This window comes from Schistosoma mansoni, chromosome 5 (genome assembly GCF_000237925.1).
Source record: "Schistosoma mansoni strain Puerto Rico chromosome 5, complete genome".
Lineage (NCBI taxonomy): Eukaryota > Metazoa > Platyhelminthes > Trematoda > Strigeidida > Schistosomatidae > Schistosoma > Schistosoma mansoni.
The window spans coordinates 357840-429928 of record NC_031499.1 but is presented as its reverse complement, the minus strand read 5'-3'; the positions used below and the strand labels follow the sequence as shown (position 1 = coordinate 429928).

Sequence of the window (72089 nt, the reverse complement as noted above, 5' to 3'; positions counted from 1 at the left end):
ACGTGATGATGGCAGAAGGAATGAATATTACAGAGGGTATGGGTAGCCAAAACAAGATAAAATGACAGTTTGTAAGGTCACTGATTCTCAGTCTAATATTCACGTAAGGAAATGTAGTGATTCATGGTTTGGTTTTAGAGATTTTCCAAGATTATAGTTGACCAATCAAAATGGTACAGATATACAGATGCTTATTTCGTAAGTTTTCAGTTCCATTGACTATCTTATCTTGCCTTACACCTATTGACGAATAATCGTGTGTCTCAATGGAACAAAAACTTGACATCAAAAAGTAAGGTCACATGTCTGGATCTAGTTCTATCAAACATTAATCGTTTATTAATGCTAACACATAAATTAGATTTGGTTGGTGGTCCGATGTGTATTATTGGAAAGACTAGTGAATCAATAACAGGATACGACTTCGCAAGGTATCTACTTCCATAGTATGCTAATCTTGTACTGGTTCCCTGATGAATCCTTAGACTGTGTACACTAAATGTTTGAAATAGATCCCCTTAGATGAACCAGCTGTATCCACCAACTTTAGTGACACTAAATCTGACATCTCGATTGTGCATTTTAATCATTCGGAACTAGTATAAATAACATTGAGATCTGTATCAGGTGAATGTCTTGATTTTTAGTGCTGTTCATTACACTGACGATCAATATTTCTAAAGAAGTTTAAGTATCCACTCTGCTCTCCAAAACCAAATTATGTTGTTAACCAACTGTCGAGTTAGAAATGGGATAATTGAAGCACATTTTATTGAGATTTTAGGCGGTTGTAATTAGTTGACAGGAGAACTTAGGATCCTGGTTATTTGGCACTCGTCATCCAAGGATACTTATAATCTTAAGGGGACTGCTACTCCTTAGAGGACTCGATTCTGTGTTGTCCAGCCTCACATCCTGAGATGCATCTACTGAGTCATTTGGGTAGCACTTCAAGGACAAATAAACACGACACTATTCACAGCCCGGTAAACAGCTAATTGTCTTTTATTGTACATACTAAACTATATTACACTTTTGCGGAATTAGTGTAAAGTATGTAGAGGCCAAAAATCTCGTTTTGAAGCATTAGAACCAAAACAGTAGGCAGAATTAATGTGCAGAACAATAACCTTGCTCCATTATTTCTACGTGTACAAATAAATTGAATTACGTTCCGACATTATTTTTTTATCATTTCAAGCGATAAGCCTTAAAGTAGAAAACGCTAATAATCAATGAAATTTAATGCAATTAGTCCCTTTTGATAAATTTGTATAAATCAGAGGGGGTTTTGTGGAGAATTTAGTATTTTCACAGTTGAAATCATGAATCAGTTGAAGCTAGATAAGCTAATATAATAAGAAGACGAAGATTATCAAAACTATATAATAATGATAATATTTGAAATGTTTTACGGTAACATATATTACACAATAACTGTAATGAAAGTCTAAATCAATGAAATGTTATCTTTAATCATCATTCGATATATTATCTTCTTGACCAAATAAATTGACCAATGATATACAAGTTAATGCATGTCTATCATACAATTTAAACCAATCTACTTTAAGAAAAGGTGTGACATATGATTTTTGATCGTATGACCTTGAGACAATGTGTTTGGCAGATTGGAGAAGAATAGAACTATTCTAGTCTACTATGTTGGGTCAGCTATAAAGTTACGTTGTCTATCCGTTCATTCTGACTCATGTTTTCTTGGTCTACACACATTAATCTTCTGATTAATGCCAACATAATCTTGTTGAATGCTTTTCCAGTCAAAGACACATCTCCACAGCAGTTTGGTTTGATGTATGCTAAGGTAACCAGAATCTCACGAGAACGATACCAGCTTAAACATGATGAAAGAAATCTGAACTCTTCAATGTATATTTATGATTACCATAATGAAGAAAATGCTATATATGTGGTAATCAGTATTTCTAAAAAGGACTTGGAGTTTGTAGATAATTATCAAATCAAACCTGTTATATGCTTAGTCAACTACAGCAGTAATGTGCCTTTAGCTTTATCCTATGACTTGGATTTTACGTTATCCGCAGAGCTAGTTAATCAGTCTTGGTATTGGTTACCACCTTCATTAAAAGGGAGTACAAATATATCTGTCTATATATTACCAAAATTAGTGGGATTAGACTATTTGGTATTTTGGATTCGTCAAGCCAAACCTATGCATGGATATATCAGTCCTACTCCATGGTTTGCCAATAATTCTGAGACCCTCAGGAAGCAATATTTTGATAATTTATTAATTGACCATCGACTCACTGTCTCTTTGTATAATAACCAGGATGATAATAATGAAAACAACACACTGGGTTTTCCCGTAATTGTAATTGCAGATAAAGGCATTGGTTACCTAGTTTTCCGTATTTTCGTCATAGTTATGGTGACTATATTCACATTCACAATGGGGTGTGATTTGGAAATTCCTTTGATCCTGCATCATTTCAAAAGACCCATTTCTATATCAATTGGATTCTTTTGTCAATTCTTTTTTATGCCATTGGTAAGTAGTTTGTTTTTGTTTTTAAAATACAAGTTAAGAATATTAAGTCAAATAAGTAATAAAAACTTCAGTTTCAGTTTGGAAAGGATAGGAGGCTGAGTGTCTTGTGTTATTCCTAGTAATGGTAGTGATGAGAAATCAAGAAATGTAACATTGTTTTGCTTTAAACCTTGTAAATGATTACAGTACGTATAAGAACTACATAAAATTTAAAATATGCTTAAGACAAAACTTTCGTTTAAGTCAATATGAATCCGTTCAAGTCCGTGTTTGTGTGGAGCCGAATAAAATAACAAAAAGTGTACAAAATCAGTTGGAGGTGAGGGTTTCAAACTAATTTCTTAATATGTCTATCATTACCAAGTTTTGATTTGATCAATTTGAATAAATTGAGTTACGTAATGTCAGATAATCTAATTTGTTCTACTCATTTGGGATATAATAACAAATATATTATAGAGTTGAGATCATGAGTCAATTGAAGCTAGACTACCATGGAAAACCTGGAAGCACTGGACGGCCGTTTCGTCCTATTATGGGACTCCTCAGCAGTGCGCGTCCACGAACCCACTCTCGCGGGATTCGAACCCAGGACCCACCAGTTTCGAGCCGAAGCCCTTAACCGATAGACCACTGAGCTGGCATCCAACGGTGTTAATTTCTAACTTCAACTGATTCACGAAATTGAAAATATTAACTTATTTATAATTTCTTAATAATTTAAAATCAGTATTATTAATTGTATATAACATCATGAAAGGTTTTAGAAAAAAAAAGAACTGGTAAATCAATACTACATTTTAACTAGTTAGGAAACATCCTGTCACAAGTGTTGTATATTTTATCAATTTTCAAGCCTACTACTATTTCAATCTTTGATCCAATGTTAACCGTCTAGTTAAGTTGAAATGAATAATACAAGATTTAAACTTGAAACTAAGTAGTCAATTGTTGATGTTCTCTACGTGTTTATATTGAATAATGCAATATCATATGTAGGAAATCATAATGTAGGAAGTCTTCAAAAAAAGGTTCCTTTAAATTCGATGTATATTCTGTCAGTCGATGACATGAAAACTTTAAAATTCCTTGGTTTATTCCAAAATTGTATTGCTGCATGATGCTAATAGTATTATATCAAATCTGTACCAACAAAATATCTTTGACTAGTTGATCTACAATGGAAAACTAACCAAGTTGATTTTAAGATAATTGGTTATCTTTATTAATTTCGTTCTAGTAACTATGTCCTTGTTTTCGTATTATAATTTGAGCAATACCGATCGGGTGAGATTTAACCAAGCTACTTGGCTGAATCTGTGTTCGCACTCGATCTAAGTGTTCAAAGTAATCTGTTACATATCTAATAGTTTTTAATTCTATTTACTGTTAGTAGTTTCTATTGTCGTTTCGTCATTCATGATAGCGTATCATTTCTTTCCGTTCTCAGATATTTACATTTGCGCTTCTCATACCAAAAACGAATAATTTAGCATCTACTTACTTGTTCTCCATGAGGTATTTAAAACAAATTCTTAAGCGCAGACAATTCAGTTTATCATAGAAGATGGATGTTTCTAACGATAAAATGGAGAGTAAGATGTTACACATTTGCTATAACCGATTGTGGTCACGTATAGTTTAAGCTAGAGGAACTGGTTTATTGGATTCACTCAGATAATACGAGTGATTCTTATATTTTCTCAAGAAAGCAATATGATGTTTTTGCCTGATATCTGATCACATCAATTGTACGATACATATAATGACAATTTTCAGCATGATCTAATCGGCTGATCTATGAAATATCGATAAAAATTTGTTACCTTCTTATATAGAACTTTTATAAAACGTTATAATGAAATTGTATACCCATTGTTTATATTATTCGTTAATTTAATGCGTACAAATTCACTGAAGTTTCAGGTAAATACCATGTAGTGTGGAATGAATACGATTTCATCTATGCCATCATTATGAAACGCCTTTATTTGATCCGTGATGTCACTCTGTATTAATAATCTTTCGGGATATATCATTTGAAGGTACACGTTGTCTGTTAACTTTGGGAACTTTCAGACCATACACATCAATTTAGAACATGATTTTTCGGATGGATTCTCCAGCGTTAACATGAGTATATCGATAGATAAGTGCATGAATCGAAGTCGTTCAATATACCCACATTTATTGAGTGAAAAGAAAATTTGGTAACTCATGTCATGATTTCCATGTTTATGTAGTTAGTTATTATTTGGTATTTGCCTACGTAGATATTTTATAATATTCCCAAAATTCTACAATAGGTCACTCCTTGGACAGATGAATTTATGAAAATTAAATTTTCCTTATTAAAAACTAAACTTTATTTATATAATTGTGTTTTAGATTGCGTTCGGTATCGTAAAAATTATACCAATTAGATCGGATTTTGGATTTGGTTTACTTACTATTGCTTGTTCTCCAGGTGGTGGTGCCAGTAATGGTTGGTGTCTTCTACTTGGAGGTGATATCAATTTGAGTATATTAATGACATTCATTAGTAGTTTATCAGCTCTTTGTAAGTTCGATTTATCTATCTAGACTTTGTTTTAATGAAGGCATATAATATTAACGACCTATTTTTTTTAGATGAATCAACAGTTTGATAAAAATTTCTTTATTATTTGAATTTTTTGTAACTATACACTTTCTATAATAATAATAATTATTATTATTATTTTCTTTTAATGAATGAGTTTATCCGGAATTGTTTAATCTATTCAATTGTAAAGAAGCCTTACAAAAAATGAATATCAGCTTACAATAGGGTTATATTTATCACTATTCAAATAACTGATTTTTTTTGTTTTAACCCGACAGTCTATAAATGTGGATAGTTTGTTTTAAATTTTCTCTGTTTTATATTCACTATTTCATTATAAAATTTTTTTATATTTTTATTTGAAAGTTGTTTAGTTCAACTAATCGATAGTGTGTGAGTTTACTTTTGTAAATTCCAATTTTTAGTTACCATGACTTAGTAGTATTATCACAAGATGAAATCTTCTCAACATTAATAATAATAATAATAGAAAACCGTTGAGTGTATAATGTAAATATTCAATCTGATCTGAATTTTTCTTGTTGTTGCTGTAAAATCTTGTTTTTCACTGATAAACAAAACTATCTCTTGGAAGGATATACAACAAAAAGGTTTACAGTAGTTTGATTAAGTTTTAGTAAATGTCACATTTTCATATTTCAACTATATTTTTGATTCAATTTAATAATAATAATAAAGAACATTCCATTTGATGCTTTATACATTCTCTTAGAAGCTAGTAGATTGTTGAATGGTAATTCATTATCTTACCATTCCATAAGGAGATTACTAAAAAAATTCTGGTTAAAATGACACATCTTTCTGTTGATAAACTTTTGTCTTTATATTCTATACTAAACAATCAGTTAATTCTTCAAAGGTTTATTATTGTGATAAGAAAACGATGCAAGTTATCCCTAGAATTGTTAACTAAACAAAACTTAGATATCGATTATTTTCTGGAGGTTAAACAAAAATTTCACATTATATCACTTCAATATTCTTACGAATCAACTCAATTAAAAATAGCCATGTCAATTTGTCATTTATATGAATATCATCATTGTCAAGATGAAATTTGATAATTTCACAGATTATGCAATGGATAGATTGTTTACAATAATAAAAATATTCATCTATATATGTATATTTAAGGCTTCTTCGACAGCAACTTATAGGAAATCGTGAAATGTCTTAAATCCAATTTTTCTACTCATTGATATACTAAAAATCTATCTATCTATTATTATTATTACTGTTGTTGTTTCTATTTGGATAATTTAATTTTAATTTAAAATGAGAGCAACCGACTATTTTTGGGGAAGTTGACAGGATTGTTGATATTTCAAAAAAACCTATATGAAGTATAGAAAAAAAAATACTACATTTAATTTTCTATGTTATTTACATGGAACATACTTTCAAAAAGGGGAACATATTTGGTTAATATTTGTTTAACATATGGAGGAGGTTAAGAACAACAACTCCTGGTGTGATGCTTCTGTGATTGGTCTGTTTTGTATTAACATGAAATCAACAAAACATAACAAGAAAATATATTGAATAATTCCAATACTATTGTAATCTTATCGTAAACTCCATTAAGGATCAATCACTACAAATGAACTGTTCCCCTTTGTAAATAAATTATTATTCTTTAATCTATTTTACACTGTTACACAGAACTGTATATAATAGTGTCATAGATCGTGGTAACCATTATTTTTGCATTCACTTCTTGTTTCATTTTTTTTATTCATTCACAGTCATGATGCCTCTTCTTCTATTCATCTACGGTCGGTTCTTTATTGATGTGACCAAAATAAAAATTCCATATCTCAATATTGTCTTCCAGTTGTTACAAGTAGCTATACCTGCATTAATGGGCTTAGGTCTACGTATATGGAAACCGAAATTGGCTGTTAAATGCACCAAGTTAACACGTCCATTATTTTATATATTCATATTATTCTTTTTAACTATCGGTGTGTACATTAATTGGTCCTTGACTCGTCTATTAGCTGTATATCCTTTACTTATCCTTACAAGTGCATTATTACCTTGGCTTGGCTTTTGTATAGCATCATTATTTACATTAATTCTACGACAATCACGCCAATTAATTATTACAGTGGCCTTAGAGACTGGTATACAAAATATTGGTGTTGGAATACTTGTTTTATTGTATACAATGCCAAAACCAACTGGTGAATTAGGTGCCATTATGCCAATTACTGTAGCTATGCTTACACCGATTCCTTTGTGTTTAATTTATTGGGGCTTGGTTATCAAGCGTAAATGTTGTGACCATCAGAATAAAAAACCTGTCATTCATGATCCTTGTGAAGTTGAACCCCTCAGTACCACAAAAATAAGTAGCGATTGCAGTAATGACGTAATCAACCCATCAACTGATAACAATCAATCACCGACACAAGTATCGTTGACAGAAACAACTGTTACCACAAGAACCGCTATCCCTCATGAAGGTATGTAAAGGAACCCATGTGAAGTCAGGTTGGTGGTGTTATTTTTCATTATTTTCTATTTTTAAATAACAATAATTTTTTAGTGTGATAATATGTAAACCTTTTTAGTTTTCTTTTGAACCATTACTGTTTTCAATGGAACTTCATTTGTTGTTGATCCTACTAAACACAGTATCATTTTTTCTCGTTTTTTAAAAGAAAAATTTGTGAAGTTGCATAATTTCATTGATCACTTGTTTCATTGTAATCAGACTAAAAATTATGAAAGAATCATTCTTGGCTACACAGATGGATATATATACATACGTGATTTAAGTAGCTTAACGATGAGTTTTTATTTCAAAAAGTTCATTTTTACCTCTTTTCTCTAATCTATTAACTTACCTTTAGTTTTGTGATAAATATCCTCTTTTTGTAGAACAAGATTTTATTTTAGTCAAACTCAGTGAAAAAAATAAAAATTTCCCAACCTTAATTTTTCTACCATGAACAGTAATAAATAAATGTAAAGTGAATCAACGGAACAAACCCAATGACTCATTAAAACGAATGAAGACGCTTCAACAAAGAGAATTCTCTTTTGGACGTTATTATTCTTCTTAAGCCATCCAGTTGTATTTATAGAAATTTTTTTACATTTAGTAATCGTAAAATAGACGAATCTTAAAAAATCATCAAGGATGATCAAATTTATTCAAGCACTGACTGCAAAAGCCTATAAAACTGAAAAGTGTTACAACACTTAACAAAGTAATCAAAGATCAGTGGTCTATCGGTTAAGTGCTCGCACGCGAGACTGGTAGGTCCTGCGTTCGAATCTCACGATAAATATAGATCTCCAAATAAGCCATTCCATTAGCAATCTATTATGATAAAGAATAAGGACAAATCAGAAAGACATTTAAATAATTAGAAATGGATAGTAAACTGATCCATACATAGAAAATATATGTGTCCCAACTTACAAAAATCTTGTGGTACAACGTGATTATCCTTTTCCAATCAGCAGCCATTTGTTTGGAGTAACTCTATGAATAACAATTATGGTTGTTATCAGTGGGGAATAGGGACAAGTACCATATATGTAAGGTAAAATGGAGGAGTTTAAGATTGACGCAAAATATCAGTTTTAAGGAATAAATTAAATGATAGGGGGTGCATTTGCACCACGTTATTTAAAACTAATGTAGACGCCAAAACACAGACAATTGATTGATAAATTTCGATAGTGTATTAAGAAGACGAAGATTATCAGTACTATATGATGTATTAGCGCAATAAATTTCGAACAATCTGATCACACATATACTTGTTCAGAACATTTATATATTTAAATAAAAGGTCAACTAGACTGGAAATAGAGTATAAAAGGAGACATGGATAATAATAATAAAAATAATGTGAAAACAATTTGAAACCTAATCACTCTGGATAACAAGTTAATATTACCAGGGTAGGTTTAAGGTGAGAACAAACTTTTTAAATACACAAAGGGGGTTTGGATTTTCGTATGGCTAAAGCTTCAATAGACCTTAGTATACGCCCTTTTACACTATTATACAACACCACAAAAGTCGAGTTAAGATCAATCTTATGACCTGTTTCGATTACATATATGGCAATAGAGGATGATGGATGTTTATCCTCTACTCTTATCGGGCCATTCGATTCTATTTGTTTCTGCAACCGTTTTGGTACATGTTCACACACCCTAGTTTTCAGATCACAATTGTTCCTCCCTATGTATGTGTGACCACACACACATTTAAATTAGTAAACGCAGTTGGATGTGACAATCGTTTTCATGTCTTTTAGGTTTTGGATGAAGCCTGGACCTCGTTCTTTCTTTGATAATGACCTTCGCTGCACAATACGTTTTGTTGATGACTGATTAAAGCATTTGTTTCAATAGAAGGCTATTTGAATCACCTCTAAATGGTAAGATGGATAAACATTCCCCATTAATGTCTTGTTTAACAACTTAACATCATCATCATCATCGATAGCGTCGCTTGTGAAAATACGATCAAGCCTGTATATATATATATATATATACATACATATATATATATATATAATATAATAATAAGGTGCCCATTTGAACAAACTGACCACATCGTGCCACAAAATAAAAAATAACATTTGTACAAGATTAAGCCAAATGTGGCTAAGAATAGGAGGAACAGTAAATAATGGACTAGGGATAACTCAGGAATGGTAAATCGTTTAATAATGGTCTACAGGTCAAAATAAAGCTTATAATTAGAAGGACACGAAAATGAATAGTTCAATTATTTAACAATTGTACAATAGGAAATATACATATCATATTTGTCAATAAATAATTCCCAAAGTTACCACTCATAAATCTCCACGGGACATAACAGTAGTAGTAGTACGTAGTAGTTCACACAGAACATAGAGAAACGAAACACGTTGACAACTGATTGACCGTATTGGAGAACAGTCTTAATTAGTGAAATAAATGATTTAAGTCATGAAAGTGAATCTATACGTCTGGAGTTGTATCTAGTTACGGTTAGATATATGACTCGGACAGATGCATATGTGTGCCTGATCCTAAGTTGTGACTGACTGACTGGACTGGTACTCCCACTTCAACCTGCAACAAAAGAGCACAGTGATTCGTATCAGTTTGTTTACAAATACAAAAATAGCAACTTAGATTCCGTTGCTGGTCTGCATCACAATATAGTGTTCAGCTTGGAAAAGGGTAAGAAGTATGTTCGATGCGCTTTTCCGGACCATACTTATGCTTTTGATTCTATCCCAAGACACCTTACTTAACGAGTTGATCAGTGTCAACACTGACGACTGGATAACCAATTGGCAATGTCCCTACCTTTCTGTATGAGAACAGTACTTTGTGTTTGGAAGAAAGTGTTCAACGTCTCTACTGTCTAAAGGAGGTGTGTCACAAGGAGCTGTTCTCTCACCTCTTCTTTTCTCTTTTTTCTGCATGATTCGCCATCTTCCACAGATAACACTTGTGAAATATGCGTACGACCTCACTGTATGTATGTCAATTTCAACCGCATTACATCCCATAGAAATAAATAGGTTTTTGTCTTGTAATGAATGGTGGTCTGTCGTAAAGGTCTCTTACTGATGTGTGGGCGAGAATGACAGTGATTGGTTGTCTTGATGAGTCAGACATTAGATAGGATGACAGGTGTTATGTGTTATATATATTCCCCTATCCTTATTATGTATTAACTGTTCCTTGTTTATGGATACTTATTGATTGACTGTTTCTTGTGTCGGATTTTGGTGTGGAAATATATTGACGTTGTAGTCAGGCTAATCTCGTGTTCTTGATCTGAGTTGTGTTGAAGTCCTGTAGAATAGACACTGGGTAGGAATCTAGTGTAGATATTCGTCTAGGTAAATTAACGTCCCACATACGTGTAGAAAGTGAAAGGAGTTATAACCAGAAACCGCCAGCGTTATAACAAGTATCCTCTTATCGTTTATAACAATTGGCGACGGTGATTAAAACGGATCTACGCTTACATATTCAGTTGAAGTGAATTTCGTAACAAGAGAATAGATGATCTGAAAACCTTGTTGCAACAGCAAAATTCTTTAATCGAATTATTAATCAAGAATATGTCATTATCCTCAAGAACAAATGTGTCTGATTCCACTATGACCCCGGATTCTATTGCAAATTCAATAACTGAATTTAGATTTGATCCAAAAAGTGGAGTTACTTTTGAGGCGTGGTTTAAACGCCATGAGGATTTATTTATTAATGAATTTAAAGAGTGGGACGAAAGTTCAAAATTGAGATTATTATTAAGAAAGCTCGGAGTGTCCGAACATGAAAAATTCTGTAATTTTATCCTCCCAAAAAAGCCAACCGACATAACGTTCAAAGAAACAGTTGAATGCCTGACACGTATATTTGGAGAACGGTCATCAATTTTTCACACTAGATACCAGTGTCTTCAACTTGTAAAGAAAGTACAGGACGACTATGTAACGTATGCAAGCATCGTGAACCGGGAATGTGAGCGGTTCCGATTACAAGAAATGTCCTCAGATCAATTCAAATGCCTTATTTTTGTATGTGGATTACAATCTTCAGTAGATGCAGATATTAGAACACGAATTCTAGCGAGAATCGAACAAGATCCTAATATCAGTCTACAATCTGTATCTGAAGAATGTCGAAGAATGGTTAATTTGAAGCATGACACGAATCTCGTAGAAAGGAACAGTGAACACGTTGGAGTTAAAGCTTTACGTAAATCTTTTAATGGAAATAAAGATTCGAACTCCCAGAAAATCCCAAATCACATGAAACATAAAACGTCATGTTGGCGATGTGGTAAGTGTCATTCTGCCAATGTTTGCTACTTTAAAAAACGAGTATGCTTTCAATGTGGTAAATATGGTCATGCTCAAGTATGTTGTAAAAGTAGGCCGAAGGTTTCTGACCGTCAGCATAAGTCCCGTAAAGGAAATAAGATACAGACTTCAAAAGAAATACCATATAACTGCAAGTTAGAGGAAGATTGTGTGGTTGCTTCCATATCGCTTGAACCGGAAATTAAAAGAGTGTTCTGTGATGCTATCAGAATCCTACCAGTAACGGCGGAAGCAGTTAAAGAAGCCACGGCTAGTGATCCTCTACTTAAAAGAATAAAAGAAGCTGTTTTAAAGGGTTGGAAAGAGAATAAAGCTGATCGAGAGTTTCACCAATTTTTCCTGAGACGTGAGTCTATATCGATTTATGATAATTGTTTAATGTATGGCGATCGTGTTGTTATCCCTAAATCCCTTCAGTTTCTTGTGCTTAGACAGTTTCACATTGGTCATCCGGGAATGAACAGAATGAAAGCAGTTATGCGTAGTTATGTCTGTTGGCCATTCATGGATAAGGCTGTGGAAGAATACGTATTGAGATGTCGGCGATGTACCGAAGTCGCAAAAGATCCCCCGAAAGTAGAATCCCAGCCATGGCCAGAAACGACAAAGCCTTGGGTCCGACTACACGTTGATTATGCTGGACCAATAAGTGGACAATATTTTTTGGTGGTGGTTGATTCATACTCAAAATGGCCTGAAATTTATGTTGTACGAAGACCATCTACGTCTGAAACACTGCTACATCTGAGACAACTATTTGGTAGGTTTGGTACACCTAATGTCTTGGTTTCAGATAATGGAACGCAGTTCACGTCGTTAGAGTTTACGGAGTTCTGTAAACAGAATGGAATCGAACACGTTAGAACTCCACCGTATCACCCTCAGTCAAACGGGCAGGCAGATAAATTTGTTGATATTCTTAAACGAGCTCTCTTAAAGATGGGAGGAGAAGGCAACGTAGAAGAGGCTCTGCAACAATTTCTCATTTCTTATAGAGTTACACCGAGTCGAAACTGTCAAGACGGGATATCACCAGCCGAAATAATGTTTGGCCGACCGATTAAAACATTTTTTAATGTTTTGAACCCGAAAGACAGAATGAGTGGACTACAAAAAAATAAGAAAGGGAATTGCCCGAAAATTCGAGAATTCAAAGTAGGTGACTCAGTCTATGCACGGGATTTCCGGCCTGGCAAGCCAAAATGGATATTTGGGTTTATAAAAAAACGACGTGGTACAGTATTGTATGAAGTGATGGTCGAAAATACACTAATTATTAGACATGTAAATCAACTGCGAGATAGAAAATGTGTTTATGAGTCATCTAAACTCAAACCATTACCAATGGAAGTATTATGTGATACATTTGATATTCCACCACCACCACCACAAGTTGAAATGAGAAAAAATGATCTAGAATCAGTAGTTAGACGAAGGTCATTCAGGAAACGGAAACAAACGAAATTTTTTCAAATAGACCCTAAAGTGAAATCATACGATCGAACTTCGCGAGGGAGGTGATGTGTGGGCGAGAATGACAGTGATTGGTTGTCTTGATGAGTCAGACATTAGATAGGATGACAGGTGTTATGTGTTATATATATTCCCCTATCCTTATTATGTATTAACTGTTCCTTGTTTATGGATACTTATTGATTGACTGTTTCTTGTGTCGGATTTTGGTGTGGAAATATATTGACGTTGTAGTCAGGCTAATCTCGTGTTCTTGATCTGAGTTGTGTTGAAGTCCTGTAGAATAGACACTGGGTAGGAATCTAGTGTAGATATTCGTCTAGGTAAATTAACGTCCCACATACGTGTAGAAAGTGAAAGGAGTTATAACCAGAAACCCCCAAGTTATAATCAGCATCCTTAAGTTTATAACACTTACCTAATCCATCTAAATGTCAAGCTGTTAAATTTAGCCTGAGACATGGACAGCACCTATACACTATTTTGGGATCCCATGGTGCTTGTGCCATTGGAGACTCCTTGATAAACACTGTCGGAAGTCAATTATCTTGGTGTTACTATTTCCTCTGATCTCTCTTGGTTTTCTCATGTTTTACTGTTATCGAGAAAAGTTTACCGTCTGACTTACTACATAAAGAGGCTGCATGATTTTGGGATTACTTGCCATTTACTCTTACAATTTGTAAATTCCTGCATATTACCTATTATTCTTTACTACTGTCCATTATTTTTCCCGGGTTTGGAAACTCCTGGCAGGTGTTATCAGATACTAACCATCCACTTCATTCTTCTTGTATATCTTCTGGTAGAATGAGATGTAAATACATTGGTATTCATGCACGCAAACAAATCTATAAGGGTTCTGTAATACCTTACCTAGCAAATATACTCTGTGGCGAACAGATTGTTAGAGTTAACCTAGTCAGTAACCTATATTATTAGGCATGTCTCAAATCTCACAAAGTTGTACAGACTCAGATTTTCTTCACCTTTTTTTGGTAAAAAAACTTGTTGAAATACCTTGTGCTGCGAATTCTATATTGTACCAAAATATAATATTGAATAAAGCCATTAATAATAACAATAATAAGTGTATATTCGACTAGAGTAGTCGACTTCATGTTTTCGAGGTGAATGAATCTCCATTTGTACCAGTGATCTTTTGTGTTTTTCGCGTCATTAGAATTGTAGTGGTAGTAGTACAAGTAATAAGCCAATCGTATATAACATGTCGATAAGAAAACATCTAGTTTTAGAGCAGGTGGAGCTAATGATTTAGTGTCATACAACTTGAAATAGCGCTAACGTTACTTTGAACCATAGCTCACTTAAATAAAATTTGGAACTAGGTTTTGCTTCCAAACGGTTACTACAAGTTTAAAATTAGGAACAATGCATTTGGAATTTTATCAAACTTGGAAGACAGATAAACTAGTTTAGGGGACTGTACTTCTAATCGTTTCGCCAGTCCCTTTCCTAAAGTAATTACAAGATACTCTGAAACTTATATTTGAACAAACAATTAGTGAGATGTTGTTCACTCTACTGAAATGTTAGAAGGTAGACTTCTTTATTCAACTGACAGATAATTTCATGTCCGATCTACGTTAAGAGCTAATAACTCCTGAGGAAAAATTTAAAACCACGAAGTGCTGAGAAGCTGTTCTGTCTAAATAACGACAATGAGAACGTAACTTACTAATCACATACTCGGCTTGGAATCATATTTTTCAAGTGAGCGTTGGTGATTTTACTCGACCACCTAAACCGAAGTTGATAGAAAGGGATTCTTCCAACTGTGGCACTTGGGATATGATAATGTACGAATACAACTACAATCAAAACGAGGTTCAAGTTTCGCAATGAGGATGAAACTTTACTGTGACTGGGTTGGGATCAAATAAGCCAAGTTTTTTCAACTTATGGATCTGTGACACGTGACGTTTGAGAGTTCCCCCTATTCCCAATTCAGTTAGCTTTACAAGTTATGGTCACAAAGCAGAGCGCTGATAACCAGTTTACTAATGAAAACTAAAAAAATTGTCCAAACGAATGTTGTAGAGACGGAGATTTATTAAACTGACATCAAAACCACACATACATGTATCGGAAAATTCATTCATACAAACCGATTAATTAAGTACACATATCCTACTTATAACAGCAAAAGAAGATTATCACAATAAAACCATTAACACATAGACAAGTTATAACATTTTGGAATCGTTATGAAGAAAATTATTAGCCTAGGATGAATAGATAAATCAATAATAATAATGTAGTCAGTTAATTAGGAAGGATAAGGAGGAAAAATGCATATATATATACTTCAAGTTATTCCTGTATTCAAAATAAAAGAATGACAAATATGAAAAGAAAGCCACAAATACTTTTGATTTTGAAAATATGTATTTACTCTTTGGGAGGGGGATTGAATCATTATTGGAGTCAATTAGTAAACTAATGTAAACAAAACACTCATTATTAGAAATAATAATAATAATAATCCATCATTGTTTCAAGTTAGAATTAAGAATGCTTAAACAAATCGTCCACAACACATGTAATCCTATTCACGAAAAAAAGGATAAACAATTAAGTGAAATTTATGACCTAATGTTTTTTTATCATTCAATAATTTTTTAAAGTGAAATATATTCCAGAAAAGAGGAGAAGGAATGAATCACGGAATTGCATAATAAGTCAATGAAAAGTCAGTTACACAATACAATCACCATAGAAATTAATATTATAATATAAATTTACAAGTCATAAATAAAAAGGTATGAATGATTGAAGGAATACAATTAAGAAGAGAATTAGAGTAAGATAAACAGAAATAATGAGAAATACTTTATGATGAACGGGAGAAAAAAAAAACAAAGAGTATATGCTTAAACAAATAAAAAAAAAGACAATGAAATGCATTGTTCAAAACCCTGAGTTACGGTAACGCATGTTGGTTGTTGTATTGATATTTACAATAGATATTACTTGTAAATGCAATTCTTCTTGAGTGTGTTCGTTGATCAAAGAAGATAAAAGTTAATCATAATCACAATAGATATTCTGATAATTAAACAGACATTTCACATTTCAATACATCAACGTTTTATTATGATAATAATCATCATCACTGTCAAATGAAATCGTTCTCATTATCATTACTATCATCAAATGCATCATAAGTGGACAATACACTTTATATAAATAAATAAATTAGGGAATAATTCGTACTGCAGTTAATGAAACATTAAACACAAATTTCCATTTTTTTTTTATAAAAAAAAGAAAAGATGAGCAAAAAGAATGATCTGATTACATTCAGGTAGATAGTTTCAATGATCCATTAATCAATAACATGGAGACAAACTGCACAACCAAACAAGAATTAAGAACTGAATTCAATCACTTGTTTGTTCAACTATTGAGTACTTTGGCGCAGTAATTTATCTCTTAATAACAGACGTCCACTACAACATTTGGATACAGCGGAATGAGTACTGTCGACATTGATCGACGTTGTGCTAGATGAACTTGTTGTGTCAAGTGGTGTTAAGTTTGATAGATGGTGTAGACTATTATTATTATTATTATTGTTATTATTATTATTATTATTATTATTATTATTATTATTAACTGTTGTGATACAAGCACTACATCCAGTTAATGCTGAATTAGCATGTTTATAATTAGCATCAGAAGTGACAAAATAATCTTCGAAAAATTCAAACAGAGATGAGAATGTAGGACGTTTTTCTGGACAGCTATCCCATATTCGTAATAACATATCATAAATTGGTTGTGGACAATTCACTGGACGTGGCATGCGATAACCAGTACTAACTTGATGCAATGTCTCTGTGTTATTCATTGATGGGTAAGGAACTTGACCTAGTGTAATTAATTCGTAAATGACAATACCAAATGACCAGACATCTGATTTTATTGTAAAACGACCCATTAATGCAGCCTCTGGTGCTGTCCATTTAATTGGGAATTTTGTACTTTTCTGCGCCATATATGTACAGTAGTGATCTTCCACCATACGAGCTAAACCAAAATCAGCCACTTTAACACAATTATTTTCCCCAACTAAAATATTACGCGCGGCCAAATCACGATGAATATAGTGCTCCTTCTCCAAATAAGCCATTCCATTAGCAATCTATTATGATAAAGAATAAGGACAAATCAGAAAGACATTTAAATAATTAGAAATGGATAGTAAACTGATCCATACATAGAAAATATATGTGTCCCAACTTACAAAAATCTTGTGGTACAACGTGATTATCCTTTTCCAATCAGCAGCCATTTGTTTGGAGTAACTCTATGAATAACAATTATGGTTGTTATCAGTGGGGAATAGGGACAAGTACCATATATGTAAGGTAAAATGGAGGAGTTTAAGATTGACGCAAAATATCAGTTTTAAGGAATAAATTAAATGATAGGGGGTGCATTTGCACCACGTTATTTAAAACTAATGTAGACGCCAAAACACTGTCTAAAGTGTATACAAAATGCAGTCGTCCAGTTCCTAGTTTGCCTTAAATCACCGACAACACTTTCAGATAGAGATGACTTCTCGAAATCTTTGGGACAACGCTTTTATTGATTTTATCGAGACTCACTTCTCGAGAGTTCTCAGGCAGAATATGGTGTGTGTACATTTGATGCTCACTCGGACCAAGTCTTTGCAAAATAGTAATAGCAGTGTGGTGTGGGCTACTTATATCCACACAAGTAGTATATAACGATGGTCGGGTGTTGAAAGTATTTCACTAGAAGATCGATAGGGAAAGAACGGAAACGAAACGCGATTGGTATGAAAATGCATGAAAAATGATAATCGGAGACTATGGACTGATATTTGCAGAAGGAACGGTTAGAGCTGAGACAGTTGATTGATAGTTTGCAAATTACCTGTATGGTTGTCAGAATTTAGTGAGATAGTCTGTAATTGTCGTGTAAAATACATTCGATTGTCCCTAATCGTCTTCATGTTCACTACAGTTGTAGTAGTAGTACGTAGTAGTTCACACAGAACATAGAGAAACGAAACACGTTCACGACTGATTGACTGTATTGGAGAACGGTCTTAATTAGTGAAATAAATGATTTAAGTCATGAAAGTGAATCTATACGTTTGGGGTTGTATCTAGTTACGGTTAGACATATGACTCGGACAGATGCATATGTGTGCCTGATCCTAAGTTGTGACTGACTGACTGAACTGATTGTACTGGCCCAAACACACTAATTCTTCCTGCTTTCTCAGATTTAAGAACACTGCATCATATCACACTATTCATTCCACGTCAGAACGAGACTCTATGGGTATTTATGTTCACTTACGCTATATCTAAAATATTGTTTCAGGACTGGTTTGGGCTAACGTCTTGAATAATGAAAAAGAGTGAAGTAGTTGAGTGTACCGATCATTCTACTTATCTTGGAAGTCTCATCAGCTCTGGTGGATTAGAATCTGATAAAATCTCAGTACAGATTCAAAAAGCCAACTCTCGATACTTGTGAGGCAAGTTAGACAGACGTCTGACAACCAGTTTCTGAGTATAGTTTGCATTATTCCCCTCTGTATTACTCTATGGTTGTGAAACTAACTATGGTAATAAAGGTTATGGGCATGCTGCAAGATTTTAAGTTTAGGTACCTTCAAAGCGCTCTTAGTGAATATTGGAATAATGGAGTAAGCGATTACGAGATTAGATGCAAAGCACTAGGTAAATGTGGTACATCAATTGATAAGGTAGTGAATATTCATTGACTGAGAGACATGAGTTGAGTGTCCCCAAAAGCTGTCCATCTGGACAGGCCGTGTTTGCAGCTGTAGTCATGAGTTGAAAGGAGTTGTTGAACTAGAACGCAACGTCTGGGTATATGGGAAAGAGTATCACATTAGTGGGCACTAACAATGTCGAATTCTTCATCTTCAATGGGACTGAAAATTTGTCCTTTTCAAATACAGAGCTCAACCAATTATTTTTCAATCTGTGTTCAAAACACAATTAAATAACAAGTCTCAACAAGCAGGAAACTGATATGTCCGGTGAAAGTGAACTGTGACTGGTTAATGACTACAAACAGACAGATATATGAGAACTGAAATATATCTTTTATGGATCCTCTGTACATGCCATAATATACTTTGGGTTAGACCTGTGTCGTGTTTTAAACAGCTTTTCAGATTAAAGTATGAGAGAGTAGCCACATAGTTGAGTATTTAGTGCCAAGTGTAAGTAGATACTTAAAGTTCGCTCAGGAAAACTAAAGGTTAACATCCTCCATATCTGTTGGGGATGCTAGATCCGCAGAAATCACTTGATAACCGTTTCATTTTTGTGATTTCATCACGGAAATTTGAATTCATAATTGTTGCAGAAATTAACTAACGGGATTGTGGATATTTTCAGTGAAGTAGACGAGTCATGTTACGAATGTCAAGTAAACACGTGATGATGGCAGAAGGAATGAATATTACAGAGGGTATGGGTAGCCAAAACAAGATAAAATGACAGTCTGTGAGGTCACTGATTCTCAGTCTAATATTTACGTAAGGAAATGTAGTGATTCATGGTTTGGTTTTAGAGATTTTCCAAGATTATAGTTGACCAATCAAAATGGTACAGATCTACAGATGCTTATTTCGTAAGTTTTCAGTTCCATTGACTATCTTATCTTGCCTTATACCTATTGACGAATAATCGTGTGTCTCAATGGAACAAAAACTTGACATCAAAAAGTAAGGTCACATGTCTGGATCTAGTTCTATCAAACATCAATCAACATTGATTTATGCTTGTATGGTGTTCCTCCAAGATAAGATATTGTTTGTGTCACATTAACGTGAACTACATTCAGAATGGCATGCAACGTGAAATTTTGTTATGATTTCATATATATGACTTTATCCTAATTAATAATTAAATCGGTGTGTATATTCGACTAGGGTCGACGATGTCGTGTTTTCGAGGTGAATAAGTCTACACTTGTTCCAGCAGTCTTTTGTGTTTTTACCACGCATCGTGGGAATTATAGTGGTCCATCGTTTCAATTACAAGTAATAAGCGATCCGTATATAACACTGTTGTGCATGGATTATACGTTCGTAATACAGTCATAGGTTTACAGGATTAATACTTCATATTGCCCAGGAGTTCTAAAGGATAGAATACGTATTCAGTACGCCGAGGTTTGTTTAGATAAGTAATTTAGTGATTGACCGTTACAACTAAAATGATAAAATCAACAGTATCAATAATTTATAAATTACAAGCATCAAATATTAAAGATTAATTCCAGTCCTAGTAAAAATCTGTCTAGTCAGTCCGTAGTACATGCAAAATATAAAATTTAACAATGTCCACAAAACCTGATGAATAGAGTTCGCCTTACAGATATAGTAACCTATCGTTGTACTGCATTGTATTTTATAGTTGTATGATTATCAGAAAGTTTTATTTTATTTAAGTTTCACACATTTAATCATTTATCAGGTAAATGCGTTTGCATTAAAAAAAATCATATTCTCATAAGATTTAAATTCATATACACCATAAAATCGACTCTTAAGAACTGAATTTCGACTCCTGAATGACTTGTGCACCTGATTTACCGTATCCTTTTAATATACATGTGAACTAGTCAGTTTAAAATGACTTGAATGACCTATTCTAGTAGATGTAATTATTTAATGACTTAAATGTTGAAAAATCCGCCTATAGCTTTTCTAGAGTTACTGCCGGTTCCAAGCCCGGGTAAAGGAGGAAAGTTGGGCATGCGGTTAGCGACCTCATCCCGTGGAAAACTAACTCGCTAAAAAAGTAAGTTAAATGATAAAATATTACTTAAAATCCCGGGAACTGTTTATGCTGTTCATTAGTATATAACAGAAAAAATGATCTGAAAAATATAAGACATTACCTGAGCCATCATATCAACCAATTGATTAATCAGTAAATTTTTTCCAGGTCCATCACGAAGATATTGTAGTAGACTACCATTACACATTAATTCAGTAACAATATAAATAGGATCTTCTGTGCATACAGCATATAATCGAACTAATTTCGGGTGTTGAGCTGCACGCATAATACGAGCTTCTTTTAGAAAATCCTCCTTGGTCATTGTACCTTGTTTTAGAGTTTTTACAGCAACTTCTGTAGTACCATTCCAAGTACCTATTTAAAAAATATCAAATCAGAAAAGGAAATGTTGTGTATGATTTGGGGGTAAAATAAATAAGTAACCACTGTTTACCATAGCCACAGGGTATTGCATAAACATGCTCTGGGTTACCAAATCGAACTACGTAGGTATTTATATAGTAGTTAACCAGAACCTGGACTGATAACCTCTGGATACACGATAACATTTTAACCAAAAATTACTGTTTTCCTAATTCTCAGTCTAATAAATTAAAACTAAACTAAGTTTGAAACGTATATGAATTTTCTTGTGAAAATTCAGCGACCAGAGGGAACGAACAATGAGTCAAACATCCCCTTCACCCTAATACCTATGATACTAGAGCGATTCCCATCTGTGTTAATAAACTGCAATGTTGTGAGGAAAATTCTTCAAAACTGTACGAAGAATGTTGCCTATACGTATTGTTATTTTTAATTTACATAGATATCAGTGGTCCCTGAATAATTCAGATTTTTCTCAATACAGAAATACTGTAGATAACTGTGTCACTTATTGTTTGATGTAGAAGTCGATTTGTTTAAGATAAAAATGTTACGATTTGTTAACCAAAATTACAAAGATCAAAGAGTGAGATGATTAACGTACTACATTTTTTAAGGTGATCAACATCCAAATTACAGTTGGAAAAGATTCAGGCATATGATGCCAAAACGATAGACCAACTAACCAGTATTATAAAACAGGGAATCATCATTAGAACATGGCTCCTAAGACTGATTTTTTACTTACATAAGTTCACAAAGACAGCTATTTTAACCAACCTATTAGCTAGAACTCCAGTATCTGAAAAGACTAGGGTTATATAACACAGATTCAGATGTCATTCACGTGTGATTAAATAAGACACAAATGTCAATGTTAGTTAACATTTTAAAAAATCAATACAGTAGTAGTGCGGAGTGGGTTACTTATATCCACATAATTAGTATATGGTGATGGTCAGGCATAGAACGTATTTTGGCAGAAGATTGATAAGGAAAGAACAGGAACAAAGCGCAATCGGTATGAAAATGCATAAACAATGAAATCAGAGATGAACTGATATTTACAGAAAGAACGGTCAAGATTGAGTCAATTAATTGTTATTTTGCAAACTAACTGCTTACTGTATGGTTATCAGATTTTAGTGAGATAGTTTGTAATTTGTGATTAAATACATTTGATTGTCCCCACCTGTATTCTCATTCACAACAGTAGAATACTACACCTAAATTAGTCAGTTGGTTTCCTTTTTTTAGGTTAGAAAATAATACACGTATCTTATAAAACATTACTGCACGTCATCTATAAAATGAAAGTATAAATTAAATAGAGGGTAAAAACTGGTTTGGATTGACTTAAATTACGTTCCCAAAACAATCAGGATCAAGAAAGGAACTTTCAGATAATCACGCAAATATCAAACCAACATGTTTTATGGTTAATATTGTTGAAAAAAACACCACTTGGTACTTACAAGCCCTTAAAACCGATGAAAAGACATTTACTTGTGAATGTGAGAACGAAATGATTGTGGATGAGTAAGAAGAATTGTGAGGTAGAGCGAGATTTTGCAGTAACACTCTTTAATGCTAGGTAAGATTAGGGTTATGGTTGGTATGAACTAACCCTGGGCCAAGAACCTTACTTCAACCACTAACAGTTAAAAACCCATAGTAGTCAACTTAGAAAAGATCGTTAACCGTCTAAAGTCCATAAATTCCTAGTAAATCCACTTACTTTTTTTTAACAAAAATTGATGATTCATAATCGGTTTTCTCTGACTAACCTACTAGTGAAAAATTTACTTGGCAGAAGGAACTTTAGATATATAGTTGGTGAGTGAAGTTGTAAAACCTAGCACACAAATCCTTTAAACATTGATTTGTAGCGGGTTATTAATCGGTCTGGGCGCCCGGGCAGTATTCCAGCCCTCACATAAATTGGACGACGAAGTGTGCCGCATACATACTTGGGGCCTTCTTGTACCAATGTTCATGTTTTGTTAAGTCCCAATAAGAATAATGAATGGTAACTTTTGGATCTATTTATGAACCAATATTATACATATATTTTGTTATCGTATAGTCACTAAATAACTAGAATATTCATATCCGTGTCCCCCTTATTATAAGCTTTATTCTAACCCATAGATTGTTGTTACACGATTTACCATTCATGAATTACACCCAGTCTACTAATTACTGTTCCCCACATCCACATTTGGCTAAATCTTGTACACATGTTATTTTCTATTTTATGGTACGATGTGGTCAGTTTGATTGGTATATAAACTCAGTATGTTTGAAATATGATTCGTACCGCAGAGGCTGTTCTGGACTTAACTGGCTGGGTTAAGCAGAGGCAGGACCGACAAGTGCTCTAGACTGCTAGAACGGTTTCCGTATGTCACTGTTCCAATCGATAATTCGCTGCTCTCTGATTGGCAGTCTTATCAAGTCATACGTTAACAAGGCATCCACTCGGCCACAAGTCATAACATGTTTAAATAAAATTTAAAAAATATTTTAATCGGTTAGTAAATAATGTACAACCCAGATGTACTGTAATGTTTGTAGCAGTGAATTTGAACTAACTATCGTACTGATACTTCAACAAAACAGTGAACGAATGGACGCAAGGAGTGGTACTAAACTCGTGATCTGATAATTAAAAAATATAGTAATTCTTGAAATTAGGATGGATACGAATGGTATTGGAATAGGAATCAATAGGAAATGAAACACAGTTTAAAGAATAAGTAGAAAAAAAGTTAATAGATGGTAAAATGAGATGCCTAACCATCCTTATATACAGTCCAACTGATTAAAAGCTTATAAACTGGTCATTACATATACTTAAGCCTTTTTTATGGAGATTTCCGTTATATTTTCTTAAATAATTTCAGTATATTAAGTTAGTAAACGGTATTGACAGATCTATTAGTTTCAGTGAGATACACAAATTAGAAGAAAGGAAAGTGGATGCAAACAATTGTGAATATATATATATATATATGCATACCTTTCCAAACTTCACCAAATTGTCCAGCTCCAAGTTTTTCAATTAAAACAATTGAAGATTTAGATATTTCCCAATGATCTTTTGTTTTAACTGATAAATCTGAAGTTATTGGTGGTGGACATAGACATGCCCTTGTAAGTTTACAACACAAACCATGAGAATCAATTGAGTAAAATTGTATTAATTCTTGAAGACTAGAAAAACTACATTTGGTTGTAATATAGTAATAGCGATAATCCGGATGCTTGATACGATAGTGTTTCACTGTATTCATAATACCGGATAATCCACGTTCTTCATCTCGTACAGATAATGTTAGGGAACCTGAGAAGAAAAATATTACGGCAAGTTACGTTTTAGAAATGAATATTGTGATACGGGGAATTACAACAAAGAGATCAAAAGTAGGCTTTATCAGAGTACATAATCAATGGAAATATGATTTCAAATTACATAGAAGATAATACGAAACGGTAAAGGATGCGATATTAATTGATAATTTGATCTAAATTTAGGAGATACTTATTACAATTAAGATTTACTATAAAATTTACTTTATCGATCGAATGAAAGAACTAATTTCGAAACTAATGAGGTCACAAAAGTGAACAATCGAGTCCCTATTTACTCTGTGATTAATGAACTTAAAAGTCTACATTGAAGCTTTCAACTGTTGGGATGTGAGTCTGATCAATTTCAATAGGACTTAACGTCAATAACATGAAATATTTCTATGGTTTAAATTTGTTAGCCTGTAGATTTCTCTAAAACAAAATTCTAACTGACCTAGTATTGTTTGTTTGAATCTTCCCATCGATGTGTTAGGACTGCAACTGGTCAGTCTCTAATTGGCATATGTGCACACTGTGGTTAAGATATTAAAAAGTAAGAGGAATAATAAGCACGTGTCAAACTTAGTGAAAAAATTTGCACCTATCAATCATATTTCTTATTTGCTCATTCCTAATGCATGAGAATGGCACTGAGATATCGGTGACAAAATGCTTGTGTCACTAATAAATCATCTCACTTTATCCACTAAAATAAGTAGAAATAACCACGAACCAATCCAAATCGTAATGTTTCCTCAAATTCCGTGGATGTAGCTACCAAATTCACTTTTACAAGTTGAATCCAATAAAAAAGAATATATGAATGCAAAAATATACATGGGTAAGTTCTTACACAATATACTTCATCACAACTAACATTTTATGTTTAAATATAAACAGTGAGTTGTATATTGCTTCCTACTAGTCCAAACATCTCATAAGAAATAAACATTACTGTACATACCTAGAATTGGAAACTTCTAAATCCCCACAAGGGTAAATATCACTAGAATTCCTAATAATAAGTTTGTATGGCCCGGATGACAGAGATAAACAATGTAGAACCTGGGACTAATGTGTAGATATTCTTAATGATCTATTGTTTTAAGATGGTGGTTGAAAATAGTCAACAGGAAACCCTGGACCTAGGTTTCGTGCTATTTGACACTCGTCAGCAAGGTGTACTTGTAATCTTGAGGGAACTGACGCCCCCTGACAGATTCGATCTCGTCAGCCAGCTTCACAGTCAGAGACGTTACCACTGAGCTATCCGGGCCTCAACTGACCTCCTGTAGTACTGAGATGTAAATAGATCTATCGTCTTATATACGTATTATCTACTGGCCCGAATGTTTAGGCAACACAAGTTGAGACGAGATACGCACACATTAGGATCACTACTGCATATTTTAAGCCACACTACCCAGTTTTTCCTACTGACTGATTTCTTATATTCCTCTAAACCGTTTTCAAACCATTAATAAAATATCTTTTCAAGTGGCCACAAAATTAAAAAGCGAGAGTGATTACAACGCAACTATTTGCTTCCTCACAATAATAGAGTTCTAAATGTATTCGTTAACACCGCCTGTAGCTCCTCCGGGGGTTACTGTCGGTCCCAAGTCCGGATAAAGGAGGAGGGTTAGGTATGGGGTTAGCGACCCCATCCCGCTAATAAAACGCTAATCAGAAAAAATTATTCAAACCATTTAAACTCTGCCCTGGAAGTCAGAAGTTATTCATTTAGAAGAGTTATGACGCCTTATGGTGAAAGCCGAGTTCCTTCGGAAGTCACGAGGCCGACGCCACTTCTAACAACCAGGGTAAACAATTTTATAGGTATATGGATGATGTGGGAGACCGGCAGAGTCTTCCGAATTACTGCGGAAATGAGGAAATACAACCTGGAGGTGCTTGGGATCACTGAAACATATTGGACGCAGGTTGGACAACAATGATTAGCTTCAGCTTCTGTTATACTCCGGCCATGAAGAAGAAAATGCTCCACATATACAAGGAGTTGCATTGATGCTGTTCAAACAGGCACAAAATGCACTTGCAGGATGGGAATCTCATGGACCCAGGATTGTCAAAGCCTCCTTCAAAACAAAGAAAGAGGGCATTACAATGAACTTCATCCAATATTATGCCCTTACCAACTATTACAATGAAAACGTCAACATCTTCAGGGAAGCACAGGATACAGTGGACAGCTAGGATGCAGCTGGACGATTTAGACTTCGCAGATGGTCTGGCTCTCTTATCACACACGCAACAACAAATACAGGAGAAAACGACCAGTGTAGCAGCAGTAGGTCTCAATATAAACAAAGGGAAAAGTAAGACTCTCCGATACAACACAGCATGCACCAATTGAATCACACTTGACGGAGAAGCTCTGGAGGATGTGAAAACCTTTACATATCTGGGCAGCATCATCGATGAACACGGTAGGTGTGATGCAGATGTGAAGACGCGGATCGGCAAAGCAAGAGGAGCATATTTACAGCTAAATAACATTTGTAACTCTAAACAATTGTCAACCAACACCAAGATCAGAATTTTTATTACGAATGTCAAGACAGTCAGACACTATGAGCAACATTCTACTATGGGAGAGAACGAGCCAGATTCTAGTGGAGGAAGAAATCAGGAAGAAGCGCTGGAAGTGAATAGGACACACACTGAGGAAATTACCCAACTGCGTCACGAGACAAGCCCTCACATAGAATCCTGAAGGCCAAAGGAAGAGAAGAAGATCAAAGAACACATTACGCCGAGAAATGGAGGCAGACATGAGGAGAATGAACAAAAGTTGGATAGAACTAAAAAGGATGGCCCAGAACAGAGTGGGTTGGAGAATGCTGGTCGGCTGTCTATGCTCTATTGGGAGTAACAGGTGAAAGTAAGTAGTAAGTAACATATATTCGTTATAATGTAAATTCAGAAGTCACTTTTAATATAGATGAGAGAAATGTATGCACAGATCTTATTTATGAAAAAAAACGCGTTGAATCATCAAATTGAATTTAAAAGGAAAATATATGGGTTATCTACATGAAAGGAATCGTAGGAGTGTTGTTGCAATTACTCTCAAGATATGAATATTACAGACCAGCATCAATCGTAAAGTGAATACTCAGAGGCCAATCCAAGCAGAAAACGGACAAAAACTAGAGTAAACCGTTCGTGCTTTGTTAGTTTTGTGGTGAATAGGGATTTCCCCACCACTGTCCTTATCTAGATCATATATGAACAAAATCCAATCAATAAAGTTATTAACACCATACTTTAGAAAATAATTCAGAAGTTTAACAACACGTCCTGAAACATTCGAAGTGAATTTAGCTCAACAGTGAAAATTTGTCACTGTTCACATCAATAGTATGGTAAGCCTTACAAACTGAGACACTCTTCGACTTTATAGTGATATACAGTTAACAAAACATGGAAATTGTTTGGTTGACTACAGTTGATACCAATAAAATATGCAACATGGAAAGCGTCCGAACGAAACTGAAAAACAACTGGTGTCTGTGGTATCAAGTGTCGAGACTTGGGAAATATTTTATCTCACTATCTGTGCACTAGATTTATTAGGACTTGGTTGTACAGATAACGGCTAGTTATGCGACCTGCCACCCGATTGCTTGCGACAGTCACAATAAAAAGTAAACTATGTATATGAATACCACCTATTGTCAACAAAGAGAAAGTTTTCAGCTCCGAACCAAAGGAAGCCAATAGAACAGGTGTAGTGGAGGTTCCTGTCAAACTGTTGAGCAACATAGAACTCACAAGCTTCAGAAAACGTTCCACTAACTGAGCTAATGGTTAAATAGAAGCTGGTTGAAGACTTCAAAATAGCTATATAACTCAACAAAAAATAAGTAGGCTGAAAGTCTTTGCTTTCAAGTTGCAGTGTATTAGTCTAACGGTCTGTTGAGATCACAGACAAGGTGACTTTACGTCGACAAATATTACCACCTATTTTCTTCGTACCAACTGATATGGATATTAAGACAAAACACGAATATTAAATCATTATGGAAAAACTGTAGACAGAACACGAGGGGGGAGTTCCAAAATTTAAAGTACCTAAAATAAACGAACTTAATTAGAAAACAGACAAGTCCTGAGCTTGTGGTGTTATGGACGTGGTTAGGAACTAGGTATTGGGGAATCCCAACGATTCCAATTAATGTAACCGTGTACATTTATATGCTTGGCTTTAAGCCGTGTATTTTCGTGTTGGAGATAGAGAAGTGATATATAGATCTGGGGCTCACAGGTTGAAGTTCTAACGTTTTAACTATATTATGATTAATAGGCAGATGTGAATCTTTGGTTCATGGGAATTATTTTAACAAGAAACTACTAGATAAATTACAAATTAATCAGCCAACTGCCTTAATACACATGGTAACTTTTGACACAAACTGGTGTATTGAAGTATTTCTGTTGCGTAGAATATAACGGACTGAAAGACAAATTAGCAGTAAACTATTGTATCTTAGTTGATAGGACAGTGACTAAATAACCAAATAATTCAAATTCAGTGAAAAATCAAGATCACTCAAATCCGGTTGCTGCATCAGAAATTCAACCGAATAGCTTCCACTTCAAAATAAACTAGGAAGGTTAAAGATAATTGTAATCTATGACAATCTTATCAACGACCACAAAGTATGAGATTTGAACCAGCTAACGATTACTGTAGGCACTTATATTATAATACATGCTTAATAAGTTTTATAATTCTTAAAGGGAATACCTAGAATAGTTTTAAGACTTATGAAAAAAACAAATTTATTGCTGAAAAGCTTACCAGAAGTTACTCAAATCATGAAATAATATATGAAATTTTTGTTCAATAAGTTTTTATAGTTGACTTACCTTGGCTGGTTTCACTTTCACGTACTAAAAATACGCCTTGAGCGTTGCCTTCCAGTAGTAGTAGTCTTTCGGAGTCCTTACGCGACAACATGGGCATAAACCATCTATATGTAAAATATATATCAGGAGATATTTATTTTCGACTCAAACTACAGGAAGATAGGTAATTGCTACTTTATAAATTTATAGTGGTTTTTCAAACCGTTATTTTATATAATAAAGGACATCACTAAAGTAAACAATTTATAACAAACTGTTTAGTTGAATATGTTAGAAGAAATTAACATCCAACTTTGATATCACCATGCATTTGTGATTATGAAAACTAGGTAGGATCTGGAGTAAAAAAAAACCTACAAACAGCCTAACTTAAAGCAAATAAAAATCTAGAAATAACATACTTCATTTAACTAGTACTTGTTGGGACAGTTTAGAGCTCAATGATTCGAACAAAAGGTCCTAACACTGATTTGAAGTCATATGGACTAGAATTGCAGATCCATGTCCGTACCGAATATTTATTCCTGCCCTATGATCATCATGAATCCAAGACAATGAATTTTCGATATCTGAATTTCAGTATCACACCTAGTGAAATTACTGAGTACAGAATATCGAAGGTGGATCTATAATCCTCTAGATGAAAAGTAAATCAGTGGATTGATTTTATCGAATGAAACAGTAAAATTATATGCACGTCCTTGAAAAATATTGGTTTGGAATGTCAACTTGAGTTTGCATAAAAGTACGATAGTAGTTTCACAGTGATCAACCCAAATGTGAGAAAAAACTTAGGAAAAAATTTGATGATTCCTGGTTAATTAGCAAAAGGAAATGAGTTTTACAAAATCATGAAACTGATCTATGAATTCAATTTTTAACCACGTGAGCATTTTTGTTACGTTTCTTAATAGGTTAAATACTGAGTTGAATATAAGCGAATCAAGTGGAATTTAAAATAAAAACAGGTCAACCGAAAACATACTCTTCAGCCTCAACTGATCCTTTTTTCGCAACAAACGAGCTTGGAACATATCCTTTCCTACCGGAACTTAAGTTCTGTACAAGCCACCATTCTGAATCCCTGAAAAGAACAGAAAGTAAGGTCGTTACACGGAATTAATGGAGAAATTACACGGTTTGACACCAATACTTTTGATTGATTGATTTATTTATACACATAAGTATTGGTACAAACAGGTACCAGATACATATGCGCCACACAAATCAAATGAGATTTGTGTGAGGGCTGTGATACTGCTCAGGTGCCCAAACCGAAACAGGTGGTTTTCTTAGGGGGTCACACCCGGAGCCTTTGACCTAAAGATTTGATCCTCAAGGCAGTGGAGTATCGTGGGGAGATACAGTCCCATGGTAGTCGGTGACCAACAATTGGTTTATACGCCATTTGTTCCTTCAGGATACTGGAGCCCATGTGCACCATTGGTTTGGGATCAGGGTTTTCCAACTCCCCTAGGTGGACTTTCCGTCCTCTCAATTTCGTAAACAACATCCCCGCCACGAGAAGGCAGTGAGTAGGACTTCCCTGGCAGAGGCTAAATCAAGCATGGCCATGTGAAAGTATTTCGAGAGGGAGAGCGGACTCTCCCCACTCTTGGCCATACCAGGGCATTTGGGGGCTTTTGATACTTTTGACAACAACTCCAAAGAAAAACCAAAACAAGAGAAATACGGACAGCTTCATATGATGGACAAAAATGATTCAACACTGGTTTCTTTGTGATCACTACTCCTCAATCCTGATTAATCATACGTTTTTGATGAAACCTAATCTTGATTCAGTACTTTGTGTGTTAACAAGTTTTCCTTTACATTCAGGTTAGTTAGGCAGAAGTTCTGCCTTCTAAAATTTGTTTGGTTGAGGTTTGAAGGTTGGCTCTACAAGTAAATTATAAGATAATCATACCCCAACCACAATGATATCAAATTGATCGCTTTGTAACAGCGCTCAGCAACCACGTATATATATATATATATATATATATATATATATAGCCCCCGAATGCCCTGGTACGGACGATAGTGGGGAGAGTCCACTCCCTCTTGAAATGCTCTCACAAGGCCAGCGAATATATAGCCTCTGCCAGGGAAGTCCTACTCACTGCTTGCTCGTGGCATTACTGTTGTTTACGAAAGTGAGAGGACGAAAAGCGAATGTCCGGCGCTTCAACCGGGTTGGTGGACAAGGCGAGTCCACTTAGGGGAGTTGGAAAACCCTGATCCCAAACCAATGGTGCACATGGGCTCCAGTATCCTGAGGAAACAAATGGCGTATGAATCAATCGTTGATCACCGGCTACCATGGGACTGCATCTCCTCACGATGCTCCACTGCCTTGTGGATTAGATCTTTCGGTCAAAGGCTCCGGGTGTGGGCCCCTAAGAAAACCACCTGCTTCAGTTCAGGCACCTGGGCAGTATCACAACCCTCAAGCAAATCGAATGAGATTTGTATGGAGCATATGTATCTGGTGCTTCCTTGTACCAATATTTATGTGTTTAAATAATATATATATATATATATATATATATATATATATATATATATATATATATATGACCTAATGCGCATACATCCTGGTGGTTAAGCACCATAAAGTATGCCACACAAACAGATCGAGAATATTTTGAAGTAAAGAAGGTAATGGAAGTACAATTCCAAATGAAATAAGCCAGTGAACAAGAATATTATACAAGAATCACAGATCAGTTAAAATTACAAGTATTTCGCCCAATTCACGTTCTCCACAACACCGCTGATAGTAAACATGACAAAATGCTGTGGAAAAAGATAACCTATAACACTGATTTTAAATTAAAGGCGTAAAAAAGTGGCTCCGTATATAAAAAGTGTAAGCCAACAGAATATATTAGTGTGACACTAAAATGAAGACAGTGAAAGTATCCTACATAATTTCAAATTGATTTGATTCGATTGCAATCATTGAGCTCCTTTATTTTTGTAGAGATATTGATTATGACAACACGTAAAGGTGAGCAGAGAATGTTCTTCCCAATAAATCACTGTCCTGCAGTTATGAGCCCAAGTCAATAATCAAAAGAACAGTCAAGCTAAATGACTCCACAAACTCTCATTTACTCCCAATATTATGCTAACGGTTTATTCAACTAACAGTTTAACCCAAATTACCACTATATATATATATATATTGTGTATTTAAACTTCTGATTCGAAATGTTTGTGGTCGCATCTACAATGCAACAAAAGTCGAACACATAAAAAGCAACTGTGATTGCAGCAATCAACTACGAAGTTAAGTCTAGTTAAAGAGTGGTTACTTCCCAAAGGCCTGAAATATCTATGAAACTTGGCCTGGAAATACTCTAGGATTATCCTACTTGTTATTTATAGAAAGAATAACAATGGCTTTTTGATGCAGTCTGTTCTATCTAGAAACATGGTCCATGAACCGTAATCATCAAAACATAAAGTTAATAAATAGTGCTCGGAAGACAGTTCAGAATTCACTGAGAGGTTTTGAGACTAAAAAATTAACAACCGAACAACTGTCTAACTGAATAGAACATCAACGTTACTGCTGTGTACAGAGGGTAGACCAGGGGGAGTAGGAAAACCATGGGCTCCATGATCCTGAGGGAACAAATGGTGTATGGACTTATTGTTGGTCACAAGCTTTCATGGGATTGCATCTTCTAACGTTGATCCACTGCCTTATGCATTAGACCTCTCGGTCAAACGGTCGGGGAGTGGTCTTCTAGGGAAAATAACTACTTCGGTTTTAGTACGTGAGTATTATCCCAGCAAACAAATCAAATAATGAGGTGCAAATCTATTTCGGTGCCCGTTTGTATCAATTTTACCTGCTCAGATAAGCAAACAAATAATGTTCCAGTAAGACAGAATTTCAAGATTAGTGAAAATGTTCTAAGATACAAAAAAACAGTTGAAAATATTACTAAGGTCACTAAAAAACAAATTGTAGTTCCTTCTATTAGATTCAATAATTTCCGTCATATTGTCGAGCTTTGAAATCAAGATATACACAGTTTCGAGGAGTGAGAGATAAAGTTGTAATAAGACAAAAAATGCACTTACGTGTCAGCTAACAGTAAGACTTCATCTCTTCTGGAAAGAAATGTTTCCTCCTCCGTTCGAGCATTATAATCGAATAATGCAACGTAATGTTTAGGTTTTAACTGCTTAACACTTCTACCACTAATCTTGGAAGTTGTTACAGTTTGTGTTTCAGAAGGATGAGAAGGACTTATCGCCAAGTTTGATGTAGGATTTGTAGGTTGACATGACTGCGGCTTGGATTTCACACACCTAACCAAAGGCGGACTGTTTTGAAAAGTTTCAGAAACTCTAGCTTTGCTGGACAAGGATCTGGACGGTAGGAAAGGACTGACATCATCCATTGGCCGTGAGGCTTTAACGCCAACGCTGTTGCTTATCTCACCGTGTCCAAAAGTGAACGCTCTATCCCTTACAAACATCGATATAACTATTCCTTGGAAACAATTCCCCATAACCTCCAATAAACAGACGCATTTCAAGGACTTCACTTATCTGCGGAAAAATGTTTCGATAATATTCAAACTTTGCGTAACGGTTAGCCGAACCGAAAATGCTAAAGGGACCGACGTCCAATATCCAATTTCAGTCTCTGTTTGGAAATTATAGGAGGTTAGGTGTTTTGTGTTATTCCTAACAACGACGGTCTCCCAGTTGACCAAACTTTATTTTGAAAGCGTCAGCACATGGAGATTCAACCACATGCTAAGATATTGAATTCCATTCTTCAATGATTCAATGAAAAAGTACTCTCGTACGGGAGCTTCGTTATCCCGGAAATCAGATTAGTTGTGGTTTTTTAAATCGTTTTCAACAGCACACCGTCTCTTTCCAAGTAGGGGTCTCCGCTTGTATGCAGTACTTGAGTTTAGGACGAACGAACTTTGTAAACATAGTCACAAAGCAACCTTTGTTGCAGCATCGACATAGATAAAAATTCAACGCATTCGCCATAAGGTTTGGAAACCTATGATGGCTATCGCACGGTAGTGTGCAGTGGTTTTTCGATATTGGCTAACGATGAATTCAAAGTCATCGTGTGTCTAGACAACAGGTAGCCCAACATTATTCACCGTGTGTGTATCTGTACCTCGGTGACTAATATGCATCACAATGCACTTGGAAGCATTTGTAGGCAACTGTCAAATTTAAGACCATTCAAGTAACTTCGTCAGATCATTTCCTTCACATTTCATCGCTCTCTATATCTTGACATAGCATATAGCAAAACCATTGGTGATATAAGACGAGGAAGTCATTTACATACAAGAGAAATAACACTGGCCATCAAACCGTACCCTGAGGCACTCCGCTACTCCTGGTTTTCCAGCTAGACAAATTAAAGTTCACCTATGCTCTTTTTTACCAACAAACTAGGAAGTCTTTTATCCACATGAATAAATTGTCATCAATCCCGATGTTCCTTAACTTATATAGCTGCCGCTTGTGAGACCGTTTGTCAAAAGCTTTGCTGAAGTCGATGTAGCCTACGTCTTTAGGTAGATTTTGGTCTTTAAGGGCGCAACCACTTTTACGAGCCACTATTAAGTTAGTGAGACATGAATAACCTATTGTAAAGGAATGTCGTTTTTCATAAAGAATTCGGTTTTCAACGAGATACATAAACAGCTCCTCCAAAATGATCTCTTCTAAAATTTTAACAACCACGCAGGTTAAGCTTGTTGATCGATAGTTCTCAGAATTGTTTCGTACCTGTTGATGATGATCAGAAACCGGTAAGTTCATATACGTTCAGATGGCGAAACTTTGGCCACCAAACTGTTAAAATGCAACAGGTATTCGGAGTTTGACAATATCTTTGCGTGTTACACTTGAGGAATTATAGTCTACTTTGTTGTTTGTACGGCTGTAACAATAGACCTAACCCTAAAGTTGTAGATTTGTCATGATGTAACGACCTAATCTGTAAGATCTTATGTGGAAGTCACATCATTGTCTACATCGACTCATCGTATCGTAACAATCACCAATATGTGATGGAAAACACACTTAGGCTGGCGATAGAACAATATATTTAATATGAATAAAAGCTATGCAAGAATGATCACGCCTGAAAGGTGGAACCATGCCATTAGATGAATTTGAATTCATTGAAGTCTTTATTCCTCCCTTCCCCATTGTTAGATATATTTCCGCGTTAAAAACTAAATATGTATTTTCCCAGTTATCTCATGTTCGACTTTTATGATTGAGTGGTTAGGTTCCAATGCCACTAAACACCTTAATTATCGAAGTATGTCAGCGCAGACAAATCAGAAGTCAGGAATGAAGGGGTTCGAAGATATATTTTAAAGGCTATAGATATACCGGGAAGAGCCTTTTCCAAGCTGGCTAACGGCTGCAGTAGCCGTGAAGCGTGACGTAGGCACTCATGACACGGTGCGGATATGTGGCCGAGTGCCTACGGATAGATGTGTCCGTTAAAACTAATAAGAGTAGTATCAAATTTCGAAGACGTACAAATTAATTTTTGGGACTTATATACCACTACACTGTACTCAAAGGCACTCTGCCAAATTTAACTTCCCAGATAAACAAGTTTACATTCACCCGTACTATTTGTTGACGTTCAACTACAAAATTACTTAATCCACACAAATAAATTACTCCAATCTTGATATTACTTACCTTACATAACAACCGGTTCTGCGAAACTTTGTCAAAAAGCCATGCTGAAGCCGATTTAAGCTACATCTATAGGCAACCTTTAATCTTTAAGAGCGCACCAACTTTCACGGGCTACTAATAAGTCGGAAACATATTAATGTCCTATCCTAAAGCCATGCTGCTCTTCAGAACAAATCCTTTCGATTAATATTTTCTAGATTTTTTAAAACTGCGCAATATTTTTGTAACAATCTCATGTCAACCCACTGATTTATTTGCGTCCGTTTCTTGTTGTTACAGTGAGGCTTCAGTTCTTCCGTTTCGTTCAATAAAGATTGTCTTAGAGGCTCTGCTTCACTAATTCAGGTGAGTTTGGTAGTTTTTCTAAGGCTAATATTTATTAGATATGAATCTATATGCCATGAAACCCTGAGGTTCTGGAACAAAATCTTTGTTGCTCACGTCCTACTTGATACTAAATAAATTAATTAGTTGCTAATCCAAATAATGAGACAGATAAACTACTTCAACTCTTGTTGTATCGTTATGAGTAAGCGAACTTGGCTAGCACAATTATTTGGCAGCATTACTTCAATCACCCTGCAAAATGTGACCATCAAGGGTCACTGAAGTGTTACTAGGCCCTAGCCAATTCACCCAGCAGTCGAATTACTGGGTATCGAATAGCTTACCGATCCTCTTCAAGGTCAAGGAAAACCTACGTAGATCAATCTGTTGCACTTCATGAACTGGCCCATGCGGCAGTGGCTACACTCTATTCCTTGTGCTTACTCCTTCTGATGTATTTCTGTTGTACGGTCATTAAGGAAACCATAGTACCCAGATACGAAAAAAGGGGAATCCATATTGGGTATTGCGGTGGGGTGTGGCTATGACGTATGGTTACGCCATTCTCATCAAATTGGAGTAGGTTCCCTATCACTAACACAGGCCACGCACGTTGTTGATCTACAGTCGAATTTAAGTTAATTCTTTTTGGCTATGTCCTAGTCTGTCTCAGAAAACCTACCGGAGTATCAAGTCACATCATGATCTATCAATCCTAAAATATCCGAAAATTTTGCTTCAATAAGTTCATCTTTCGTTTTCGAACTAAATTCTAGGCACTTTTTACAGGCTCGTAAGAAGAATCTAAGCTCTAATGTTCACTTAGGATGTAAAATATAGTTCACGTTCCATACTAAATGACGCTTGGATATTCTTGTATGCTACACAAAAAGTAGTGTTGTGTCAATCACAATCTATTTTATAAACCATCGAATTTGTCTGGAATTCGCCACGATCTTTTGTAGCGTGATGTATATGACGAAAATTTTCGGCGATGAATAAGACTGGTAACTACCCTAGCGCTTTCTTCTATCAAGGATAGTAGTTCCATTCTTTCAGTCAGTCAATCTTGTAACCACACAAATTCTGGTGACTTCAAGTATACACCCTGGGTATATGACCACTGACAGTTCTCGAAAAGTTGGTCTGTTTGGCAGGATTTGGAAACTGTGTTTCATAAATTAGCTCTCAAACAGTTCATTTTCACTTTTTAATTATGCGATTCAACAACCCAATAATCTTGCCCCTGAGTTCGTTTGGAGACCCAGAAACTATGGAAGTAACTATTTTACGGGTCCAGCGGTTATGTAATGAACGACTTCGTTGACGGACGTGAAGCCAATCAGTCGACGATGACAATCAGTATCTTCGATTACACTAAACATATAGTTGAAGACACTACTGAGCAAAGGAGCCAAAAGTAGAGGGAGGGGAATCAGCAACTTTCGAAGCTGAATCGGGCAGTTGGTCAATAGGTAATGCTAGATTATCAAGACATCCCAATCTCTGAGCTGATACGAGACGAAATTCACAGAAAAAGTAATGCTGAAAACGATAATGTATTGACCAGTCCAACAACGACATTAGTATCACAGATGGACCCAAGCGTTATGGATTAGTCAACATGAGAAATTAGAAGTAGCGTGCTAACTTTTACTTTTTTGTCGTTACGATATTGCCTGCTTGCATTATTTCGGTGAGTGTACAAGACCATGACTAACGTGTCTGTCTGGATAAATAGAGACTGGTGGAAACACTATTTTGACATTTTCGACACCTTAATTATCGAATAAGAGAGTGAAGGTGACGATCGGATGTGACGCTCATGAAGCCCACGTGGTCACAGATCCTACGTTATTTAGTGAAACTAAGTCGTATATGACAAGCATATCGATTTACTGTTTAATAAAGGGTATGGGAAATTATGTTGGAATGTACTCTGTAGCGTCAGCGTCCTATGATCTTCTGAGAGGGATAGGCGCAAATAAGTATATCGTGATAAAGTCTGAAAAGGGTATAGAAGTGGTTATAAGGAATATGTTTAGAGAGGAGTTTAGTTATGCTCATTAAGGTTATAGAGCACGACCTGCGGGTGACGGCTGAGTGGCCGTGTCATAATAAAACTGACCACCCTTCCATAAGCTTATGACACTTGAATTTTGTCCTGTTATAAAAATTCAGCTTTTATGTGGTTATACCAGTAGGAGGTAAAGTTAAAAGGACATCCTGATCTGATTTTGAAGCATAAAGGGTTCACATAAAACTGAATCTTGAAGAGGTGTGTTATTAGGGTGACTGGAGAAGTATTGGGCACTCAACACTCAATCCAGACATCTGTTAATCTGTGGAACGTATAAATTAAATTCGAGAATCCTATCTAGCGGCGGTCTGTCTACTGAACGATGGACATTTTAATGGACCGAGTCGCGTAAACTCACACTAGCTGTTTTTCTGGAAATCGTTTGGTCCTTGTTCACTGCGGAAGCTGTCACAGAAAAAAACTTTTTCTACACGAAAGTGCCAGACGAATATGTGTCTTAACATAAAATTGCTGATCGTGTTTTGGTGCCAAATTTGGAGTGTAAGAGAAAGGAAGTACTAATATTGACCCGCCAATCTAATCTTTGACAATAAGTGACCTGTTTGTGAACTGTCACGATTTAGAGCACCGTGGGGTTTCTTTACACTGTCTTTATTTAGACTCTGGGATTCCTATGATGTGAGAAGAATATACCTGATGAGGAATTGTCGCGTGTTTTTTGTCCTTTAATCTGTTAGCATTCCTTCATATCACGCATTTGAATGATAAGTCTGAAAAACGATCGACGGATAATTATTTCATCACGAACTAGAACTAAAGCGGACTCAATATTTCGATCGCACTTCAAGATTCGAAATCAACATGGCGTTATTATCTAAATTGAACTTGAATTTGAAGTAGGACAGTTTGATATATGTTGTGAAGACATGAGATAAGTGACAAATCAGAAAACTAACCCATGGATATTAGTTCGCTTGCTTCTTTGGTGAAGCATTTATCTGCGTGTCTGCATTACTACTGTGATCAAAAACTTAGGCTAAAAACTACTTTTATAGTATGCCAAGTTTATAGGCATGCATACATTGTTCACTCATTGTCTGTTTTGATTTAGCTAGTCGTATACTTTTTACTGTACCTATTTAAGTGAGGTCAATCGTATATGGAGGTTTCTTTATTGTTGATAACATGGATATAGTTAAAATAGACTTATTTTGGAATTAGATTTTGCTGTTATTTGCATTTTTTCATGAATTCTCATAGTATATACAATTACTGTTATTGACGATAAAGTTGTCGTTAAGAAACATGATCTTTGAAACTCCTTCACGTTTTTGAACACCCCATGGCATGACAAACTAAATACAGCTCCAAAATAAATTGCTGCACACGTATGCTTATGGTTCCAAATTATCTGCTGTTACGATACTAGAACTGTAATATATTTGTTGTCTGTGTTTACAGATCGCAGTGATTTCCTTATTGAATGCTTGATCTGGATACACATCTCGGATTAAAGTTTGAATAACTAACTGCTTATAAAAGTAGTTTAAAGAACCGAAAAGAACTAGAACACACCTATTCCAGACAATTGAAGTAGGGGAATATTGCTATTTATTTTTCTATCTTCAAAGTGGGTATATTCCATAATCCGTTTAAAAACATAATAATCGTAGGAACTGTGAGACTTATAAATAGTGGATTGATATTAGGAGAGAGAGAAAGATCCTTTTAGATTAAGACTAACATACATTGAAAGTCATTCTTAATCGTAGTCAGCATAATTCAAACAGCTAAGTTTCAGGATAATTGTCATTCAGACAATTGAGAAACTCAGGTAGCCTAGTGAATGGCTATTGTAGAAAATGGTTGAAGGTACGTCTAGTGATTCAACAGAGTCTTCATAAGTTGAGGGAAAAAATATCACAATATATAGGAGTTTGAATAAAGCAATGATTTATGAAATTCTAGAAAGAAACACATTCACATTTATAGATTGGTTACCAGATCACGTTGGGCTCACTAACGAAGATACTACAGGTATTGTAGTTTGACAACACTTTACCAGTAACACCTGTAATTGAATCGCGCCCATCAAATGAAATCAAAAGTCAGAAGCGGGGAGGCTGGAAGATATATTTGATAGATTATCAACATATCGAGAAGTGACTGATCTAAACTGGCTAGTAATCGCAGGAGACGTTGAGCACGCCGTTCCAACTCGTGATCTGGTGCGGATGCATGACCAAGCGCCTTCAGCTAAGTGAGTCCATTGAAATTAATGTGGTCAGCATCCAATGTCGAATACTTACAGAGCTATTGATTTTGGAAATTTTTTGACCGCTTTTATTATCTACCCACTGCTAAAGCCTTCTTTTGTGTCTGAGAATATTTTTTCCACTCTTACTTAATGATCTCGAAACAAAAGCAACAGGTTTCCCATTTCGTTCTATAACTGCACCTAAAAGCAATGGAAATGCTAGATTTCTCAGTCGGTGAATAGTCAGAGGAAAACCTTACCATTTAAAGACTGAAAAATGTCCGTTAGTGTATCCTCACGTCGTTGTTCCAATACAAACTCTACCAAATATCGAGTAGGAGAGTGAAGATAATACTTTTGTAAAGCTAGAGATAAATCAGGAATGAAACTGAAGAGTACTAATCCATAATCTGATTGTTGAGATATTCTTAAATGACGATGAGACTGCCACTTGGATGCATTTACGGTTTAAGTAACTTCAAAAGATGTTCAATGTGTGACTTGGTATTTTCAGGATGGGCTATCACTATCAGTCAGGGGGTTTATTGAATGTGATGTGAAAATAACAAAGTGATAACTCGAATATTAAGAGGCGTTTGTTACATGTATAAGTTAATTAACCATTTAGTGCTCAGCCAATGTTTCTTACTGTTAACAGATACTTGAGTATCTGGGACACAGTAATTTCATTGATGAGTTCAGGTTGTAGTTCCTATGGTCACGTGTTTAGTTGAGCTTGTATTCGACGAACTGGTGTACACAAACATACATCGGATTTTGGTGGAAACTGAGCGAACCACTTCGAAGAACTCAAACATCTAGTAGGCTCAAAACAGCTTTATAAATTGGCGTAAGGAATCAGAGGTATGGTATTCATCAAGACTAAACACCAGCTATGATTCAAAAATGTTTGGTGATCAAAAGGATAAACGGGTTTCTTACACAAATCGTCCATATTCTAATATTCTGCCGGAAAAAGCTATCACCAGGGTAAAAAAAAATGACTTCATTGTGGAGCTTTTGTCGTTCTTTTGGACAAAATGATCAGCAAGTAGTTGAACAGCAAACTATCATTCTCAGATGTGTTGATAACCAGGACAAAACAATGAAAACTGAAGATCAAAACATATCGGGAGTAAACTCATGCAGATCGGGTTTTCAGCGGCAGTAGCGACAATCCACAAAATTACAACACCATCGGCTTACAAACTCTATTTAAAGAAAAACACTGCGTCACCATTACACCATAGGAGAAAGGAAAATATTTAGTGACTATTTCTCAAGAAAAGAGTCTACCCACTTGACTTCCCCAAGAAATATTAACCAGACTTATCAGCAAGGTGGAGGCCAAATGTGGAAATCAACAATTGGATTATTCTACCATATATCAAAAATTAACTGTTTAGACTATTTGCGAAAGGAAAGCCAATCTATCACAAACCAAAGGGAGGAACGACAGTAAAAACTGTGAACATCATCTACAAGATAAACTGTTTCAACTGCAAGGACACCAAATCTTTGTCTACATGAATACCAATAGGTTGTTGACTCTAATGATACGTCTTCAACCACGTCAATGCACAGATACTAATCGGACTGAGGTTATTTTCAGATTTTGGATATAGACAAAACTACTATCAGAGAAAGACTAAAGGCTTGACACCCAGGTCAATCAGCAGTCAATGAACACATCGAAATCGAAAACATTTAACAATCAATTGGAAAAACCATAAACATAGGACTACAAGTCAGATTAAACAGGTAGACAGACAAAATAAATCATATAGAATGACAGGATAAAGACCACCACTAACCAATGGAAACCAAATTCGACAGGATCGGTTGTAAGCCATATGTAGCGATATTCGAATAGCCCACTTGTTCATAAAGGTCGTGCTGCTTTTTTTCAGATGAACAAGAAGAACCTTACAATCAAATCATTCAATTCAAAGAAGGGAAATTCAATTCGTGCCGGCTTGTATGATTCGATTTTTCTTTGGTACTCTCCCGGGGACAAATCACCGGTTGTTAATTCCTATAGCTAAACATAACTTTGTCAACTAACCTACTTTGGCTTTAAGCCTTCTTCCTAAGTGCCACCTACACTATATTTCTATTTTATGAATAACTACTGGAACCAGATTGAAGTCTTACCTCTGATGTGATATACAAGATGAAGGTTTTCTGATTCTGACATCGTCGATGACTCCGAACCAGGGCCTATCAAGTTAGTAAGACGTCTAGACAGACCACCACAACAGTCTGACCAGGGGAATGTATTAAAGAAAAATTTCTTAAAGTTATATTCAGGACTCAGATACTCTGCGACTACTCTGTGATGCCATATACATATCAGTGAAAGTTAAATCAACTCATCTGTTATACTCTCGTGTCGCTAAGTTTACAATGAACATATAAACTATTCTTCCCGTTGAGGATAACATCCCTAACCCAACTACTTAGTCAATCAGTTCTGTAGAGCAAAATGTTTAGTTATTCAGTGTGAAGCATTTTCAATTCAAACTAAGTCTCATTCATTTCACATATAATGCAACTGATATGCAAATCACTAACTTCGACGTTAAAACATGAATGACATTTATTAGGTTTGATGATTTACACAAGCATTCGATAAATCAAATCAATTTCAATGTCATAAAAGATAGAAATGTAGTTGGTTGTCTGGTAGAAATAGGATAGTAGATGAAGTTCATTTCTTACGCTGGCCACCACCAGATAATATTATTGCCATGCGAACAAATATGTTCACAGCATCCAATAAAATTCGAATAGAACTGAAGTAAAGAAAAGAATAAAGATTCACTCACTATTACTATATTGAATATTTCAATAGAGTAAAGTAATCATCGATATAGCAGGTTAACTAAACAAGTGAGTTCCTAACTATCAATAAGGTGTGTGAAAATATAGTGAACTTTTAGGTCTGATATAAATTCGGTAGACAAAATATAAGAATGAATTTTGGTATAATATAAATGACAAGCGAGTTAACATATTGAAAATTTTAATACCTATAATTTAAGCTTATTGAGAAAGTTAAAAGGTGCATTTCAATGACAAATAATACTTAATTATGATAAAACAGAAATAAAAATAAATTTTTCTTTTCGTTATGAAAGAGGAATCAGAGTAAAGTAAAACTGATCATTTCAACTATTCAGTTTATATCGATACATCGAATATATATAGACTGATTAGTTGGTAGTTATGAGGTACATCATTATAAGAACCAAGACAAGTAGAAGGGTTCTTTTGATCAGCCCAAAGCATTATTACACCTGAATTCAAATTTTGCACTTATTTACATGAAATATTCATTCTGTTAAGCTGAGTCTAACAGAAAATCTTCACATTTTTTAATGTAGACTCATATGTGAAATGTATTGTTCAGTTTATTAGGACTTTCTGTATGTCAAATTGGAAATTCATGTGGTATAACTTCAAAACAATGTGTTTGGCTTAAACCTGGCCACTTTTGGATTATTAACTTACATAAAGGACTATAGAACCGGAAGAGAATTTGCTGAAAAGAATATTCTTTGTTTATATACGTCTTTTTGAATAAATTACGTCCCTTTCCAATCCTCTTTCGTAAGTTGAACTATCCTGCTTACCAATATTCAGTAACAAGCAGTCATTCTAATGACATTTGAGAGTACAGAATGTCATGTTTACCAGTTATCGTAATTGCATTTTTTTTAATACTTACAACCGTTACTTTCGATCTCAATGCATTTCTCAAACGTAAACACAGTTCACAGTGTAATGATAACGTTGCATAGTAATATACTGGTAGATAGAGTTCGATTATTGCAAAGTCACTAACTTGTTGATCGGGTCAAATGGTTTTAATGCTTCTGGATTCTGAAATCCTTTGTTGGTTGGTAAAATTGGTGAATAGAAATTTGGAGGTGGATGAGATTCTGCCCGTCTTATTACATGTTGTGTATCGTAAAGTAGGAATCCAGAAAACAGAAGAAGGCCGCCGTAAAGACTGATGGATGCTAAACCAGATCCCAAGCGACTTACAGGGGATAAAAACATAGAACCTTGTAAAAGAAAACAAGTTAGATTATGTTTACTTACAACTTAGATCAAAGACAGTAATTGTACTTTTGGTTAACATTGAAGTTGTTATAACAATTTGAAAAAATAGATTTCAAATGCTTTGAATATATTGTCAACTAACTTAATTTAATAAGTTAACCTACAACCTCATTATAGCCCCATTGTTAATCACACATTTACCATTTAAGAAATCTAGTTTTTCATACTCAATGATGAGTTACTACGCTATAAATTACTCATTAAAGAGTCTTTTTTATGACATAAATAGCTTAGTATTATTCATTGGTATAATTCATTTCAAGGTTTGATTTTGAACAATTAGAATTATTAAAAAAAGTTAAATATGTACATTTTAGGGTCTCTCTCTCATTAATAAGTTATTGATTTTTGGGCGCCTAGTTTTGACATGTGTGACGACATTTATGTAGATTATCCGAGTACTTTTTATCAAAATGGTTTGATTTAGATTAAAAAGGATGCATGATGCTTTTTCCAAGATTTCAATCAGGAAATACTAACGTCATAAATTGTACTTGGTTAGGTCAAACGAACTTTCAAATCTTTGATGCCCATACGAGTCGATCAGCTGATGCAAACTCTGACCGGCACTTAGTAACGGATGTTGAAAGAACGAACGAGAAACGGAGTAAAAACACCATAAACACCACTAGAAGCGATCAACAATGACCACATCTATACATGTAAAATCAACACAATATGAAAAAACTAACAGACGACCTGAAGGAGAACTTCAGTCTCAAACAAACTGAGCAAACCATACTGAACACTGCAACTTAATTTTTCAAACAAGCTAGGGTAACATCACCTAAACACAAATGGAAAAGTAAACTAACCCACCAGGATAAAGAGGAAAACATAAACTAAGAAAAAAGAGGCTTCAGAACGAACTAAAGGCCTTGGAAACGGCAATATCAACCGGAAAAACAAAGAAGATGATCATAAATAAACAATACAACAACCAGCCAACTTGTTTTGACAACAAACTAAGTAAAGAAACGTCCTTCAACCATCTGCAATCTATAATCCAACTAGACGGACTGCTGAACATGCAGTTGACCAAAAAGTCATTAAAGCTCATTATACAGCAATGAAAATCTAACTAGTCTTGAAATCATACAATACTAGTCTACTAAGAGGAAGCTGATGGAATCTACTATAATTCCGACCTTAATCTATGGTCTAGAGACTATAGTATTAAGAAAGAAGGATTGGATGAGACTCGTTATCTTAATACAGCAAGATGGATGATCCTCAGAATAAATAGCCATAAACATCTAGCAGCGGAGGAACTAAAAAGTAAGATTAGTCTCTCAAACGTGACCACAAAAGTCCAGCAGAACCGTCTAGACACCTGGTACACGGATCACAGAAGACCAAACAAATTGAAGTTCACAATTATCGAAAGCACCATAATAAATAAAACCCTACTTAGAAGGGTTCAAAGAATAATTACCAACGACTTGGGCAGAGCACCCAACTAAGATAAAACTAAATAATGAAGGAGAGTACAAACCGAAAATAATTTGCCAAGGAACGCAAATACACGAATGCACAAACAAACTGCAGCCAAATGTACACAATAATGAAAGGGATGAACAGACACTCAAAGAACAACCATCCAACAACTTAGACTTTCACAGATACAGAAGTGCAAAAGTGCTCGATGGCAGACTGTTAAAAGTCATATAAAACTATGGGATGGCTAAATAGTCACATTTGATACTGTCACCTACAGCCTTATCAACCCATAACAACAAACATAAAAACCCTAAAAATCACTAAATCAATAACCACTACTATATAAATAACCGTACACAGGCCGAACAAAATTTTTGCCAACAAAATAAAGGTACAATAAATCATTGTTACGTGATAAGCAAATGCTTGGCAATAACTGGAGAAGTATGACCAAGAAAAACTCAAACAGTTATTGCGCCCTGGTAGTTGTGCCGTGTTTCATGGAGTGTCTTCAAAAAAACCAATAGGCTTCACCAACCTTAATGAATGGAAGGGGTACTTGATTGAAAAATGATCACAGAGTAATTTTAACCGGTATATTTATGACAAATACGTTACTAATCAACATAAAAACACGAAACAGAATTCTATATTGTTGATTAACCTACCAATAGATGACACAAAAACAAGTCCTAAACCAATCGCCAAAGGACCACCCCAGTTGAGGAAACGATCAGATGGTGCTGTCAGTGCAACCAATGACAAGGAACCCACTATACCTCCAGTATACAAGGCAGCTTGAGTAAGAATGGGTCCGCCGACTAAACATATAGGCATCAGGATACAGCCTAAACTCACAGAATATGCAATCCATGCTAAATGCTTAACACTTAGACCCGATTGTGGATATGTTAATGACTAGAAAAAAGAACATACAAGTGAATTCAGATAAAAATATAGAAAATATTATGTCGGAAAAAATATTTCCATTAGGAAGCATGAAACATTTTTTAAAAAGCATTTAATAAAACGAAAGGTTCAAATGTTAATCGATTCTACTTGATTTATGAAATTTCGATCAAAAGAGACTGGTAAAATTACTATCAACGAAACAGATACTAAACATGGTGTAGATTTAGATCAATGATAGCAAATTAATAAGCTCAAGTAAATATAAACTATGTTGTACATGAAAACAATGAAATGTTTTGATGAGCTTTGAAATGGAACTCAAACATACACAGTGGTTAACTGGGATTTTATACAGAAGCTAGCCGGGGAATTCATCCTGATACAAAACTGACTTATAAGTAAAATTGATCGAATAAAAGTCAACACCTAATTTATTATATTCACTAACTCTGAAACATCAAATGACGTTAGAAATGGAGAAAACCATATATACTACAGATTAAGACATGATTTCAATAGTTTAGAAGATACCAAAAAAAACCCGAAGAAATATCATGCGCTATTAGCATCGACAAAATACATGTTATTCACCACCATGAAGAAAAACACTACATGAAATATGATCATCATATGCAACGCTTTAAATCGCCATACCGCATTAGCACAAGATAAAATAATTTAAAGACGAATCCCAGAATAGTAGAAATAGTCGTCATTGTTGTTGTAAAAGCCTTTTAAACAAACAGTCTTTCGCGTTCGCATTTTGGTGCCATGTCCACCCAAGACTACATAGTTACTTCATCGATAGTTAATTTGTATAAAAAAAGTCCATATTACCGGTTACGCAGACAAATTACGAAACTGTATTTTACATACTGGTTTAAAAACCTATTTATGTGATACATAAATAAAGTGGTGATCTTTCCATGATGAAGACCATTCTTAAATAGCAATCCAAGTCAGGAATTTCCTGAGGGGACGACTCGGAATATGGTGCATGACTAAAAAATATTAAAGACAATCAGAATGAAGCGAACTTTTTTTACATACATTAGTCAAGATGCATGGTTTGTAGGGCCAAGATCTGACTCCAATTAGATCATATGAATGATTGTTGTCAAAATACACATCTTGTCTATCCTCGTATGTAATACATGACTTAATCCGCGTTGGTGAATAATGGAATTAAACTAGTCAAATACGAGAATGGATTTTGAATACATATATTTTGCACACACATTGATCTGGACAGGAAATCAGAGGGATGAAGCGAATACAAGAGAGCGAAGAAAAAATGACACGCATACGTAACACGTAGCCCAACCATCTCAGTTGATGAAGATTCACAACCTCATCAATTGATTTACCATCATTCCCCAATACCTTGTGTCTAAGCTCACTATTACTCAACTGGTGACCCGAGCAGATGATGGAAATAATTCTAAGACATTTGTGATCAAATACTAGTAAACTACGAGTATCCTCTACTATTAATGGCCACGTTTCTCAGCCGTAAATTAAGACAGAACGAACTGCTGCGTAGTATATTCGCCCCTTCATTGACAGACATACATCTTGCCTTCGCCATAGGTGACGTAATTTGGCAAAAGTCAAACGAGCAAGAGATTCCCATGGAGCGAAACCAACCTAGAAGACTGGAACTATAATTCGCAGAAAAGGAAAAGTCATTTATGAAGTAAAAATCGGCGAAATGATATGAGTGCGACATGTAAACCAACTACGGCCGACCAGATGAGTAGGAGACTGGAAATGATAGAAAGCCGGATTTACCATTAAACACATTAACTGACTTGAACAATGAAATTAAAAAGGACCCAAACAATAGAAAGTATACAACACATCCAAGGCGGTCGCAGAGCATCAAAGGGAAACCTAATCGAATAAGGATAAATCTTTATGATCTTAATTATCCCTTATGCTTAGATCGACTTATGAATTCAACTATTAAAATTAATGCAATCTCCACAAAACCGCCATTCTGATCACAATAATTAACACAAACTTCATAGTGAAACGACCCTTCATTGCAGTACCGTTTAAACCAATAGTAGTGGTCCTTGTTATAAACCAGTTCATCTACCGTATAATGTATCACTCGTAAAATTACTTATGACAAAGTCGAGTAAAATTGAGGAGTAGACAACCCGAACGAACGCCACTTTTTTCCGAACTACATATAGTTAAATATAAGAGCCCGTTAGAACTTCGTTAACAGCAAATATTATGAAGTTTGCTAACTAACAGGTTATACTATCAGACGCCGACTGTATCATGTTAAACAGATTTGTTCACTTAGTTTAATCTCGTCCAAGAGGTTAAATATCATTGTGAAGTAATTTAAATCAAAGCGGGTTTTGAAATCATATTGTCGTATTGTAGTGAACAAAACACTGGTTGGGGACAATCGAATGTATTTAAGCAAAAATTACAGACTATCTCAGTAAATTCTGATAACCAAACAATGAACAGTCAATTTGCAAATTAACAACCAATTGTTTCAATCTTCTCTGTTTCTTCTCTAATTTCATTGCTCATGCATTTTCCAAACGATTGCGCTTCATTTCAATTCTTTCCTCATCGGTCTTCTGCCAAAATACATTCTATGTCTGACCCACACCATATACTACTTATATGGATATAAGTAGACCACACCACACTCGTCCCCCCTTTAAAGCATTCGTTCATGCGGTGGTTCTGCTCGCCATGCCACTATCTTCTTTCACTGCAGTCTGTGCCAAACTCTCCGTCAGAATGTCGAGTCTACGGCGCGCTGACCTTCATAGCTCCGTCGACCTGCCGGGGCACCAACATCCGCATCCACCCGGCACCTGGGACGTTCAACACCCGTACTCCACCGGCCTGCTGAGCCATCTACATCCGATGTCCGCCCAGCAGCCGCACGTCCCACTGCTCCTCTCCGTCGACAGCACCCGCTACAGCCAACGCCGCCCCGCCAGAACACTCCATCCGACGCCAACTCTCCACACCAGACTGCCCCAACTAGCACCTCAACTCCAGACCCGCAGCGGCGTCCGCAGAACAGCACCCTTCCTCCTCCTGGTTGGCAGCGACACCAAATGTAGTGAACAAAACACTGGTTGGGGACAATCGAATGTATTTAAGCAAAAATTACAGACTATCTCAGTAAATTCTGATAACCAAACAATGAACAGTCAATTTGCAAATTAACAACCAATTGTTTCAATCTTCTCTGTTTCTTCTCTAATTTCATTGCTCATGCATTTTCCAAACGATTGCGCTTCATTTCAATTCTGTTCACTTAGTTTAATCTCGTCCAAGAGGTTAAATATCATTGTGAAGTAATTTAAATCAAAGCGGGTTTTGAAATCATATTGTCGTATATTAGAGAACTAAACTACTGGCTCATCAATCGGTTCGTTATAGTACTTGGTGTAACAGTATGCACGACTAGAATTGTAGCGTCAAATGGATATTTTAAGGTATGAAGCCTGAACCTAGACACTAGTGATACTTAAGACAAGTAATTTTATCTATAACAAACCAAAACACTAAAATATTAATTCCCTAGACAATCTGAAGGAGCTTGAGTCTTTGCTTTATCTTGACATGTGGAAATACCGATAATAGCAAGAGAAAATGAACAAAATGATTAGTAAAAACAACAATACCGTCAGTAATAGCAAACCAAGTACCAGTATGGAATGATACTAAGCTAGAAGTCTACACGAAGATGATGAATGAATGCATTTGGACTAACAACTATTTCGTGCCTTATCACTCAAGGATTCCGCTTATATATTACAATTATCTGATGAACTCTAAGCAAAGATTACACTTTTCGACGTAGCACGAACACACATTCGGAGGCTGAATTTACTGCTGTCTATAAACTAAAACTATTGAATAGAAGTTTTACTTAAGCCTTAAAAACATTGTGGAAATGCTTACCCTGTCAATGTATAGATGATAATGAATTAGACTGTGTATGCTTGAAATTAGTAAATTATTTAGTGAATACAAACTATGGTAGGTTATTCGACAAACTTATCAAAAAGATGATTACCTGACAAATGACTCCTGTAGTTACGCTCAATACCGCCATTCCAATAGGAGCAAGCCACCCACCACTAAGCATCAAACGACACATAGTAGGAGACTGAAACAATGCGATAGTTGAACCAGCTGCAATTGTGGCACTGGCTAGTAAATAACCATACGTTGCTCGAATACGTTGTTTTACGTAATCCGGCCAAGCAACTGAACGATCAAAAGCTGAGAGTGAACCATCTTTACCGGCTAAACCATAAAGACAAAGGCTACCAATACTGATTGCAGCTGCGCCACCCACTAAGGCTCGAGTTTTATTGAGATCTGAAAAAATGAAAACCACGAACTTAAAATCTACAGCAATATACGAAGAAACGACAAACAGGACTTACACCACGGCGGGTTTTTTTTTTATATTAAAGCCTTTTCGTCCCACTTGGTCCAATAAAATGAACGGTTTTAAGAAGGAAGCTACTAGATGTTATTTTTGAAAAGTAATAATAAAAATATTCACTTTTTCGAAAAACTGTGAACTGGCATTAGTTACATGGTCAGCCATTCCTGATAGTATATGAATTAAGATTAATTTGAAATGACTTGCTATAAAAATTGACTGAGAATACTGCTATACTAGTGGTAATCAGTAAATTTGAAGAACATAGAGGAAAAGACACACATGTTGACATTCTAAAATGTTAGACATGAGTAGGGCTAAAAAAATGTTGGTAAGGGCAAACTTTAACTTCGGGTTGAGACATTGTGTAATCGATTAATGACATATACCAGTGTAGGTACACACATAAAGTGTTGTTCCAACAAAATGCCGAAAGTGTGAGAATATCAAACTTTATTAGTTATATCTTGTGGCCAAGTGGATGCCCGGTTAATGTATAACGTGATAAGACTGCCAATCAGAGAGCAGTGAATTATCGACCGGACCAATGATACACAAAAACCGTACGAGCAGTCTAGAGTACTTATCGGTCCTGCTTTCTGCCTAGCCCAGCCAGTTAAACCCAGAACACCAATAACAGCCTCTGCGGTATGGATTGTTATATTTCAAACACACTGAGTTTATATAACAATCAAACTGACCACATTGTACTATAAAATAGAAAATAACATTTGTACATGATTCAGCCAAAAGTGACTGTGAATGTGGGGAACAGTAATTAATAGACTGAGAATAACTCAAGAACAGTGAATCGTATGATCATAATCTATGGGTCAAAATACAGTTTGTTCTCACCTTTAACTTAACCTGGTAATCTAAGCGTATTATTCAGCGCAATGGGTTTTCAAATTGTTTTTTATAATATTTTCTTGAATATGTTTGTCCCTTCTTACTCTCTATTCATCCAGTTGGCCTTTTAACTCTATATATCAATGTTCATAACCAGCATATGCGTGATCAGATCGTTCGAAAAGTATTGCGCTGATATATCACATAGTCCTGATAATCTTCGTCTTCTTGTTACATCAAACAAGGCATTTAAGCCCTCAATGGAAACAGGTGATTTGTTACATAGTTTTCTGTATTTAATCGCAAATTGATTACACCGTAAGATTGAGTGACACCTAATAAGCTGGTATCTCAGTGTTACGAAGGTATTACTCAGAGGGAGATGTAAGTTTAGGTCCTCATTTGCAGAGCATTCAAACTCACTTGGTATTCTGGACAACTGTGAGATCAGGTTTTACTTTTCTAAGTTGGAGTGGCTAAAGACGTAACCGTCCACACCCAGAGTTACAAGACAAATATTTTTCTGTTATCCAGGTCGTTATAGTCGACTTCCTCTGAAGACTCACTTTGAGTTTTTCGGCTTTGGATATACTATCAATAGAGATACTATACAAGCAAAGATCTATAAACTTTACATAAAGCTTCTCTATTGTCAAGAGCTCGTAAAAAATTTGTCATCGCACATTTGAAGTCAGTCGGTCACAACGTAGAATCTGTACTTCTGTACACCGATTCAATTCGACACACCCCATTAGCAAAGAGAGACAAAGTTGTCAGGCCGAATCCCAAAGTAGTACAAGTAGTAACATTATAAGTGGTGATTTAAAAGACTAGGGATGAAAGTTACGACTTAAGAAAAATAAAAGTAAGTGAAATCGAAACACAAAAAACTTACGAGCTATTCAAATGCTCAAAGTTTGGGGGAAAACAAACAATGAATAGACCTGTGCCATAGCAAACGATTTGGAGCCATGCCATTCAAAGCTTAACCATTGGTTACGATAATCACACTAATCCCAACTAGGTAACCTACTCCTAGCAACATGACTCAGTCCAATGTTCAGTGACTTTATGGACTAATGGTGTGTTTTGGTTTGGCTGACCCCAGCTCTATTCCAACATACTCATACGCCACACAACATTGTGCGTCGGGGTGGACGGAGGTTGGGCATATGTAACACATGTTCCAACCACCCCAGTTGATCACAATTTACTACCACACTAATCGATTTGTCATATTTACTCAGTGTAGTGAACGAATACTCAGGTGGGGAAGACCAATTTTTTGTTTAGTGCAAAATTACTGAATGTCTCCATAAATTATGAAAACCACACATAAAATAGATTCATTCCGTATTGTTTGTTTGAATCTTCCCATTGATGTTTAGGACTGCAATTGGTCAGCCTCTTATTGGCATATGTGCGTCCTGTGAGGATTGCCTCGATATTGTCTTGAATCACAAGCAAAGACGAATGGTGGCTAGCAGTGGAGTTCAGGACACGCTTTTCGTCCTATTTGGGACTCGTCAGTCGGATGTACCTGCATCCCAGAGTTGATGTTCATTCCGGGATGCAGGTATATTCGACTGACGAGTTCCAAACAGGACGAAACGCACATCCTCGACTCCGCTACTAGTCACCATCCGTCCTTTCATACATTAAATACCTCATTCACATATCTTCCATCAGCCGTCCTTCACATCCTTTATGATTCATCCAATTCTGTTTTTATTCCAATCCTTTTCTGTTTGACTCTAGAATGTCTTTCAGTTCACTCTTCTCAATCCTCTTTCCAAAGCTATTATAATCCTGATTGACGTTACATACTACTTATACCTGTCAACATAAGTAGTATACACCACACTAGTACGCTGTTCCTGACCCAGGTATTCCTTACTCTGCAGTCCCATAATACACAAACAATGCCTCGAAGACACCCATAATTGGATACTAGTAACTCACGAATATATTGTATTCTTAGTGGGCATGTTACGTATAATGCAAAACTGGGCGAACTGCCGCACAGTAAACTCGTTCTTCGGTTGGTAGAAGGATATTTCGCCTTAATCAGACAGAACTATATCAACAAATAAATCAACTGGTAGAAGATCAACCCTCGAAAAGTCAGACGATAAAAGCATTATCTTTAAAAGCATGTCTATGACAAAGTTACATAAAAATGGAGAAAGCGGAAAACCCTGACAAACACCACTTGAAGTAACCAGTTCCGATGACAGTTCACCATAAGCTCTGAATCAGTGAGTAATGTTCAAGTAGTGAGTTTATTTAATGTTAACAAACCTTTCAATGACAGACATTGCCATAAAACCTGTCGATCAATGAAGTCGAATACTGACTGAAGGTCAATGAACACAACTGTAGTTGGATGTAAGAAAGTATATCTATGTTCCAGAACCTGCTGAAGAGTGAATATTTGGTCCGACATCTATTCACAACTCAGGTTGCTTGTAGAAAGTGGGTAACGAAAGTGTGGCTGAAGACCAGCTGAACTGTTTCCTAAAGTGTTCTGTCCACCAGTTCAGTCTCCTAGATTGAGAGTGAATAATAGTCCTGTCTTTTCTCAAAATAGTTTCACTAATTCCCGAACTCTTAAGGCCCATTTCCTTGATAAGTATGAAAAGTTGTCTAGTGTTATCCGAAAAGGAATCTGGGTTGCTAGTGGTTTCAGTGAACTGAAAGCGTAATTGCCGACACTTATTACGCATGGCCTTCATGTGGGAAGTTAACGGTGTTAGTGCCACACTCTAGTAAGCCTTACCGTTGGAGACGGAAATCTGTGGGATAAGGTGAGGTGTGACGATTTTGGGGTCAACCTTTCTTAATCATTTCCTTTGTTGTGAGAAAGCACAATCGCTGAAGATGCTATCCGTCTAAAGGAAACATTTTACTGCTGTCACAACCCCCTACAGTCAGCAGTAAGACTTCGCTCTCAAGCATTAAGTTGTTGCTTTTAGTCTTACCGTATTTTTAGCCGACCTGCCTGACATGGTGGGACCTAAAAAAACATGTGTTTCATGACATAAAGCTCGGCTGAATCATCACGATAGGCAACCCTGATCACTACATTCAAGTGAAAACAGATAGCTGTCTAAACAGAAACATGTGAAGAGGAGTTTGAATCTACGATCTGGTTGAAATTAGAACGACTCAGAAAAACTACTGCTCCGAAATAATAAACAGAAAACTAACCATTGCTATGTGTATGAAAATCTCGACTATTTGGTTGATTTATTCCCCCATCCGAGCGTTTGCTAAGCGAATGAGTAAAACGAGATCTCCATTAGTTGGACAGAGGTTATCACTACTAAGTTTCATCATAAGCAAATGTTAGATCTCTATTATCATTCATGAAAACATCGCTTAGGTAATATCGAGTGAAAATGACCGTAACATAGAGCGTGCATTTCACTTTACTCGGAACTCGGTAGTTAGATTAGGTTACATAAAGTAGAAACAAAAGGTACCTGCGTGAAGGCTTATAGATTCAGACGCCGGTTAGTTACTTAACTTACTGAGGGAATGTCCAAACTCCGTAGCTCCTGATTTTAAATTGATACGCCCCACACGCCTACGTATAGAACTATTAACTACTGGGAATGTACGAAACAATCGAACAGAATGATGTGATATAGACGGATTAACGAAAGATGTTGAGCTGTGTAGTTGGTTAACCAGTTTTGAGAAATGATGGCTACGACACAACCATGTTGCAGTGGCCAGCATTGTGCTGCAAAAGAAAGAAAAACGAAGCTAAATAGAATCTAAGTTATGCTGATGAAGTTATTAATACTTTCAGTCCAATAGCAGACATTTTTTCGAATGCTTGTTTACACTCCTATAAAACAGGTGTTCAATACATATCAATATCTTTCGAAATGTGAAGCCAAGGTGAACGGACCCACCAAAACGATATCTCATGGTACTGATAACAACTTTGGTGTTAAAATTAGACTTACCAAGAACAATAATAACTGGCTGCTACACCTAATATTACCCGTATCTCTTCAATTACTTTGATGTATGGGGTAACTTTAGCTGCATTCGCTTTTTCTATCGAAATATAATGCTAGGAATGAATTTTACACATAAAATCAGGTAGATCTCCATAAAAACTGCAGGACTATCGTTGCATGAGTTTGAACGGTAGATTTCTATCTTACCAAGTTCATAACTTATTTATTTATTTGAACACAAATATTGGTACAAGGAAGCACCAGATACATATGCGCCACACAAATCTCATTTGATTTGTGAGGACTGTGATACTGCTCAGGTGCCCAAACCGAAACAGGTGGTTTTCTTAAGGGGCCACACCCGGAGCCTTTGACCTAAAGATCTGATCCTCAAGGCAGTGAAGCATCGTGAGGAGATGCAGTCCCATGGTAGTCGGTGACCAACAATTGGTTCATACGCCATTTGTTCCTTCAGGATACTGGAGCCCATGTGCACCATTGGTTTGGAATGAGGGTTTTCCAACTCCTCTAGGTGGACCCTCCGTGTCCACCAACCCGGTTAAAGCGCCGGACATTCGCTTTTCGTCCTCTCACCTTTGTAAACAACACCCCCTCCACGAGAAGTCAGTGAGTAGGACTTTTCTGACAGAGGCTATATACGCGTGGCCGTGTGAGAGCATTTCGAGAGGGAAGAGTGAACTCTCCCCACCCCTGGCCGTCCGTACCAGGCAATTCGGGGTCTAGTTCATAACAGTTAAAGGTTATGACTTGATTTCTGGTTGCAAGCCAAATCCCAGTCCACTGGCTACGTATTGAGTAGCACTGTAGTATCTCTACTCATATCGTGAAAATCATACCACACGAGCGCGTATCTGATGGGCTGAATCAATTATTCGGTTAAGCACAGCAAATAATAAGTCACTTTTGTAAGTGCTAGTGGGATGTATAACAGTCAGAAAAATTGTGACCCCCATTCGAAGAAAGTGAAGTGCATTATCATGTGATCACTTTTCCAGGAATGGCACTGTGATTTTAAATATAGCTGTTTTGAACATTTTAGCTTTTAGTTCACCAACGAGTCTCTTTGTGACATCCTAATCGTAGAAATCAGTGGCCTTGAGGATGATAGCGAGATTCCTAGCTCAGGTGGATGATTCGGTGGATTCGTTACCTGAGCTGCAAGGTCTTGTAGTCAAGCCTTCACTGTTTTTCTGAACAAAAGGATTATTGTCGGTCAACAATAACCAATCAAGATCGAGATGGACAGGACAAGCTGTTAGTCATATGTGGAGAAATTAGAATACTTCACTTCTACCTGAATTTTATTCTGGTATTTGTAACGATGAAAGCTTCACAACCAAACCATCCGGCTCACATTACAAGACTCCACCAACTCAGTGGCGTGAAACTTAGCCAGAAATAACTCATAATAGTAGCTAGTAGCATTCTTGTTGTAGCATACTCATACATTCTCAATGAAAGGATAAATTTCTAGACTGGTAGAGATTTCTTTTCATTGTTTTTCTTAAGAAGACTATAATTTACGATGAATACCGTTTATACTCTTCCTTCATATGTGTTTACAGTATAATTACTCCCGTCTTGTAGAGCACTTTCTAGACCTCTTTATACCAAAATTTATATGCTCTCCAAATAAAATTAGTACGCTCGAAAACAAAAGCCTAACTGATGTTACACATTCGGATTAATTCAATTAAAAATTCACCTAGGTATGGAAAAAAGCGCTAGAAACCTTAATTAGAGTGACTATTTTTGTAGTGATGAAACTGAGAAAATACATAGTTTATTAGAGTCATTAACCATTAAAAGAGCTCTTAACAGTTTTTTCACAGAAAATCTAGTCAAAACAATCAAGCATTAAAAGATGTAGTGTTCATTTATTTTACTTGTTTAAGCAAGCGAACATTGGTACGAAGAGGTACCGAAATAGATTTCCACTACAAGTCATTGGATTTGTGTTCTCAGTCAGTCAGTCAGCTACAACGTAGGACAAGGCACACATATGCATCGGTCAAAGTCGCGATACCTCATTACCACAACAAGATGAACACCGGATTCATAGTAGTTAATTTAATGGTGGCAATATATAAAAGAAGGGTTGTATATAAGGGTATAGTACATGATAAAAGAAAGATATGAAGCAATTTTGATCTCAAGGTTTAAGGGGAGATAAAGAGTGTATACACCTACGCCATTGTGATCGATTCTGAGCAATGTCACACAGTCTCCAACCATTGGTTAGGATAATCTGCATCTACCAACATGGCTCAGACTAGAAGTTAGTGACTTTATAGATTGATGCCACATTTTGGTTCAGTCATCCCTAACTTTCTCTTACCCGTCTCCAAAACTAGTCAACATTGCGCGTCGTGGTAATCGATGTTCAGGCATATGTAACACGTGGCCCAACCATCTCAGTTGATGAAGATTCACAACCTCATCAATTGATTTACCATCATTCCCCAATACCTTGTGTCTAAGCTCACTATTACTCAACTGGTGACCCGAGCAGATGATGGAAATAATTCTAAGACATTTGTGATCAAATACTAGTAAACTACGAGTATCCTCTACTATTAATGGCCACGTTTCTCAGCCGTAAATTAAGACAGAACGAACTGCTGCGTAGTATATTCGTCCCTTAATTGATGGTTGGTGGACACGGAGGGTCCACCTAGAGGAGTTGGAAAACCCTCATTCCAAACCAATGGTGCACATGGGCTCCAGTATCCTGAAGGAACAAATGGCGTATGAACCAATTGTTGGTCACCGACTACCATGGGACTATATCTCCCCACGATGCTCCACTGCCTTGAGGATCAGATCTTTAGGTGAAAGGCTCCGGGTGTGGCCCCTTAAGAAAACCACGTCCTTCCGTTTGGGCACCTGAGCAGTATCACAGTCCTCACAAATCAAATGAGATTTGTGTGGCGCATATGTATCTGGTGCCCCCTTGTACCAATATTTATGTTTAAGTGAGTCCTCAATTGACAGATATCTAGTTTTCGCCATAGGTGACCAATATTTATATGTTTAAATAAATAAACAAATAGGTGACGTAGGTTGGCAAAAACCAAACGAGCTTTGGAATCCGTGCTGAAGTCTCGTCAGACACCAACCCATTAGGGCTGATCAGACATCCAAGTGAACTTGTCGACGCGTTCAACTACTTCACTCCCGATCCTTAGTTCAGATGTTGACACAGGCCAGTCCTGGAGTACCAATTTACATTTAGAGGGGGAGAGACGCATCCCAAACATCCTTGCATTGTTACTCAGTGATATCAAAAGACTGCACTTTATCAGCGTCTTCACCAAACAGGACTATATCATCTACGTACTCTAAGTCGATAAGTGGACCTGCTGGTAGGAGATCAATTGAAAATTTAGTCGACGAGAGTGTTATTTCCATGAGTAGGTCTATAATGAAGTTAAACAAAAATGGAGATAGTGGACAGTCTTGTCGGACATCACTTGAGGTTGTAAAATCATATGACAGTTCGCCATAAGCTCTGACTCGACTGGTAGTGTTCAAATAACTTATAAGCCAAATAAACCCACAGGTCACTGAAGGTATCCATAGTTAGAGCCTTTAAGGTCCTTGTCTCAAACCGACCACCTTACCGAAGACCTATTCACTCATTAGCTAAGTTTGGGGTCCACTGTTATTCTAAACCCTTTATTTCCCGAATGTCGGGTTTGTGGTCAAAGCGCTCGATTTTCATTTAAACCGCCATAGACTCAAACCCTGATGCAGCTATTGTAGGTTGGGCAGCTAAACAGTACTGCTAAACCACATGTCAATAGTGGTTAAAAGTTGGATACATTATCCCACACTTATTAAATGAATGAAATCTCTCTCAAGTTGATTTCCAGCTGCTTTATCTCTTGAAGCTTTTTACTACGGTTTGCGTAAATAGGATTGTCAGTAGAAAACATCATTTCATTTATTTGTGTGAGGGCTGTGATACTGCTCAGGTGCCCAAACCGAAACAGGTGGTTTTCTTAGGGGCCACAACCGGAGCCTTTCACCTAAAGATCTGATCCTCAAGGCAGTGGAGCATCGTGGGGAGATACAGTCCCATGGTAGTCGGTGACCAACAATTGGTACATACGCCATTTGTTCCTTCAGGATACTGGAGCCCATGTGCACCATTGGTTTGGAATGAGGGTTTTCCAACTCCTCTAGGTGAACCCTCCGTGTCCACCAACCCGGTTAAAGCGCCGGACATTCGCTTTTCGTCCTCTCACCTTTGTAAACAACACCCCCTCCACGAGAAGTCAGTGAGTAGGACTTTTCTGACAGAGGCTATATACGTGTGGCCGTGTGAGAGCATTTTGAGAGGGGGAGCGGAATCTCTCTACTCTTGGCCGTACCAGGGCATCCAGGGGCAAAGTGTCTACCGCCTCCGGGTGGGCGGGTACGGTATGTGCTTTGCACCCTCCAAGTGCAAAGTACTCCTACAAGACTGGCAGGATTCTAAACCTGTACTCACCCTAGATGGTGAGCAGATTGAAGTAGTTAAGAAGTTCGTGTATCTAGGTAGCTACATAAGTGCTGGTGGTGGCGTGAGTGATGAGATCGATGCACGTATAGTGAAAGCCAGAGCGGCTTATGCCGATCTGGGCCATCTTTGACCTCTCCGAGTTGAGGATGTTAGACGACTTTGTCTTTGATCATCGTTGTCTCTGAAGGATTGCTGACATCCAGTGGCAACAACATGTTAGTAATGCAAAGGTTCGGTATCGAGTGTTCGGGAGCAGAGACGATAATTCAATTGGTGTCACCATCTTGATACACCAACTCCGGTGGCTTGGACATGTTCTACGGATGTCGTCCCAGAGAATTCCACGTCGTGCATTATTTGCCGACTCTGGGACTGGTTGGAAAAAGCGGAGAGGTGGTCAGTGTATGACATGGTGCCGTGGTATGAAAGAAAGCTGCAAAGGGCTAGCTTCGGTTGGTCCTTCACGACTCTCTGGATAGGGTCCGAGAGATGGTGCAACACATTGGCTAGAGACGTTATCAGATATGGCTCAGAATAGAAGCTAGTGGCGAGTCTGCTTTAACCTTCTTTTACTTTCTTCATAAAGAGTGGTTATAACTTACTTAACTGAAAGAGTCTTCTGGTTGTACATTTCAGTTCCACCCCCATCATTACTCTTCTTTTTTTTCTCATCCTATTTTTTCTTTTATATATGCGCATCTTCCTCATTTCTCTTCCCATTCTCATTGTTTTGTGTGGCGCATATGTATCTGGTGCCTCTTGTACTAATATGTATGTGTTTAAATAAATAAATAAACTACGGTTTGCATCTTAATAAATCTGTAATCCACACCAATATCTAGCACTACTTGTAGTAAATGTCGCTACTTGAACCGAAAAACATGTGCCAGGTTTCCTACGTTTTCTGTTTATCTGAAACTGTCTGAATGCGCGACAACCTTATATTGAACCTCTCCAACAATAGCTGATCGCAATGTGGTATATTTGAGTCCATCGTTGAGTCACTTAGAGTCGCGTGTCAGACGATGTTTTGCCTGATGACTGAGGTTGCTGTTCGCTGGAAAGAGATAGTTATCTAAGTATATATGTGGCAGAGGAATCAGGCCAACCAACGTAGTGTGTAAAATATTTGCCCGAAATACTTCGACGTCTCTTTGGAGCTCGTGGAGAGAAAACCGGGCTGGTTTCAGACCTGAGCGTAGACGTATAGACCAAATGTTCACTCGTCAGCAGGTTCTGGAACATAGACATATTTCCTTATATCCAACTACAGTTGTGCTCATTGACCTTCAGTCAGTATTCGACTTCATTGATCGACAGGTTTTACGGCAATGTCTGTCATTGAAAGGTTTACCAATAAAGTATGTTAACATTAAATAAACTCATTACTTGAACATTACTCACTGATTCAGAGCTTATGGTGAACTGTTATCGGAACTGGTTACTTCAAGTGATGTACGTCAAGGTCAAGTAACTGCTAGTTTTAATGGGGGAGTAAACCAACCAAAAAGTCGAAATTTCATATGTTCACTGCTTCCCAGACGCGATTAACCGCGAGACCTTAGATCCGTAATATCGTTCTGTGAGTCCGAATCGTTAACAGGTTCGACCATCACTCCAAGATAGATGTTACGATCAGATTATTAGTAGCTTCTTAGGGCGAAAAACGTCTGCACCCTAAGACCAACTGACATCTAGCACAATGGCGGTTATTTCATCAGAAGAGGCTGGAGATTATGAGACATATTGCTAGTGAAATAGCAAAGCCAGACAGTAAAACACATAGGACGGCTTATTTTAGTCTAGTTGGCACAAGATTGTATGTGTCTAACCCGGTATCAAATGTAGCATAAGTTAACATACAAGCCGCGATTTATTACCACCTGATTTAATATACACCGCTGGTGGTCATTTAACACTACAGAATAGTGTATAACTAATTTATTACAAAACGACTCGAAACTTACCGCGGGATGACGCAATTTAGGAGAAAATACCGCAATAACGTTACCAACCAAAAAACCCGGAACTAAGAATGATCTAGAGAACAGTTTGGGCAACCTTCACATATCCAATATCCAATATCTTTGTCACAAACTTGTACGGGCATTTTAATTTCTTTGAGCCGACCTCTTGATGTTTCGGTATGGTGTCAAGTATTCGCCAATGTCCTATATATGGTGGTCTTACCACTCGACTACACTAATTATCGTCAGTGTGGTAGTTATTGGTGGATTTGTATATCTTGTAGTTCAGTGAGCGCGTTTGTCTCAGGACAGTAGGTTTGTGTATGCAAGCACCTATCGATCATTTTACCAGGTAAGAGGTTGATTGGTTGCAGTATGAAATAATAAAGTGATAATTCGAGTGTTAAGAGAGGACGATTGTTTTGAGAATAAATAATTCATTCGATAAGTTGTTAATGTGTAAGAAGATGGAATTGAAAGAATAGGAGGAAGATGAAGATGTTACCAATAGAGGAAGGAAGTATTTACTGATACGCAGTAATGATAACAGTAATAAATTATCGGACATATATCAGATACAGACAAACTAAGAATCAGATGATAATCCATGGGTGGGTACATGTTTGTCAAGTCTCTTGACGCTATCCACTGATGTGGCTGCTAGAGCATTCTGAATGAAAGCAACTCCTGATGAGGAAAAGTGAGAGTGTCCCCGGGTATTCGTTCTTTGAAGTGCGACATTACGGCGGTTGTCTTGAGGAGCGTGGAGATGGCGTTCTGGTAATATGCTCGTTTTGGAGCGGCTAAGTGTACTTAATATGTTGTATACTGTTATCAGATGACCTCTTATTCTCCTGTGTCTCAACGAAAATAATCTCAATCTTTGGAGTCTGTCCTCGTAAGACTTATCTTTTAGTTTTATCTCTCCCTTATTTTCCCATCCCTGCACTTGGTATAAGAGATTTATAACTTTTTGAAAAAGGGTCGCGACAGCATTGTGGACATCGAATTGGGAGCGTGAGCGCGCTTCAAACAGAGTTAGGAACAACTCTGAGGTGGTTGTGCCACTTTTTAGTCGCATAAAGTGGAGAGTTGTGTTTGTCTTGACTTCTTCCTCCACAGTGTTTGGGCTGAGGTCTCAGCGCTCCTTGGTTACAATCCCGAAATCATGCTCTGAGGAGACAATGTGGAGTAGATTTCCATGGAGAGTGTAATTGCTTTGCATCAAACGAGGCGGTTTGTTCATGACATGACATTTTGAAAGGCTAAATTTTAACCCATTGTCTACCATCCATCTCTCCATTGCTGTAAAATCCTTTTGAGGCTCAGACGAATCATTTTCGCCATATATTGACCTCCGGATTTCCCCATCGCCCGAATAGATCAGTGCCTCCGAGCTAACTTTATCTAGCACGTCATTAGCGATGATCAGGTACAGGAGTGAACCCAAGATTGTTCGTTGTGAAACTCTTTATTTTGGGACCCTCCAACCCGTGTACATTCTATTTACCATATTACGAAACATCCTGTTCTCCAGATAGTTCCGGAGCCAAGATAAAAGTGAATGAGTGAAACCCATCTTTGCAGTCCTTCTTATGAGAAACACGTACGGCACTGTGTTGAACACTTCTACGGATAGGGGAATATTACATGGACCGACATGTTTTGGTCTCAGCTGGTCATCCATGATATGAAGAGATTTTCACACGGGACTTGTCTTTCCTAAAGCCGTATTAGGCTTCGTATCTCAATAGGTGCACATATCCCCTAATTTGTGGGCTTTTTCCTATTAATGGATCTGTGAAGACATTTGAGGTTAGCTTGCATCTCGGCTCCTAGCTTGACTTCAAAACGTCGCCTATTTCGTCGTGCTTTGGCGTCGCATCCATTTCTCGATGCCATATGAGAGCTAGGGACAGAATCCTTCAGAGAGGCTTTCTACTTATACTGGGCTCTCCGTCCGGCCTGTGGCGAGCGTTCCGTGCCTTGCTTAATCCAGGACCTTTGCTATCCCAGTGTTTACTTACCCTGAAGTACACTGTGTTCACTAGCATTTGGGATGACGTTGTTCACCTTCTCACTGTGGTAAGCGACCGATAGTCTCGACCGATTTCGCAGCCTGATCTATTTATATGAGGTAGGGAACATTCTCTTTCCTTTAAAGTGCCTCGTTTGTGATTATGTTAAACATAACCGTACCATGATTGTTTCTTCCTATTGGTGTGTGGATATGGATATCCCCAACTGAAAGCTGATCATTTGTCAGTCAACAATTAGATTTTAATAGTTTTCTGTCCCCGGACCATCTCGTGGTACCACCCACATGTTCAATCAGTCTTGGACTTTTGATGACCATAGCAGGCTGCTCATGAAACAATCCTGTAAGTTTCGTATCATGCTTGCTGATATTCAGGGTTGAAGTGTTAAAGTCTCCAGCTGGTACTATTTGGTCAAACCTCAGGTAGCTTCAGTATGCCCTCCTATTATCCCATCATTATGGAAGTGAGAACCTGTGAGCCGGCATAATCTTTTCATCAAGTGCTTCGTTCCGTTCACATTGTAGCAACACCAGCATGACTGTCAACTCTGCTAATTCGGTACTGTATGGCGTTACGGCTTCGAAGTGACTGTTAGAGTATTTCGCCACTCCATATACAGTTTTGTAGATTCGTCACCATGCGACTACCTAATCTATAAGATCCTATGTGGAAGTCAAATCGTGTTTATACTGACTCGTCCTATCGTGAAAATCGCCAACATGACGTCTAACATTTCCAAAGAACACATTTTGGGCTGGTTAGGGGGTAATATATCCAATATAAAATAAAAGGTCATATGGGGTGGCTACTTCTGGATGGCCGAGTCAACCACCTCGACCAATTGATTCTGCGTTGACCAATAATAATGAGATAAATGTTCAGATAACAACAGGTTACTTGAGGTATGCCAGTTCGCAAGCAGAATCAGATTGCTACAAATGCTACAGACCTCACTTTCTTAAGTTACTCAATTATGTTGATATGTTAAAGGGAGTTTGAATGCTCTGCAAATGAGGACCTAAACTTACATCTCCCTCCGAGTAATACCTTCGTAACACTGAGATACCAGCTTATTAGGTGTCACTCAATCTTACGGTGTAATCAATTTGCGATTAAATACAGAAAACTATGTAACAAATCACCTGTTTCCATTGAGGGCTTAAATGCCTTGTTTGATGTAACAAGAAGACGAAGATTATCAGGACTATGTGATATATCAGCGCAATACTTTTCGAACGATCTGATCACGCATATGCTGGTTATGAACATTGATATATAGAGTTAAAAGGCCAACTGGATGAATAGAGAGTAAGAAGGGACAAACATATTCAAGAAAATATTATAAAAAACAATTTGAAAACCCATTGCGCTGAATAATACGCTTAGATTACCAGGTTAAGTTAAAGGTGAGAACAAACTGTTTTTGAAAGTATTTCAAATACTTTACCTGAGATCGCTGAATTTATAATTAGGTTCTGACCGATAATGAGTTAAACATGCTGTCATATCAATTGAACATCCAAATCTTGATAAAACAACAAGACTCCTCTATCTCATAGCCTTCATTTACTTGAGTGGAACACTTGTTTCGTTAGCATACTTGTCAAAAACTGTACAAGATCAAGTCTCCAAGTGTTGCTTTGTAATAGCATTTGTTCTAGACGCCTTTACAATTGATTTACAGTTTACCTTGAAACTGCCACATAAATCAATCTAGGTCATGCTAACCTCTTCATATACGATGTCAGGTTAACATAAGTTCACTGATACAGCCACCACACGTCTTGACTTTTGATCAAGTAAACGTCTGGTAGCCTAAAACCATTTTACATATTTCTTAGAATATCAGTGCTGGTTGGAGCGTCATTGATTTAGCACAGGAACAAGGTCATATAAGCCGGTGTTCTGATTGTCGATTTTGTCACATGATAATTAACTGGGGCGAAAGTTATAACACTGAGGGCGAAGTTGTTCTGCTTACGATACAGCAGTAAGATGCTCCCCCCAGACATCCATCATCTACAGCTATGCAATCTTGTCACAAAGAAAGGAGAGAACTAGAAAAGATTAACCCTGATGTAATGTATTTTATCTAGCTCCATAAATTTCCATGGTCACTCATAAGGCCTTCGAAGTAAAGAGCTAACACACTGAAAACTAGCGAAGAGGCCGTGTGATGGAACTATGAGATTACTCTACATGTTATCAACATCACCCTTAATCCAAGTCCTTTGAGAAGAAGCATACCTCCAGGGTAATATGAAACCTGGACGCAACGACTGCTCGTGCAAAAATAACGGCACTCGAGATCTACTTGTTCACTACCAAATCCATTACTCACTTGTCCACATTTCTATCTCTGCTGTGGTCCGTTCTCCTATGGCTCCACCAATGTCAACGATCTGAGTTCACGAAGTGAGATTTCTGGTCTCCTGAAACTATCTTCTAAATGTCATACCATAGTTTTCAGCGTTCAAAATTTATATCAAGTCGCATAACAGGCTTCATTAACTAAGACTCTAGAGTCATGTGCCACTGATATATGGTGTTTTTTCACATACGAGATACAAGTTTGATCATTCATTCGGTCTCACCTAGTCAATATAGAAGATGGGAGCAATTTACCCTCCGTTTATTTGGGGTCCAGTGTTAATTTTCATAGCCTTTCTGGAGTGTAGTTATTGTATTGTGTTTAAATCCAAGACGGGCTCCTCTACTAGATTCTGGTATAGTCGTTTATATACTGTCCGACCAAATAGGATGGTAAGAACTCAAACAAAAACAAACACCGTTGCCTACTCATCGTCTCTATCTTCTGATGAGTTTGCAGAAAGCTTATGAATTTCGAAAAGCTTAATACTCAGACATAGTAGTTGTAGTGTGTGAAATAGTAGTCTCAATAATCAATCGAAGCCTAACTGGGGCTCATGAAGAGCAAGCCAGAAAGAACTAATGTGGTTGCAAACATGTACAGAGACTGAATATTCACTCTTCGTCAGGTTTTAAAATTAGCCATACTTTCCGACACTAGATTGTTTTAGCATATCTTGACCCTAATGTAGTAGATGAAGTAGTTGAGTGCATCAAACACTTCATTTATCTTGGAAGTGATATCGGCCTCAGTGGGTTGATGTCCCATGAAGTTTGTTTACTGATTCGGAAGGCTCAGTTGGCTTTCGCCGACTTGCGTCACTTATGGTTTAGACGAAGTATCTATCTGCCAACTAAAGAAATACAGTTTGGCTGTTCGTTCTGTCCTTTCTCATGGATATGAATTATGCCCTTTAAAAAAAGGATACTTTGAGGTTAATAGTATTTGATCATAGATGCCTTACTAGGATTGGTCGCGTATTGGGGACCATTGAGGGAGCAATACTGAGGTTAAAACAACTTACCGGTTTGGGAGTTATTTGTACTTTGAGCATAGTTTTTGGTACAAAAGGGCATTGAATACGTATGCGCCACACATCTTTCTGATGGATTCTGTAGCACGTATTCTATATTTCCATGCTCAATACAGTTTCGCCCACATTAATTAACATCTATCGATTTTCATGCCTTTCTACTCACTGGAGCACGTAGTACTTCAACGATGTCTTACCCAAAATCTATAGGCTGTAATTGTCTGACGTGCCTACCACTTGTAGAAATAACCTCACAAAAGAACTTAAGGTTAAGCTACTGACCGGCAAACATTGATGGTGAGGGATCTGATTTCAACTAATCCATGTTTTAAGGGCAGAATATTTTCCCAATCTTAGGCACATTTTAAGCAAAAATGAGGCATTCATTCAACGAAGTTATTATCTTTCTCCTATGTTCGTCACTTTTAAGACTTGTGATACAACTTTTTGTTGGTTCTGTTGTATTCCGAAGATAACCTATTTTAGGCTAAACCAGTATATAATCAAGATTCTCAAATGCAACACGGAGAACGCCAACCCAATCACACTTGATGGAGAAACTCTAGAAGAGGTGGAAACATTCACGTACCCGGGAATCATTATTGATGAACAAGGAGAATTTGATGTAGATGTAAACGCTAGGATTGGCAAAGGAAGGGCAGCATTCCTACAATTGAAGAACATATGAAACTCAAAACAACTGTCGACTAATTCCAACGTGAGAATCTTCAATACGAACGTCAAGACAGTCCTAATGTACGGAGCTAAAACGTGGAGAACTAATACATCCATCTTCAAGAAGGTACGAGTATTTATAAACAGTTGTCTACGCAAAATACTCAACATCCATTGGCCGGATACTATCAGTAACAGCCTTTTTTGGGAGAGGACAAACCAGCTTTCAGCTGAAGAGGAAATTAGGAAAATATGTTGGAAGTTGATTGGACATACATTGAGGAAATCACCGAACTGCATCAGGAGGCAATCCCTAACGTGGATTCCTAAATGGAAGCGGAAAAGGGGAAGGCTAGGGAACACATTACGCCAGGAAATAGAAGCAGATATTAAAGGATGAATGGCAACTGGAAAGAACTGGGAAGGATTGCCCATGATAGGGTTGAATAGAGAATGCTGATGGGCGGCCTGTGCTCCTCCACGAGGGGTTACAGGCGTAAGTAATTATATAATACTTTGATTAACTTGTTTGTATTCAGCGAAAGAGAATGATCGACAAAGGATATAAATAATAAGGTTCTTGGTGTTTCAGACTAATAAGACTTTTACATTGTAGAGTTTTTCGGACAGTGACCTCGCCTTATGCTTCGGTTTTCCTTCCACACATTTTACTTTTTTCATATTTGTGAGGTCCAAAACTCATCAATATTATTAGATAGATCCGCTGGACAAATTAGATGATCATTCTATGTGAATGTTTCTTTGTTAAGTTTTGTTGATTTGCTCATGTAACCTTCTTATTAAATCGACCGGGATCTCACAGCATGCGTAAAATTTTGTTCCGAATTGCCGGTGATTCGTGAAAGAATGTTAGTAATTTATTCTCAAATAACAGTTTGTTACGTGGGGCATGCCGGTTTACAGGTAAGATCAAATTGTTACAGAAGTTAAAATTTTCACTGTAGAAGATTACTCAGCTGGGTTGATATTTTATAAGATATGAATGTAAATGGATTTCGTAAGAAACATGTCAATATCACACTTGGCGCACTTTATGAGGGTACCGTTGCAACATAAAGCTGATGGTCGAGAATAGATACATGCGAAGTTGGGGGATTTTAGAAGCTTCGACCTTATATCCCTCCGGAATATCTGAGGCTTTAATAAAGGTGTAGGATGAAGTCACCCGTGCCATATCTGTTTTTGGTGGGGTATCTCCTGGGGGCTGAAAAAGGTGCAATAAAGAGGAATGACCAAAAACAGAGCACACAATATTCATGTAGGAATGGTTAAGGTATAACCATTTAGTCTATTTGTCTATTACTGAAGTACTTACTAGTACTTATTATTATAATGAGTTAAAGAAAAATAGGTGTGAACAAGGTATGAGTGGATAAGGAACTGTATAAATGAAGGTAGTTTAGAAAGAAGTATGGAATTATGTGTAATTATAAAATATAGTGCTGAAAACAGTATTTCGATACAAATGGCTGTTTTCCTTTTTTCGAAGCTATTTGAACTCTTTTTTGTTTTTAGATTTTATAGGGCATGGACTGGGCTTCTTTTTAAGCCAATTGTCTAGTTTGCTTGTAATATTATTACTCAGTAGAAAGTGGAATCAGTTCAGCGTTCTAAACACGATTTAAAGAGCTACTTTGCACAAATAAGTTCGCATCAATACCGTAGGTTCGTGACACCCCACTTGACATAAGAAGCTGTAATTTAACATGTTCTGCCCTACAGACACGGGTGGATTGGAGTTATCTCCCCACATGTTGGTAAGTATCTGCATCGGCAACAAATGATTTCTTGTATTGTGGGAGGGTAATAACGACTGTCTGCAGTTTCGGAAGCAAAAAGCAAGAATAAAACATAACGGTTAAAGATAAAACCAAAATATGTTTCAAGCAATGTTAGGAAGATAAGTTTGTATGTACGTGTTGCTTTAGTGTATAAAGTTTGGGCTTGTGTTAACTAAATGTCAGTGCCTAATTTGTGAACAAGTTTTTATTCGGCCTTCTTTGACCTCGCGCATTTCATCGTGTAGGTTTTGAAGGACGCCAACTTCAGGGCAACATTTTCAGAGTTTATGGAGTGCGCCTATATTTCAGTACACATTATTATATTATTATTATTATCCTGACTTTGAAAGTCACTCTGGTTAATGTTACGAGATAAAGTTGAAAAGTGTTCAGCTTTTTCAACCGCCGTAACCCATTATACATGAACAAGTTATATTACAAATCCATGAGTAATGAACCTTCTGAGATAGGTAATGCACATACAGGCTGAGTGGGACGTCTTTCGCATACTTTTCCGAAATTCGATCATTCAAGATCTCTGAAGCAGTTTCTCCCTTATATTCAATATGCACGAAAATTGTTTTTCGAGTCACTGGCGATTATTCAAGTTTTAGTGTCACATTCCTCTTGATGAAA

The 72089-nt window shown here is 36.5% G+C and overlaps 3 protein-coding genes across 4 annotated transcripts; 1 reads left to right on the top strand and 2 right to left on the bottom strand.

The window, feature by feature from the left end:
* Nucleotides 1-1813: 1813 nt before the first annotated feature.
* Smp_136310 (sodium-bile acid cotransporter related) lies at nucleotides 1814-7614 on the top strand (the record flags this gene model as incomplete). Its single annotated transcript, XM_018797546.1, has 3 exons — nucleotides 1814-2565; nucleotides 4957-5093; nucleotides 6884-7614. The coding sequence occupies 3 exons, from the start codon at nucleotides 1814-1816 to the stop codon at nucleotides 7612-7614; spliced, it is 1620 nt and encodes a 539-aa protein (XP_018652577.1).
* Nucleotides 7615-15531: 7917 nt separating this feature from the next.
* Nucleotides 15532-34518, bottom strand: Smp_136300 (tyrosine kinase 5). Its single transcript, XM_018797545.1, has 6 exons — nucleotides 34039-34518; nucleotides 30926-31024; nucleotides 29941-30044; nucleotides 24713-25036; nucleotides 21422-21678; nucleotides 15532-17642 (listed from the first exon to the last, which is right to left on the bottom strand). The coding sequence occupies exons 1-6, from the start codon at nucleotides 34470-34472 to the stop codon at nucleotides 16899-16901; spliced, it is 1962 nt and encodes a 653-aa protein (XP_018652576.1). The 5' UTR covers nucleotides 34473-34518; the 3' UTR covers nucleotides 15532-16898.
* Nucleotides 34519-43872: 9354 nt separating this feature from the next.
* On the bottom strand, nucleotides 43873-63645 carry Smp_026160.1 (putative growth hormone inducible transmembrane protein; the record flags this gene model as incomplete). 2 transcript variants are annotated; one of them, XM_018797543.1, is made up of 6 exons in its annotated part: nucleotides 43873-44086; nucleotides 45139-45361; nucleotides 47528-47777; nucleotides 51838-52145; nucleotides 56598-56812; nucleotides 63534-63645. In XM_018797543.1, 5 exons carry the CDS (start codon nucleotides 56806-56808, stop codon nucleotides 44002-44004), a joined length of 1077 nt encoding a protein of 358 aa, XP_018652575.1. In that variant the 3' UTR covers nucleotides 43873-44001. The 2 variants fall into 2 exon arrangements, with proteins under 2 accessions (XP_018652575.1, XP_018652574.1); XM_018797544.1 differs by lacking the exons at nucleotides 43873-44086; nucleotides 45139-45361; nucleotides 63534-63645 and having other exon boundaries at nucleotides 47105-47777; nucleotides 56598-56808.
* Nucleotides 63646-72089: the final 8444 nt, after the last annotated feature.

Bases quoted from the DNA above. Each gene is read 5' to 3' on its own strand.
- Smp_136300 (XM_018797545.1), bottom strand. From the start codon at position 34,472: ATGGGGAATTGTTTCCAAGGAATAGTTATATCGATGTTTGTAAGGGAT. The intron at 31,025-34,038 runs GTAAGTGCATTT...TGTTCTTTTCAG, and splicing joins GTCTTACTGTTAGCTGACAC to GGATTCAGAATGGTGGCTTG. The intron at 21,679-24,712 runs GTATGCATATAT...TTTTTTAAATAG, and splicing joins ATTTGGTGAAGTTTGGAAAG to GTACTTGGAATGGTACTACA.